The following is a 72,089-nucleotide window of genomic DNA, read 5'->3' as shown; positions in this document are numbered from 1 at the left end:
CACAGAAAGCTCCATACCCTTGTGTTAGCTATCTCATCTGTAGCATATAGCAGGTTTTTCCATATTTTTCATCTTCCTCATGTCAGAGGAGCGGTTCCTGAACTGCAGCCCACCAAAGCAACTGATCCCCAGGAAAAGGCACGCAGGGGTTTGCATTGCCTTTGTAATGCTCAATAAAGTTTGATGAGGAGGACACTCATTCCTCCATTGGCCACCCCTTGCAACTTCATAGTTGCCTGTGCTGGAAAGGCAGAAAAGCTTGGGAGTCGCTTTCTGTTCCAAAGAATAATGGCTTTAAAATTAGATTTTCCAATGACAAAATTCATCTGATCATATAACCAATTAGGGTAACTAAGAAATTCACAAAAGTATGTCTCTGCAGCAAAAGACAAAGATTCCAGAATTTTGCAAATCCCAGACACCAACTGGCTTGATCTTCTAATTTACACTGACACCACACAACAATGACCTGCCCACATCTGACATTAAGCATAATTTAATGCTTGTTAATCAACAATGAGGGGAAACGTAAGCCCTGTGTTCCTTGTCTAATGCTTTCCCTTTCCTCTGCTGAGAGAGTTAGAGGATTTGCCTTGTTCTGTCTATCATCTTCCTTGGTAAATACCAATCACTGCAGTAAATCTGGTAAGCAGGCTGACTTCTGACCTCTTTGTTCATATTTGTGCCATATATAAATATGTTGCTGGCAATATTTTCTGGTGGTTTTTTAACACATTAAACAGAAATGCATTATAGACTAGAACAGAAGGGAATTTCAAAGTATTATAAATATAGGATTAGGAAACTTGCCAGCAATATCTATTGCTGACAGCTGACTTTATTAAAGTTCATCAGCATTAATTGCCTCATTGTTGAATGACTTTTGCATGTAATTATCACCAGTCTAAACACAGACTGCCTCAGGTACAGTATCTAATGTGATCGTGCATTCTGAATCCTATTAAAATAGCCAAGATGTAGCAAAAATTATCCTCTCCCTACTAGTAAGGGGAAGTGAAAGAAACAACAGAAACAGGGGGAATTTATTTCTCTGTCTCATTCCAATATTCCAGCAATACTTTGGTGCCATGGATGCTGAAGCAAGACTTAAGAGATGCCAATTCTACACCAGTGTCATTTATCTCAAGGACAAGTGAAAATTCCTGTGCCCCACTAGAAAGACAATGCCTGAGGCATGATTGCTAAAATGGGCTTTAAACGTCATGCTATATTTTAATAGACAGAAGGATGGATACATCAATGTCTAAAATAATAATTCTTAGATTATATTTATCAGAACAAGGCAAGGCTTGAATTGTAATTTGAAGAAGTTTAAGTTCCAGTACTGTGAGCTAATACCAGGGAGAGAGGACACATAGCTCCTTCTTTGAACTTCTATGCTGTTTTAAGATGTTTTCAAGATCTAAAGGCTCAGCATCAAAGACAAAATTTCATACTTTTTTTACACCTCCTTAAAATCTTCACACCATATTACTATCCCATTCCCAAACCCTACTTTCTCAATAAAAAATAAATAAATTCAATTACTATTCCCTTTTCTCAATATGCCAGCTCTTTTGAGACTGAACAGAATATACTCTACTCTTTGGAATCATTACATGCAATAGACACATGAAGGATTTTTTTTAAAAATGAAATGGAATAAAATTTTGCAATTTAGCTTGCAGATTTATTTAAAGTCTTCAAAAGGAGAGTCTTAAAAGCTTCAATATAATCTTAGAAATGAGTTGCTTATCATAGCAAATTCTTTCAATGTCAAATACCCACCATTCTCATGCATATGCCTCCTTATATGCACATCTACCTATTACCAGCCAGGCTTCTGGAGTGACTTTTCAGAAAAATTCATATTCAAGATTGTGTTTCAGCCAAGGATTTAACAGCAATGGGTTTCAAAACTATTACACAGTATTTAGAAAAACAGCATGAAAACCTATGTTGAATATGGACTTTCAGCACGGAAAAAAAGATTTTACTATGGGACACAAACAGCTCCAGAAAGTCTACAGTCTTTTCAAATGCTACTAAGCTGTTCTCCATTTGATGTTGTCTGTTGTCAAGGCTTTTGCAGTCCTCTTTAAGAAAAGTAGCTGCAGAAATAAATGCTTGAATAAAGACAAAACTTGCCACATACTACCTTCCCTTACCCCTCCTCGCATTGCTTTCTCTCTCAAGTTTATTAACATTAATAACTGGAAGCACTGATGTAGCCTTTTAGGGTATTAGACCAAACCTGTAAATTAATGCATTGGTTCATCACAATTCATTAATCAAGCCTGTGCTGGATTTAACAGACAGCAGATTATTAAAGACACCAAATTACACAGACGAAAAAGCCCAGTTCCCAGAGGGTCAGCTGTAATGTGAATGGTTTTGCATAAAACCATAAACCTGCTATTAAATTAAAAACAGGCAAAAATTATGTCCACTGCTTATCTAAAGTAATTTTTTTTTAAAGGGATGCTACGCTAATTTACTTCTTAACTGGTCCTGGTTACACAGCAAAGGACTAAAGGTTAACAGCAATGGCTCCTCTGATGCTTGGTTAAGCAACTTACACCAACATATCCTGACTGAGGTGAAGAAATTAATGAAATTACTACTGTAATTCATTACTAATGGAAAATTGTCAATGCTTTCAGCCAGCAGTTCACACAAATTTTCTTCAGGCATGAAGACCTAGCACAGTGACTCATGCTCTTAGACTTGCTACTCTTATTTCAAGTCCTGGCACCATTCATCACGGCTGAACTTTATGCCATGCTATCCAGCAAAGTTGAGCAACCTTTGATCTCAATAGCTGAGGTCTTTCTACTTCTGTGACACAGCTTTATGAAGGAGGAAAAAATAACATGTAATTTTCAGCATCAATCTAGGGAATGCTAAAATAGAGGAGAGAGGCAGAATCACTGCAACCAGAATCCAAAGGATAAAAAAATAGAAAACTAACTAATGATGCCAAAAACAAACAGTGTAAATTAGTGTAAAGTTTATATATCAATTACCAGTTTAAAGGACAATATCTGTAACAAATAGTGAGCATTAGCAGTTAGTGAAGAACCTAAACAAGTTTGTCCTGTTGTACTAAGTAGTCTTGGCTTCTCTTTATATTACTCACTAAGCCACAAAACAGAACATCAGATCAAGGACAGCAGAATTGTCCATCCCAAAAGAGATAGATATTCATTGATGACAACTACTCTAGTAGTTGTCATCTACAGAGAGCAAGAATATGTAATATTCCTTGACTTTGACATAAATAAATTATTTAATATTATGCGACTGCATATAACAGGAAACTCCTAACAGGAATATTTTTTTACATTGATTTGTAGAACAATGTTAATTTATAGAACATTGTTTTATGGTTGTGGAGTTATGCAGGCAGGAAGCTAATAAAGATAATCTTTATGATCTTCCCATTGATTTGCTTTTCATTTGTGAGCAAGAGAAATACCGTTTCTGATAGCCATAAATGCCCAAGAGATGAGAATTGTGCAGCATGCTTCCCAAAGGAGCAGCAGGGTTACATTTATGCAAACAAAAATTAAAGTTTGAATATCAGTATGGTTTTCTCCCATGAGGAAGAGCAGAATTAAAAGAGTAAGGAAATCCCTACCCCTAGAGGAACTTGACAAAACACATTCAAAACTGCTTTGACTCTTCTGTGCATCCCATGTGAAATGGAAAGGCCTGGCACAATGGTAGTAATGTCAGCATTAAGGAGGTTTTAATGGAAGATGGCAGATTTGCTGTCACATTCTTCCCTTCATTTGGGGAGTGGGGCTCTGTGGGTAACATGGCCAGAAAGTCACTGTACATGGCCTATTTTAAGTGATAGACGTCTCCTCAGGAGAGGCCGCTGCAAGTAAAAAGACCAAACAAGGTGGACCAGGGAGAAGCCTTTCTGCAGACACTGCCCATACTGATCCTTGTTCCACAAGCATCCCATCAAGCTGCCTACAGGGAGCAAGTGCTGAGACAGACAGGACCTCAGTACACTCCAACCAGCATTTCCCAGGCTAAGCTGAGTTCAACAATTAGCATTTCTCCTAACTCAGAGCATGGTGTTACAAAAGCTCTTACTCCAACTCCAGCTGACCCTGGCATGGCAGTGCCCGCCGAGAGCAAAGCGCTGTGCGGGGAAGTGTCTGCCCGCCTGGCTTGGAGCTGTTACTGCTGCGGGTGGATACAGAGCACGGGTCAGAAATGCAACCTAGAAACCATAGGAACAGTCATCTCTTCATGGAAAAAAGATGCTCAGAATATATGCAGTGTAAAAGCCTCCAGTTACGTTATTTAATACATTAAAAATTGCCTAGACTGCTAAGCTAATTCTCACTGAAATCAGACAAGTATTGCCTTTGCATACACACCTATACTGGGAGAATACAATGTGCTGCATCAAGTACAGTCCTTTTGCCAGTACCACAGGCCAAATCTTCAAACACTGCAACTTACAGTGCAAATCAGTAACCCTTCTGTCAATTTTTTAAAGCATTTTAAAGCATTCTTTTATTTTTATTTTTATTTTAACGCATTATTTTGCAAACCCCACTCTAGCATTCAGTGGGATAGTACATGTAGTCCCATCCTTTATGCCAAGTGTCCCAAATACCTGGGGGATTAGGGAGACATTTTGCACATATATATAACGCTGCTGCAACAGCTGGACTTCTCTATATTACAAACAGGTGAAAAACAACAAAGCACACCTTTTTAGCACTATAGAAATTACAAAGCGTTAGTGAATGTGTTGAATGCATTCCTTAATTATATAAAACTCTGAAAATAATAACATGATTTAAATGTATTATTCAAAAGCTTTTAATTTATAACAGATTGCTACTTCAAATACAAGTATTAAATCTCTATTAGATTCATTGAGGTAATGCACTAATATGCATAACTGAGATCTTAAATTCCTAAGCAGCAATAGTGTTGGCTAGATGCAATAAGGATTACCTTAATTAAAACACTATCCTCAGCATCTCAGAAGATTTAATCCAAATCTTTATATAGGGCACATTCATTATCTATCTCCAGTTAATAAAAATATGACCTACTTTGGTTACATTTTAGAATTTAATCTTGATTACCATTTTGTTAATAGAAATAAGATACTAAAGACTTTAAAGACAAGCCAAAAGCAATTTTGCCAGCCTAATTAAAATACTATTTAATGGCCTCAGAAGGAGCTTTATATTTATTCATTACTGTGGATGTGGACTTTTTAGAAATGTTTTTAAAATATCAAATTAGACAACAGACTCCTCAAAATGTACCTTAGACTAACAAGTGAGATTTATAAGCAACGAGCTTAAAGCAGAGCCTGAAGAGATTCAGAGAAGAACTCCTAAAGCCCACAGGGACGCTTTGGAACACGCGAGCTGTTCTGATAAGCTCAACAAGACTCTGCACTTCTGTAGGAGGAGGCCCATACCATGTGTCTTTGCAGAAGCAAGGCTTAAATTAATCATAACACTCCAAATGTAGCGTCAAGTTACTGCTAAGTAGTAGTTTCCAAGGAGACATGATGCTTATCAAAATACTCTGATGCACTGCAGGCTGCCAGATCTAAGACAGCATCTGAATGGTTTAGTGAACTTCTTAGCAAAATGCAGCTTATTCTGCTTTAAACCACAGACACAGCAGGCTCAGCAAGAAGGCAGAGTTTTGTGAGAGCAGGGGGAGCACACTTCCACACCATAAACCTTTTCCTGTACACACTACTGACATATTAAACAGGATAAAATGAGCAAAGAGAGATCACAGCCAGCCAAAGCATGTGGTCAGAGCCCCCACGGGGCCACCACTTCCCCAGAGCCACCCATTCACCTCCTGGGATTTCTCAAGCTGAAATTGTCCTTCCACAGTGTTGCTCAGCAAAATGTGGCCTCCCTGTACATATTGTCTTTTCCCTACAGAAAGGTTGGACAAAAACATGCATCCTACAGAGAGAGAATATCCTTCAAATGCCCACAAAGGTGTCACCTACAATAGCCTAAAACAAAATATTACTTTTGAAGGTACAAATGTCAAGTGATGGCTGAATTCAAAGCTTTGTCCATCCATCACCCAACAAAAAATTCTAGCATACAGAGTTCTGCTTGAGAAAATTAATTCAGATTGGATAGCTCTAGCTATTACTGGGTTTCATTTGTTGAAAGGGCTTGGGAGATGAAAGAATCTTGTTGCTTTCAAGAGACACAAAGCTTATGGCTTTCTACTGAAAGTGATTATCAATTCATACATTGAAAATGAGAAAGCATTCTGGGTGAACAATGCCACAAACCTCTCACCAGGGTTCTCACCACAAGAGGCAATTCCCAGTTTAATTAAAGTCAGTGCACACAGTTTTCTCTTGATCTCCATCATGTAGAAGCCACCTGCTCCAACAAGGGAACCAAGCAGTCAGTGCCTACACTTGGGGTTTACAGAGGTTGGGAGACGAAGTGACAGGAGTGACACTGCTCACAGGAGGCTGCAGGGAGACACACAGAAGCCTTGCTGCAGCCTGTGGTCTCCACACACACTTTCTGCTCTGACTGTGCTCTGTCTGGCACTCTCTGCTCCCTTCCCTCACGCTGGTTTTGGCATCAGTTTCTAGTCCAATATCTTTTTCCTCCTCCTTCATTTAGTATAGACTCTATTTCTTCCCTATTTTGTAATTCTTTGCAGGGCCCTTATCAATAAAAAGTGTCTTCCCAACTCCCAGATACATTTTCAGGGAAAAACAGGGATAATTATGCATTTTCATAGAACAATAGTATATCCTGAGTTGGAAGGGACCCACATGATCGAGTCCAACTCCTGTCCCTGCACAGCACCATCCTCACAAGTTCCACCATGTGCCTGAGAGTGTTGTCCAAACACTTCTTGAATTCTCCCAGGCTGGTGCTGTGACCATTTCCCTGAGGAGCCTGTTCCAGTGTCTGACTATCCTCTGGGTGAAGAACCTTTTCCTGATATCCAACCTAAATCTTCCCTGACACAGCTTGGGGTCCTGTCACTGTCCCCATGGGAAAGAGATCGGTGTCTGTCCCTTGTCTTCCCCTCTGGGGAAGTTGTAGCTGCAGTAAGGTCTCACCTCGGTCTCCTCCAGGCTGAACATCAATTTTGCCACACTCAGGCCAACAGCAGCAGCAGTTGCCCAGAACCATTTTGACTGCCACGTGCCCATGGCCAGCAGCACCCTGTCCTGTGTCTCTGAGTGTCCCCAGCCCCCCTGCCACACACAGCCCTGGGGCTGTTCTCCACACCTCCCAAAGGCTGATGGCCGAACACCAGGAGTTAATTTTATGAGAGACCATTTTGTAAGCCTAAAAAAACTGATGACATTAGAAAGCTCATTGTAAATTTTACATAAAGAGGTCTTGTCTCTTTATCACGTACATAAATGTCACCCACTGGAAGACTGTTGTCACAAATGTCTCCCATGAGTGCCAGATCTGTCTGTACATGGCATATAAGATGCTTGTTCTTCTAGTATCTGCACTTTTCAGCAATTATTAATTCCTTAAACATTTAAAGCAGACCTTTTCAATTGTGCTTTCACCTCTTGAGGTCAATGCAGCAATCTCAGCTTGTGTGGCTCATAGTCCCCCTTTTAACATTCATTTTCAAAGACATATAAAACACCCAGACAAACCAAGAGTCAAAAGCAGACTCCTGAGGCTAAGATCTGTTTTTCCCCAAAAACTCTTCCATATGTTAATATGGAACTCTTTTACCAGTCTTCATGCATGAGACAAGGGATTCTAAAATATTTCTTATCTCAGGGAAAGCACAATAGCCAGGATTTTTCCCCTTTCAACTCTCAGCTATTCCTCTCCATGAGACCATAGGCTGCAAAGATGATAAGGAGAATATTCTAGCAGATCTATCCCTCTCTCTTCCTCTATTATTAAGAAAGTGAAAAAATAAAAAACCCATTACCTCCAAAATGGAGGCAGGCATTTTGTGAGATAAGCCACTCCTCCACATCACGTATTCCACCAAAGGGATTCATACTGGGCTCAGTATCTTCTAATGGTTTCATCAGTTAACATTAAATTGGTTTCAGATAGGAAAAAGGAATTTTCTTTGCATTGCACTAAATAATATGCCTTTATAGAGACTGCATAAACTACATTTCTGAAGAGGAACAACAATTATTGTTCCATTTCTATAAGTGACAGATTGACAGTTACATCCCATGCTGTCAGTATTTTGCTGTCGAGTTGACTTTCACCATTTGGTTATTTTCTTACTGCATACAAATGGAAAGACATTTCATGGTAAAAAGATAAAAGGATGGTGTTTTGTATCACAAAGCTCTGGAATTAAGGTCTTCCCATCCTCACGACAGCAAGACAGTCCCTTGTGTCAGGGCTAGAAATGTCCATATACACAAAACCACCCCGGTAACTTGGACAGTTGATGGGACAATGTGGCACATAATGCACGTGGGGGGACAGTCAGGTGTCCCCACAGGCACTGTCAATACCAGTGTTCATGCAGCCTAAACCAGCTCTGATACCCACCTGACCCTTGTGCTGTCACAAGGTGGCCAGGAACAACCACTGCTGGGAACAGCCTCTGCTCCCTTTGCCTGGACAGAACGGACAGGGGTTTCCCATTCCTTCCAGCCCCAGCTGCCAGAGCCCCTTCCTCACTTCTGGGGCCAGCAGAGTGCAATCTTGCCCACCTGATGCCCCTTCAGCCAGCAGCTGCACCAACACAAACTGCAGGAGAAAGCCCGGGAGAGCACTGCTCACAGCATGTGCCTGCTCCTGGAACGAGCAAACCTCTGCCCTCTTCTCTGGGTCATCATTGGCAAATGGAGACACTGAAGTGACACCCAGCCTGTCCTGACCACAAGCACCCTCCATGGGAAGCAGTGGCTTACCATGCCAGCTATAGCTTTCCAGGGAAATGACACTTCAGCACTAAAAACCTTAGGATGCTGACATCATAAGCCAATCACTACACCTTTATTTACAATTAAAAATGAAATTATAATTAATAATCACCAGCCCTTTAATTACCATTCTGTCTGCATTCGCCACGCCAGGGGGTGTGAAACCAAATGGACCAAAGAGCAACGTTAAGCACTGTGCATTTCTGATTTTTTACCATATTGTGTAATGATCCTCCAGAACTGCCAAAGCTTCCTGTCCTAGAAATTTCTAGAAAAAAATCCAACATAAGCAAGAATCAGGTGAGGTTTTCCCTTTTTCACAGCTATTGCTAAGAACCATGTAAAAAAAAAAATCCCACAGATTAGCTTTTCATTGTCCCACTGCTGAAAACTATCCAGCTTTCCAAAACCAGTGTTCTCCAGTACTGAACAGCTTCAGCCCCTACAATCACCACCTCTCTTTGGGAATGATTACACAATTTCAATTTATTACCTTTTCTAATAGAGTTGATCTGTTAAATAAGAGCCAGTAGCAGAGCTCCTGCGGATATTACTGACAGGGTTGCACAGCGAGTAGCCCAGCTTTCAGGACTGTTCAAAAACAGAGACCCTAAAAATTGTCAGCATGCTGCCTGTGCTTCCAAGCTTTTCCTTTAGCTGTCCCCAGTCTTCCAGCACAAAAAGCTCTTTAGTGCCAGCATCAGGCACTACTGAGTAGAAATACCTGTTCTCCTCTGCTGAGCACTAACATCAGCTTCAGCCAGAGCTCGGAGAGATGGCAACTCTGGACCAGTGAGGGGACATCCTTATTCCCGCTCTGCTATATGACTCTTCTGCTTGTCACGCATCTTTTTTTTCACAGCTCCAATATGTAAATTAACAGCTTCTCCTGATATTTTATCTCTGTTCCTTTACTTGTTTCAATAAGCATTCTCCTGCTCCTTCAAAATTAATCTGAATGAAACCTGTAGCATCTTTCAGTATCATAAGAACTGAATTCATAGCAAGCTCCTTTCAAATAAATCAAAAACTTAAAGGGGTGGGAAAAAAAAGAAATCTGTTGCAATGCTGGCAGAGAAGACACAAATACTGTGCCAAGCACTGTACAGCCCAGAAATTCTGATTGACACTCTCACATCCAGATGAGCATTTGGCTCCTCGTCAATGCAAGGGTAACCCTGAAGTTTTCCTTTGCCACACCAGTACCTCAGAAACATGACTTCCTGGATTTCTTGTAGCTATTCCAGTGGAATGTTTTCTTCCCCTCCTGTTTTTGCTGTTATTAGATGTGCCTTGTCTAATTAATACTTAAAAGTTGTTTCTTAATTCCAGAGCAAATCCTTGATCCAGAAAAGGTTTGCAGTACTTAAATCTTTTCATGCCACTGACCACCAATATCTCCCAAAAATCTTCTTAATTGACATGGAACTAAAATACATCAGGTTCCAAGACATTAGACACTATTTGAGCAAGGACCATCTAAAATCTCCATACCACACACATATAGTATCAATGCAGAAAAAGTCCTGAAAAATTAAACACTTACCTGTATTCTCTGATTCCACAAGTAAGCAGAATCTTTTTTCCCCAAAAGTCATTTGTCAACCCCCTGAGCCCTTGCTTTCCAGAATGCCCAAATTTTGTAGAAAATCTGCTCCTGGGAGCTGCTGGGCACCTCTTCCATCAATCCTCCCAACCGCTCAGAGACACAACAGCCTGGTTTTCAAACCATGAGACTTTTGGAGTCTGTTATCTCTACAAATTCTCTGTCATTTCTCAGTCATTTGAGGACAATTTCTAAGAACTGCACTAATTCCTACACGGACAGCTCTTGAGTGAGGTTTGTCATTTCCATACTTGTGAAAACTTCCACTACTTGTTCTCAGTTCTACACAGTTCTGCTAAAAAGAGAAAATGACAATGAAGCTGCATATTTATTTCAGACATTTCTACTTGAAGCTTGGATACAGTAGCACCTTCTTTGCTCATACTCCAGAACTTCTTTCCAGAGAGAAATCAATGCAAAAACCCCTTCCTTTTGGCTTCTCTGAGAGCCACATCACCAGTGTTTTTATTGCCGTCTGTTCTTTCTAACACCTCCGCTTCCACCAAATAAAAATCAGCCTCTGGCACAGCTTAATTCATACAGCCCAGCTTCTGTTCAGCATCTCACGTGGACAGTGTTCTCACACGCAATTCAGTTATTTTACTTCAAAAAAGAACTGCTTTTATTGCATCGTGGCTGAAAGTTAGTCATAGCACCATCTCCCATAAAAATGCACCCTGTCTCTGTGTACCACTACAGATGAGTGACTGATCAGAGACCAACAAAATCCTTTTTCATTGGTCTTTTTTCTAAGTACAACTAAAAAATGGTCAAAGTACATTGAGTTTACCACCTTCAATCTTAAAATCGTGGCACTGATTTTGCTGTGCAGTGTTCCCTGGGATTAGCACATGTGCAAACTTAGCTTATTACCCTCTGTGACACTAACATAAAAGGAGTATCACAGAGCTTTCCTGATGTAAAGCTCAGATCAAGCAGCAGCCAACCACTCACCTTCTGCATTGGTGGAATTCACTCCATCGATTCCCTACACAAAGTTCAAGAAATATACAGCTAATCCCTCCAGTGGCAGTTAGATGTTATCAAACATGGTCCCACAAGGGCCTGGAGAGCAGCCTGCCTCCACCCAGCTGGCACTGAGATCTAGTGTAACACACTGGGTTAGCCTGTTAAGCTCAGCTCCAGAAAACTTTGATCCTTGGACAGCCTCCCATAGCTGCAGGAATGTAAAAGTTGACAATAGGAAAAGCAGCACAAAGTAGAGTTATTGTTCTCATGCAGAGCTCTTTTGTAACGAGTCTCATCCTAAAACAATGCTTTGCATTCAAGTTATAGTGGACAATAATGTACACATATAAAGAATCACAGATATTTACAATGGGAAATACTAATAAAATATTGACCCAAATTCCATGATCAGCTATGTTGCAACACAGGATACAAACTGATTACTGGTATCACATTAAGAAACACAAAGAAAATTCAAAAGTGCAGCAGTTGCTACCTTATTAGCATAAAATTAAAGCACCTGAGTGCATAATTAACTCAAAACATTAAGGGATTCATCTTTAGAGTCCAAAGAATTCCATAAGTTAATGTCTTTTAGGCAAATTTTTCTGTCACCCTAAAGAGTTCTCTTCACTGCAGGTTAATACTTTAAAGTTAGACAGCAGAAACTAATATAAAAGCCAATACATGAACACAGCAGAGAAAAATAGCTACAAAATGCTATCAGCATATTTATATTCCAAGTTCCATTTATGTCTATAATTAAGAATATAAACAATCATAACTCTTGCATAAGATAACAAAAAATTAAGTATACACACAAAATATAACACCATAGCAGAGTACTGCCAGTGTTGCATGTGTTATATACAAAAAGACAGGAAGATAATGCTTAGTACTACTATAAGATATATTAAAGTTGATTCCAGCAGTTGCACTATTTCATAATATAAGCAATTTCAGTCTCAAACTCTGGCAGAAATATAGTGAGTGCAACATTTCATCATCTTATTTCAAATGTACTATAGCGTGGTTATGTTTGTATTTTCACAGATAAAGCTGAACAAATCAAGGGACACTAGGCTTTAAATCATCCATATGTAGGGTTTATTAATCTATTTTTAAAAGAAACAACATAAACAAAATATTTTTTCCACTATGAAGTTTCTTAAGGCTCATTACAGTTTCTCTGCATACAATTTATACTCATCTCAGTGGGTTTTGTGGGTCATTCACACCAGAAGTAAGAGACAAATGCTCTTATTATAGGAAAATAAAATGTAACTACAAAACCACAAAAATCAGCCTTATTCACAAAACAATGAAATCTACTTTCATTTATTTTTAATTGATTGTGTCAAGGATTTTCATGTATGAGTTCTTACAGTGTCCTGTCCTCTCTGCAACATTAAATAACAAATTCAGGGGTGGTGGGGGAAAGAATTACTGAGACTACGTATGAAAACCAGGTGAATTCCCAGTACTGATTACGTCCTCCATTTATTTCCCTCCTCTGGATCATTCTTGTTTCCTCAACCTATATTTTGTTTTCTTCATACATAATAAGCCAAGGTATTCATAAAGACCAAGTTTTTTAGGACAAAACTGAGGTTTTATTGATTCTTCAAGCTGTCATTCCTACTGCAACATCTTTCATTTTAGCCTGATTTTTAAAGGAAGCTATGATTATACATCTGTATTGTCCATACAGAAGCAAGCATATTCATACTACAAAGTTTTCCTAGAACTTTTGAATTTAAGTAATTTCAATTAAAATGAGATGTTAACAACCTGAAAGAAACCAAGTACCTACAGCTTTGATGAAGAAGGTAAGAGGAGAAAAAATGCTATTCATACTTTATTTATGCAAGAAATAATCAATTTATGTACAATCAAATACCAAGCACAGGGGAACCCACCTGGAGAACACCATCAGGAATGTATCTTCTGCAGGGAAGGCTTCATGTGTGCTATAGCTTAGAAACTAGCAAGGCCACAGGAAACAAGGCTTTACTGACCATGCTGTTTGAAGAACTGGTTATAACACCACACCCACAAGAAAGTTAGCCTCTAATTTGTAAAATCACCTTGAATTTGTGGATTTCTTCTTCCTTGCAACTGAATTGTTAGATTCCAAGAGTTACATTCATTTCACTAACTTTTTACACAGTGATGCATTTTTTCCTTGCTTCTTGTTCTTCTGTATCCATGCATTTTGCTCTTCTGTGTCTGCCTCAGCTCCCTTGGAAGGCAGAACATGCACCACAAGACCCATTCTGATGACTTTTGTGCCCCAGAGGCTCACAGGCTTGCTCATCTCTTTTTACAATGAATGCAAACACACCATCAGTTAACAGACAGCTGCAACATCCTTCCAGAAGAACAGCCTTTAAAAATATTGCTTACTTGTCTGAACAGAAGATATCCTCCTACCCTTCAAAATAAGTGACTGATTGATAGGTAGGCAAAAGCATTTGCTTTAACAGAACCAGACTGACATCAGTTCTCATGTTCTCTGCTGTCTGAACTGTATCAAGCTGATCAGATTTGTAATTTTCCTGAAGCACATCAAACCAAGCTAGAAACTGTAGTTCTTTCCTACAGCAAACTTGTGGATTTGTCCAGTGTGAGCTAGTGAATAACAAATTCAACTATGGTAAAAATCCATTGTAAAAAGTGCATTTTCCATCTCCTGAAACACAGAAATCATCCAGCTTCTTACAACTTCATTTGGCAGGAAGATGAGCACACATCAGGAGAGAGCTGCAACTTACCCAATTGTAACTTTTTCTTTTTAATTGGCTGTTGCAGAATGCCAGCTCTGGCCAAACAGCTGACCAAGAAAGCATCAGGCAGTAAAACTCAAAAAAATACATGGGTTTATATTCAAGTGCTACTGGCAGCCACTGACACCACAAATGGCTTTTCTAGTAGAGAGGAAAACTTTAAATCTGCATCTAATCTTGAAAGAAAGATGATCACAACAACTTATGGCTCAAATATTTTTGAAGTCACATACATTTTGAGATCACATGACTAGGTAATGCCATTCAACCTGATTCCTAAAATCAGAGATTTACAATGCATCTGGCAAAATCTTAACATTTAGTTTTGCAGAGAGATACTGATTATGTTTTCTTATGCTGTACATGCATAGGCCTTTTCTTGAGCTTGATATTTGTCAGATCTGTCACACAGTATAAGGAGAGACCCTCTGCAGCTTTTCAAACTTTATACTGCACTAACACACAATTTTTCAACACCTGAGAATAGCTCGATTCTGGAAACTGTCATTTAAAATACATGTTATTTTAATATTTTAAGGATACTTCTGTTTTATTCTTCTTTGTAAAAGTAAGGATTCATCTTCACATGCCCTTAAAATGATAGAAAATTAGATTTGCTGTCCCTCAGGAAGCAATTTCAAAATATAGAACAGATTTGTAAAACCTGTTCAACCCAGTCTCTTTTCTACTGAGCCTGAAGTACTGTATGTAATAAACATGAAATACTCACTAAGAACTTTGCTACTATCTCAGTAAATTCGCATCAGTCCATAAAATGGCATGCAACAAATATACCTGAGACACTCCATATTAGGAAAATCACCAAACTCCTGAAAAACTTCAGAGACTTTCAAACAATATAGAACCCTTTATGCATCTGATATCTCAAAGAGTAAAATATAAAAATCTTCTTAGTCTGCTTTAGTTGCTTTTCTAGAATATATAAAGGAAGAGGTATGATCTCATGGTCTGAGCATGAAACACGAAATCAGATCTTGCATAATGATTTGCCAAACCCCACTTTCAGAACAAAACAACTAGTATGGGTCTTCCCCCTAACAATGGAAATAAATTAGTTTATACTGAATTGATCAAATCTTTTTAATTACAGAATACATGAGACATTTGGCTTCTGAGACAATTTTAGAGAGCAGTAAAGCACATGTTTAGCTACATGCTAAAGCCAATTGAAATGGCAAATGGCAGTGCTTACTACTAAGAAAATCATGACTGCAAAATTTTTATTACTGGATAATTCATCTAGTCTTGTTAGAGAACGGTTTCAGGTAAAATAGAAACAAAAGGACACACATTAATAATTGTAATAAATAAGTATCCAATCCTCCCTAGGTAAACAGAACTTGCACAATTCATGAAACTGTGCATATAATTTGTAACATCATACAGATGTAAAACACAAACTACTGATAAAAAAAAATTTACAGGTTGGCCAAGGCCAGTGACCAATCCAAAAAATCTCAAATAAACAAACAAAAACAACTTGGCAGAAGCCTTGAAAGACGGAAGACTGAAGTCTGTATATATACTGCTTTAATTGAATCAAGATATCTGAAGCTGCACAGACAGTGAAAACAGATAAAGTACAGGGAGACATCTGTAAACTATCAAAGAAAATATTACAATTGGCTCAACCTCAGCTTTTTATTCAATTTAAATCCTCCAAATGGGTGTGTTTATAAATTTTAGAATAAAAACAAATATTCAAAAAGACATTTCTAAGTTTTTTTCAGCCCGCAAGTGACATGAGCTTTTTCTTCAAATCAACCATCTAGTATTTGTAGTCAATTAAAGGGAGAATGAAAAACTAGCATATGAACTCCTAAGGGACATTAAGTATATGCTGTCCTCACATATTTAAATGGGTGTTTGCTAAGTTTTTTATGGAAATACCTTCATCCAGTCTTCCAAAGCAAAATTAGTCATGTGTTCTAACAGGCCATTATTGACAAATTCTACCACGAGGGAGAAGAATTGAAAAGCAGGGACTATAAAACAGAGTCTGACTAGAAGACTATTTTTTAAACATTATTTCTTCCCAGTCTCTCACGCTTGCCATGCAATTATAACAATCAACATCACATTGTTTTTTGACATAAATGTCAAAAAATTATCAGTTCTTAATGTATTAATTGCCTTCTTGAAAAAGGATGACTACTACTGGTATTTTTTGCAGAAAAGCTTCAAGATTGTTTTGCCACATTAGTCCTTTTATCTTCCATCAGCATCTGCAGTCAACTACTGCTTTGGTCAGAGGTCCAGTGGATTCTTTCAATTTTATTTTAAGAGAGGAGGAACAAACTCAGAGAAAAGAGCTTTAAGTCCTGCAGTCTCAAATTCCTTTTGTAGCTCCTCCGGTGCTGAATATTCTTTAACTTCAAACATCTGAAATCTACATTGTAAAAGGAAAACTCATGAATATGCCTGGATTTGTCAGAATGTAATTATCAATTCTGTTACTTTTCTATCCACAACAGGACTAAATTATACCTTTTATGCTGGGACTGTAGTTCTGTCTCACAGAGTATTCTCATCATTTTCTCTTTGCATTTCTTTCCACTTGAGTCCACATCTACCTTAGAAGTTTTCAGAAGAATCAAGTACTCCTAAATGACAAAAAAAATCCCAAAACACTACATGTCAACTAGTATTTCCAAAGTTTAGTAAAATGCAAAGTGTAGGGGTTTCTTTAAAACACAGCAATCAAACTTTGAAAGTGCCCATGCCAAAAAGTGCACGACTGCCTCTATTCATCAGTTTTGAGTTAAGCAGGCCTAACTGATTAAGAGAACATGAGTTAGAAAAGCCACAACATTCTCCAACATCACCACAAAAACCCACCTAAGGCAGTGGGAGCTTGTACGTTCAGACAAGAATTTCAAAGCCTGGGCATGCACTAGGAGCACCATGTGGTATTAAGTCAAGGAAAGAGACAGTTAATGAGCCAGAAATATGTCTGTTATTAATTCCTCACCAAAAACTTTTCCACTTTCTGGGGCATTTGGGAAATATGGGAAACTGAATCTAGGCATATTAAGGTCAGGAAACAAAGGGATATGGGGGTGTAGTTCTAATGGGAAGCAAAGCAATACAGGCACAGGTCTACAGGTATCACTGTAGACAGAAGAGAAGAGAACACCTTTTTCTTAAATAGAGAATAACGTTGCTGCGTCTTCCTACTCTCATAATGATCAATTTGCTTCCAAAATTGTTAATCTTAGAAAAACACACACAAAATATTCAGACACAGAGGTTTCAGTGGTAAATCGATAGAACTAGTCAGCATTCATTGTTCCTGCACCTTAATGCTGCTCCTGTCACCCTGAAGAAGAATCAATATTATCTTGCCCATGAACATCAGTCTTCCAGTCAGCCTTAGATTTGAAGCCCATTTTTCCACAGTTTTCACATATTTTGCCTTTGCTCTCATGTGATCTAAATGCAAAAGGAGCATCCAGATCCCATCTTCTGTTCCTTTTGACAAAGTAGTTTTTTCCTTGCAAACTGCTGCTGATTGTTTAACGACATCTTTAAGATGCTGCTGTACCCAAAGAATCAGATCATGTGCCATGGGCTCAGAAAGATGCTTCTTTGCTTGTTCAAGTAATTTCTCTCTCACATCCATACACTGGGCCCTTGTAAGCTGGTCTGAGTTAACAGAGATATCCGGTAGAGTTGATGGGTAATTGACTGGTAAATGAAATAACAGCTTTAAAAGTACATCTGTATCCAGCACTTCTTTCACACTGATTTGAATTCTAAATGAGATTCCATGAGTCTCTGGAAAATAGAAAAAAAATCCCAACATTAATAGTTTGAAGTTGAAATACACATATATCATTAAGTCATGTTATTTTCTTTAAGAATTCAACTCAAATAATTGACATTTCCTATAAAATAAGAGGGGGTGATTTTTTTTTTCCCTGCAGGGTGGGGGCTTGCTACCAATGGCTCAAGCTATACCTGCAGGGAATCCTGAAATGAAACACTTCTATAACATAGTAGAAGAAAAGTTATTAACACATTCTAAAAAGCATTCACACCTTTTGGCTCTTTCAAAGTCTAGACAAGCCAGTAATAAAGAATTGTCTCTCTCAAATACATAACTCAGCTTCCACAGCTCAAGAGCAAAAGCAAGGAAAAGCAAGGACAACTGAAAATAGAGACTTTTCTGGATGGACTCAGCACTGCCCTAAGTTTACTCCTAAAGAAATCTGTAAGACTTCTAACATCAATCCTAATGCAAGGCAAACAGGCTTGCACCAGGTATTTTTTAAGGCAATCATTCAAAAGCAGTTCCACACTAAGCACAGACTTGGAAAGAAAGAAGTAAGATTCTTTGTCCACTACGACTTGCAGAGAAAATAGACTTAAATATTTTCTGCCAACTCCTCTACAACAGTTGGACTGACATAAGGAAACCATCTCTGTTGGACACCTGACCTTAGATACTACATATATAAATATGCATGTACTCATATTAATGTATGTTTATATATCTTCATAGCTGCTCAGAATCTGTTGTAGGTTTACTTAACAATAGAATTATTTTCAGAGTGGAAAGGATAAACTCAGTATGCAGCAGGGAAGGCTGAAGATCACATCATCCTGATAAATCATATAATCAAAAATGCTTAATATGAAAGTTATGTACAGTATTTCATTTCATGAAATAAAATTTTCTTAACTAGAAGTTTCACAGAAAAACAATCCAAAACCTGACAAAGTAAAAAGCACGGACAAAGACCTTTCTTCCGCTCCTCTGCCGTGAAGTAAGAGGGTATCAATCAGACAAAAGATGATCTTCTTCAGATGTTCTCTGCTTCACCCCTTTGATGCATCCTAAACACTTCACTCCTTTTCTTTCAAAAATTGCTAAAATGTCAGGTTGATTCACTCTATGAGGGCAGGAGAAGCCAGATTTGAAAGGCAGATTAGAGGAGAGCTGAGTTTCAGAGCAGGTCTTTTGAAGTGACTTGCACTCTTCCCCCTCTACCTTACCTTGCCTTCCTTTACATGACAGTCAGATGAATTATGTTTGATTAGTATTACTGATGCCACTAACCAAGCTCTCACATAAAATGTATGATTTTATATTTGAAATCTACTGAAACAAGTGAAAGAACCTAAAAGTGACTTGGACAGGCAGAAGTACTTTAGAGAGCTTATCCAAGGGCTTGTTTTCAAACCTACTTCCTAGGTCATACAAAGAACTCTCAAGGTTAGAGAAGTCACAAAATAAAACCAGCAAACCCTCCAAACCAAATAACCAAATTCTAGCAGCACTATGAAGTCTCCAAGTCAAATCCAGTGGTGAAAGCAGTAGATGCAATTCCAGTGAATTCAATGAAATCACACCAAACCACGCCCATATTTACAGGGGCCACATATCAAAAGAGTCATTACCTGCCAACAGGAGTCTTCTATCCTCCAAGTCCCTACCAAAGGTTCCAGACTACTTTTAAGACAGATGTATTCCTCAGAAAAACACCAGCCTTGGAAGAAGACCCTTGGACATGGTCAGTAGTTACCGAGGAGGACCTCAGCCTTCCCACTCCCTTCTGTTTTCTGCTGCCTTGACAAATGTTTCTTCCTGGCACCTGCAGCAGTAGCTCCTTTGCCGGGCTCAGCGCACACAATCTCAGACACGGGCAGCAAACCTGCCCTGTGTGTCCTGGGGCCTCCAGAACCCTCCTGGCCCCCCAGAGCTGTCTGCACACACAGCCATTGCACCAGACAGTGCTGCTGCCCCAGGTCCCTCAGCTGCCCCACTCAGGGCAGCCCCACCTGGCACAGCCAGCTGGCATCTGCCCGAATGGGGCGAGCACTATTGAAATCCTGCCTGAGAACCACTTTGTTTTAAACCATGTTGCCACGAGATTTTAAAATGAACAGCCTATATAAGTTGAGAAATACTACTCTATCACCAGCTTGATTACAGTGACAGAAAAACACGTCACCTTTCTGATAATCCTTCTAGGATTTTTCCACTAGCTTGTCACAACAGAACTCACCAACTCAGAAGCAACAGAGGGACAGACAGGCCAACCCTGCCCCTCTGACAAGGGCCTCCTGCTGCAGCGATCTTATTCTTAAGCCTGCAAAAATCTCACACCTTTCCTTGTGATGAACTAATCTGAAGGAGGCAGAACAGCCTCCCATCCCAATGTGTATCACCCTGAGCCATCAGGAAAAGCCCAGCTGAGCTCATTTACATCTGCCTCAGACTTACTTTTTTAAAAAGAAGAATCAATTCAAAACCTTTGCAGGGCTACAGCATCTAAGTTTATTTAAACCTTGCAGCATCCATTTTCTGCACCAGCGCTGCAGACACTGGCAGAACAAAGAGCAAACCACGGGCGCCCTGCACAACCTGGCTCCAAAGAAATATTTCCTTTGTTTGCACATGCTACAAGGGCCGAGTTGTCTTCACAGCCACACGATGATTATTTCTGAAATAAAAGGTTGGGTATGACTGTTCTGCTGGCATTTAATGTGCTAATCAGACTAAACTCAATACATTTTAACTCATTCCCCCCCCCCCCCCCCCATAGCTGCATGCTTATCAGTATATTTAGCTCTAGCATACTTCAGATTTTTTCTTATGTTCCATGTCAACCAGACAGATATCCCCCTCCTCTCCTGCCCAAAGGCATTTTATGCAACACATGCAGTCTATTTTTAAATTCAAAAAATGGCACCTACTAACGTACAAGCTTAGAATATCTAAATATATTTTTATAGCAAGCTTGGTGAACAGACCAAAAGAGAACAGATTAACAATTAAATTATGGATTTCTATCTGTAACACTAATCTTTGCAAATAGATATGTAAAGTAAAAAAGATACACTGTAATTAGTTTATTTAAATTCATACACACATTGTGTTTTTATCAAAACCATTTTACATTCTGAATACTTCACTGTTAAATTCCAAGAAGCCAAAGTTTTTACCATACCAAGAGACCTGTAAAAGCATTCTCTTACATTCCTCAAAACCACGAATCCCCAATGGCCTCCTTTTTGATCCCATGGATCTACACACAAATTACTCTTAATGTCTTAGAGACTGCATAACATAACAGTCTTCCTGGAAGTTATGTCTGTGCACCCTTTGTCAATGACAATTTACATAGTTTGAAGAGCTAGCAAACATAATCTAATGACTGGAGCACAAGTTAATTGTATGCTGACTAGAGATTCTGCAGCTCCAACAAGTAAATTCCAAGAGTAAGAAAAATACCAGTAATCATTATTGTAAAATAATATTATCAATTTCAGCAGAAAACTATGGAAACCAATCAAATATATCTGATCCGACCATATCATGAACAAAGGCCCTCCAAGATCACATAACGATTTAAATAAAATAGCCTACTCCCATTGGGCACTTGTGGTGCCTTACTTTAGGTTCAGGAAGGGTTTTAAACCTTTTAGATTCTAGTAACTTATAAACACAAAATCATTTTTCCATATATGAAGCACAGAGAAGAATGTGCCTATATTCTTCAACAGATTTGGAGGAAAACGTGTAGATGCAATGTTCAGATATGCTCACATTTTTTAAAATTAACATCTGATAAGCCTTGATACTGCTTTTTCAAACTATGCCCAAAATAACATTCTTGGAATTTTTCACTTTAAAATAAAGCTCAGTTGAAACATTTCATCAATTATATCTTAAAAATACAAGACTAACCACCAATTTTAAAAAGTTAAATGGCAGAATTACACGCCTGCACTGGAGCAGGAGGTGTGTGGTGTATTTAGATAGAAAACTGGTGGGTTTAGATTACTGTAGTTAATTGTGTTCCCTGCAGACACTAATGCCTTCATCCAACCTCTCCTCTCAAGCACAGTCACCTACAACAGGACAGGACAACATCCAGATATTCAGAATATCTCCAAACTCTCCTGGCAGCCTCCAGCACTCAGGCACCCTCACAGTAAAAAAAAAGTCTCCTTATCAATGCCAGTTCTTTAGGGCTGAATACATACATGTGCAGACAAAATCTGACCACTACATCCATCTTTAGCAGCATTCCCCAGGACTTCACTGCAAGAAGCTGCTCCCTGTCTATAACAGGGCTGGGGAGCGGGGCAGAGCTCTGTAAGAGCTCCCGACACCGCGGACCTGTGGTACACAATACAGGCATACTGTGTGCATATATGTGCACGTGTATCTCTCTCCAATACATATCTAAGAGTTGTCACATCTGTGGGAGGCACCAAGCAAAAATTACTAATGGCCTGGATCTAGACACCAACACTTGCATATCCTGCCTGACAATTATGCCTGACAGAGCTGCTGTTGTATGCTGGAACTACTGAGATTTATTCTCCCTTGCTGAAGGGGCATCTTCACAGCACCATACAGCACAAACTGAAAAAAGCCATCTCTTAATACTATGTTCTGATCAGTGGCCACCATGGCTGGTGCAGAAACCACAAAGGCATCTACTGCACTCCTTGTCTACAGCATCCAGCAGCTAATGGGAGCAAGTACGACAAACTCTATCATTCCACCCACAGCAGACATGACACATCAGCCTCAGTACCCTGTCAAACCTACAGCCGTACACATCTTGCTGAAGCAGCAGTAACATCTGGCACATCACGGTGCCCAGGTACTCAGCTTACTCCAGAAAAACACAGAGATAACCCAATGCTTCTCACGCAGGCCTACAGCTGCGCCCTACTCAGTATTACCAGACAAATAACCGGTCTTGTTAACGTATACAAGATTCGCCTGCTTGTTTGCCTAGAGAGCAGCCAGCCCGTTCCCGGCGCTGCCCCTCGCGGCCCGCAGGGCACGGAGCAGGTCCCTGACTGTACCCGAGCAGGGCCCGCTGGGCTCCGCGCCCCAGGGGAGCCCGCCAGCACTGACACGCGGCGCGGCAGGGACACGCGACTGCGCCCGTGCTGCCCCGCGGCTGAGCCCCGCCGTGAGCGGCCCCGGGGGCCGGTCGGGCCGGGAGAGCCCGGGCTGGCGGCAGAGAGCGCGGCCGCATCACCTGAGGCCGCCAGCACCTCGCAGGCGCCCGGCTCGCAGTAGATGGCGGCGAGCGCCGACAGCTCCTCCTGCGCCAGCTCCGACATGGCCGCCGGCGCGCGCCGCCGCGCCCCCTGCCGGCCGCGCGGTCTGCACCATGGCCGCCAGGGGGCGCCGCCGGCCCGGACCGCGCCGCAGGGAGGCGAACAAAATGGCCGCACTCTGCGGCCCGCGCCGTGTCCCTCTGTCCGGCCCTGTCCCGAGGAGCCCGCGCCGTGTCCCTCTGTCCGGCCCTGTCCCCCGGCCCGGAGCACTGTGCGACGATCTGACCCACATGAGGAAGAGCCGGCTCGGCCTCTGCACGGACCGCAGCCGCACACAGCCCTGCGCAAACAGTTACTAGAATATAAAATATTTCTTATAGTCAACTACTGTGGCTTCACAACCCGTTAGCAGCCCTCCCACCGGGGCTGTGCATTGCCAACAGTAGCATTACGATGCCCGAAAGACGGGCTGGAAATAAATCCCCGGAGAGCAGTGTCCATTACAGAGCAGGTGTTTGCTTATCGCAGCGCGGGCGGTGAGGGGACAGCCCCACCGAGCTCACCCGCGCTCGTCCGTGCTGTGGTGTATTTATACAGCACTGCTCGGTATCACTGTGCCACTGCAAACCCTCACCTAGGCGCCAGAACTAACCTACACCGTGTGATCTGGTGGCGATTAAACCGGTCCCTTGCACTGCGCTTGTGCCTCCCCAATTCATCGGGCGTCTTTGATGAAGGCTCCAAGCTCTTCTTCACATCTCAACTTTTCAACTCTGTGTTTGGACCACACGCAGTTACAGTGTTCCTTGGTCTGTCTGGCCCAAATTCTTTGTTTTGTTGCTAATTGACTTTGCACTTCCCATTTTCTCATTAGTACTATACTTACCTATCTCTAAAGCTATCCACCTGGCGATTTTTTTCTTCTTTTTTGTCTATTCAGCATTAAGCAACTAGTTAACCATATACTAGCCATTACAATATATAAAAAGTTATTTCTATCAGGCTATATAGGTATGAAAGTTATGATTCAGTTATAGAGGTATAAAAAAACTGATTCAAGTTATCTAGATATCAGGTTATATAAATGTATAAAAAGTGATGATTTAGGTTATATTGATATCAGGTTATATAGATACATCCGGTTATACTGATATCTTATAACTCAAGCTATATAAGCACCTTGTAACTTTGATCTAAATTATATCGCCATCAATTAACTCCCAGGCAAAATCATCCAGTATCTCCTATTATTACAAAATCACTTCTAAAAGCAAGGGCTGGGGGGGGTTACGTTTCAGGATTCCTAACCCCCTAATTTGTGTTGAAATGACAAGAACTATGAGGTGGCTGAGCAGAGGAGGAGGAAGATGCTGGGAGGAAGCAGCACCGCCAGGCTGCTGTCAGAAAGAAGGCTGTGGTGGAAATTAGCCTTAGAAGTGCCTCCATTCTATTATTAAGAACTTCCTTGCCCCGGTCTTTCCCCCTTCTCCTCTGCCACTTTGCATATTCCATTTTACATGTTTAAATAAAAAAGTCAATGTAAATGTCTTTTGAATTGACACTATCACAAGACATGGAGGTCCCTATGAATAAGTTACTGCACTCTGACATTTGGAAGTCATCAAATGAGACAGTATAATGTCAGCTTGATATTTTTCACTCTATGAAAATATCAGCTTCATGTCAAAGATCTAAATTCCATCTTAATGTAATAAATTTTCGTGTATTCACAGACAACTGAAAATGCTAAATATTTAAATTTGAAATGAACATCTACAGTTACAATCTGGCCTTCATATTGCATTATTACGAAATTGAAAGTCAAGTTCTTATTTCCTCTCTTTATTTCTTCTAGCATTGAAGTGTTTGATAGAATTTTAGCCACATTCTCTAAATGGATACTTCCCCATCAACACGTGGCAAATAAAGTTAAAAAAGAAAAGTATTGCTCCTCAGTCAGCCTATATTAAACCAGCTCCAACATCCTGTCACAAAACAATTGTGCCACCAGTATCTTCCACTTTTCCTGACAAGGCAAACAGAATGCAACCTTTCCTACGTAGGTTAGACTAATCTTCCAGGGTTATTTGCAAAACCAGTATCCTTTGCCTTCCACTCACTATAATTACAGCCTCAACTGGGTGTTGTTTCAACAACCACTAGTAAATATGTATAAAATGGTGCATTTGGACCAGCTTTTCCCTAACCTGAGTGGCAAACCAGAGGAGGAGTATGTTGTTATCACATTGTAAAACTTTCCTACCTTCTTTACGATATCGCACAGGCAGCTCCTTGCAGCCAGCCAACTCCCACGTGGACAGCACAGCCAGCCAACTCCAACCCTCCCTCTTAATTAGCCAGCCCACCCTTTTATACTGCTCAGCCTCATTGCATACACCTGTGGCCTATTAAGGGCAGGCCTGCTCTTAAGCCCTGGTAATTAGCACAGCTGCAGCTCCTCAGGGGTGAGATTGCCTTTAGCACGATCTCCTACTCTTCTACAATCCATCCTCCCACAGGAGTAGACAGACTTTTGTTAACAAAGTAAATTTGGAACATGCATCTGTATCTCTCTACCATCAGTTCCATGCCAGCCCCTTTGCCACGTCGTGGACCGTAACTGCAGGCAGGGCCACAAGCCCGTGCTCCAGAAGGCATTCAAGGACACTGGGAGTCTAGAGGCCACTGCAGTGACCATTAGGGGTTCACAAGACCAACACCAAAGAGGAACCCATCACCTCAGCGAAGGTGACAGCTGACCAGGGCAACACCTCTGCCTTTTGGCACTGCTGCAGTGCCCATGTTCTCTGATACAACAGTGCTGCCAGCTCTAATGCAGCCAGAATGGCATAGCCAGAGCTGTCCTTACCTGAGTGAAATAGCACCGCTTTTTCTGGGCTCTCTTTTTTTGAGACCTGAGAAAGAAGCTACAATTTCTCTAATAACAACTCTAAGTGTTATTGCAGTGGAAGAAGTCTTATCCAAAGTGGCTTGTACAAAAATGGCAGAGAGAAACCAACAGGAAACCTGTAAAGATCTCACCAAATAAACTAAGGCAAAAGCTTTAAGAAAACAGAGAAGCAATGCCAGTAATTGTGAAAATATATGATAAAACACGGAAGTATTTTCCTGCTAATATTCTTAAGTACAGCCAGTGGGAAATTTTCTTTTTTTCACCCTGTTTTTTTTACAGTTGAAATGAACCCATTTAACAGAAAATTTACATTGCAAATTAAAGCTGCCAAAAATTGCATGGTTTGCTGTAAGGTTAAATTCAGTATTTTCACGAGGTTTTCCTTTTCAGTTCTTGGAAACAAAGCAACAAATTCTCATTGATATATAAAAAAATAATTTGAGGGAAAAACAAAGCAGTGGAAAAACCTTTGCTATTACTTTTCCTTGTAAGTATTTTAGAAGCAAGTTTTTCAAGGATTTGTGATCTAGCAGTGCTTTTTAAAGGCACTTGCATTTATCCTCCATGCATCAAACTGCTCTCAGTCAATTCCCTGAGACACTTAATCTTTTGGCAGATGGAAACTCATTTTGAAAGTGTACTAATGATCAATTAAAGCATTAGCTATCTCTGCAGACAGGAGGTTTATGGGGTCATAGTCTTCAGAAGCTGGAGGCAAGAACAGCAGCATGTTAGCAAAATAGCTAAAAGTTTCTGTAGTTACCACAAAATTGGCATAACATTGGAAAACAAAAAATGTGACAGTCTTTTTTTTTTTTCCCCATAATATGTAGAAAACAAATGTGATGGTTTCTATTTTATGAGAGAGGCCATGGTCCCAACTGAATGTCAGCAAAAGAAATAATCAAATCTTTTAAATTTTCTTAATGAAGCCTCATAACTATCCCAATACTTCCAATAAATTTACATAATCCTTTGAAAATTGGATTCGTTCTGACTCCAGTCAAAAGTATGTACCCACACTGCAGATAGACAGACCCATATTGGGGAGCTGCCATCAGAATCCGTGGCTCCCAGGTAATAACGTGTCATTTCACACGTGGCCAAGGCCCCATTGTAGGGTCTGGAGTCCAGAACTCTGCCCAGAAGTTTCTATGCAATGTGATATACAAGTAACAAGACCAAATAGATGTAACTGTCACATTCATAGAAGAATATAAGATTCTTCCTTAAGGAGTTTGACAAGCCATTTTTTCTTGAGGGAGAAGCACATAAAAGTGATTAGCCATCTAATGCAAACTAAAATGGTTGCTTTTTATCGCCTGACATGTCTAATATGACCACAGATTCTATTGATGAGAGAATCAATACTTACTTGATTCACTGCATAAAGATCTTTGCATGCAATTTACCTTGTACAGAGGTAGAATGATAAACAGAATACATTTTCTTTCAGTGAGATTAAAAATGCATGAAGTTGCCTACTAAAAATGTATATAAAGCTATCAATCCTGTGCATTTTTTAAAATAACATACGTAAAAGATGCTTGTGGGTAAGAAAGGGTATGATAGTGAAGAGAGAAGCACATCTATCCTTACAACATTCAGCTGCCACATCAAGTACATTGGCTTGTGGAACCTTACTACATGAATTCTCCTTCAGGTGTAAGCAAAGGAGACAGAGAATTAGCATGCCCTATCATTTAATAAGTGCTGGGACCAGATGTCTTTAAAAAGTGATGTCTCTGAAAGAGACATTTCTACCCTCTATAAAAAACAAACGTCAGTAGAAGTCCAAATATTAGGAAGTGCTTCTTAGTCTGGCAGTTCATTTTTAGCTGCTGAGCTACAGCAATGTACCTGCCTTCATCTCTTGTAATTTGGCACATTAGCTCCTCTTCCCCACACTTGGATACAAGAGTGGAACAAACACAATGGAAGTGCATAAGATGACAGACTATTTATGACCATTTTCAGAGCACTGAGAGGTCCTTTGTCACTCTCACACCTTTTGAAAGCAGAACAGTATTCATCAGAACATTTGAGACTTCAAATTTACAGAGCACATGAAAGTCCTGATGGTAAATAAATTATGTAAACACTAGACAAAATTTCACACTAAACTAGCATGCCTCTTTCACCTCATAATTCGAAAGTGGTAATCCAAAACACTTAGCTTTGGCAGGAGAAAGTAGCAATAATCAAGAATGGACGCCACTATCTTACAGCAACACAGTCTCTTTCTTTTACATCAAGGCAGGGCAGAAATGTTCAGGCTTAGCTGAAAAATTCTTAGAGGGATTGCAGCTAGGACTATGAGCATAGTATGAAAGGAAGGAGCAAAGGTGTTTCTAGGGGACAGGGGAAAAAAAAATAAATGAGATCCAGAAGAGCTACAGCTCCCCCTTCCAAACTGCCTCCAAGAGCAAAACTCCAGGCATGCCAGAAAGATCAGCCTCTGAATTACTCCCCAGTTACAGAGCACTCATGTTGGCCAGATACTAACAGGACAAACTGCAGAAGAGCAGAGAGCTGGTCCCTGTGACTGAGCCAGAGGGTGTTGGAGGCAGAGCAGGCAGTCTGGTGCCCCTGTAGAGTGGCAGCAGTGCCAGGCAGCCCAGTGCAGCCTGAAGTGACACAACCACAAGCAGCCAAAACCCATACCTGAATGCAGAATGGCTCCTGCTCCAGGAACCACTCCTGACTGCATGTGATTACAGCTGGGAATGTTATGCTGGAGTCCCACCAGTCCCAGCGAGCGCAGTTTCTGGGCACTGTGACATTCTTAAGCATACATCTCCAGGGCAGGCCAGGAGGGCACCCCTAACTTGTTTCATCTGCAAGAGTCAAACATAATAGGTCAAGCAGGGCTTTGATACAGTAAAGCAGAACACAGGTGAACTTCAGATACCTAAATACAGATCTAATTATAGAAGCAGCTTTTCTTTAGTGAGTGTCTGCATTTTCCCTTTGGAATGTGTAAAAGCTTAACCTTAATTTTGAAATGGGTTTCAAAATTCTGTTTCAGCCTGACCATGACTGGGAACCTGATGTCATTGCAGAATTCCCTGAAAGGACTTGATCAGGATACTTCTTCACTTTCTGGGGCTCCAAGAACTCTCCATACCTTCCTATACTTACAAAGAAAGCATATCAATGTATTTATTTATGCATATACACACATTTCTTTTAATATAGCCTGAACAATAGTTCTTTTAGTTAAAACATCCTTCCCAAGGATTAAAAAAAGCCCAATTTAAATCACCATTTTCCAAATTTACATTGGAATTATAATTTTAATTCTAATATCTATGCATCATGCATCAAGAAATCAAGCCTAAAGAAGAAAACTCCATTTACCTTCTTAAGTCTTACTGCTTGTAGAAATTAATTATTTTCATTCAGCCTTCTAGGATTTTTTTTGTGACAATAGTTAAGTTGTAGTAACATACAATAATATGCAGTAACAATATCAAATATATACTCTATAGCAAGATTTTAGTTCTAACAGACTAGAATCTCATATGACACATATAAAAGCTCATTTTAATAATTCCTACAGCTAAAAGCATGACCACCAAACACCAAAGTTAAGAAAAGTATGTTTATTTGATTCTCCTTTTAATTTGATGACAAAGTAGTACATTTCATTAACAGTAGCACAGAAAAGCACAATTTTGAATCTGTGGTAGACGGAACGTAACAGGAGACAGTAAACACATGAAGTGGCTTGTGACAGTTTCCCCAGATTTAGCAGCGATTACAATTTCCACACTCTCAATATCACACTGCCAAAATCAACAAAGCAAACTCGAGCTTTTGAAGCTTCTGAAGTACTCCCTACAGTGGTTTAGCCTTTCCATATTTAGTTATGTGAAATACAGAATCCTCAGTGTAGCAAGTTGCCAAATACATAAACCAACAGCTACCAAAGTAATCCCATAGGAAAACAACCCACCACCCCAGAAAGAGTACTCCTCAATCTTTACTGTTAGAACAGAGCAGTTCCTTCATGAGTCAGTTCCTTCATTTGCTTCATAGAAACTCTCTTTTCCTTTATCTCATCCCTATATTGCCTATTTAGATGGAATTTTTATCTTCCCTGTTTATCATATATATATATATATATATATATATATATATATATATATATATATCTGTATCACTGAAAAGGTGAAAAAGGAATGAGCAAAGTGCATATGGGTAAGAGCATGGTTTTCCTCTTAGAATTCTGGATAATATTTATTCCTACCATGCACAACAGTTGTCTCTGAAGTGGGAAATATTCGTGGTCATTAGCATTCTTAATTAGGAAAGCTTCCCTGACTAATTTTTCCCTACATGGGAAATGACTTTCCTGAAACATTAAAAGGGGCTTCCTATCAAAAGAAAAAAGGAAGGGAAAGGGAAAGGGAAAGGGAAAGGGAAAGGGAAAGGGAAAGGGAAAGGGAAAGGGAAAGGGAAAGGGAAAGGGAAAGGGAAAGGGAAAGGGAAAGGGAAAGTTCTGATGTCAGTTAAACACAGGCCACTTTCAGAAAACGAAATGTACAGCTACCCTCCTGTTAAGGTTGGGGACTTTCAAGAAGGCAGCTTCTCCCATTTGAGAAGCTACAATGTGCTATTCTCTTACTCCTTTCCATTCCCAAATGTTTTGCACAGCACCTGAAACTTACTGGGTCGTGCAAACTTAAAGCTCTTACAGTGGAAGACTTTAAAAAGCTAGTTTCCCTTACTAAGCACAGACAATAGTCAAATCTTTACGCCATGCATCGCCCTTAGAAAACACTCCAATCAACCTCCTCCCCTGGCACTTCTGACACCCTTTTAGCCCAGTTATGTACACACCTGTAATACACCTCACTATACTCACGTGTGTGGCTGTGTAGTCACACCCCCCTGTGCAATTCCTTATTCTATAAAAAACCATGCTGTCATTAATGCAGCCAGGATGCCAAATGCAGATGCACTGCAGGAGGTTCTTTAAATAAGGCTTAGCTCTGTCCTGAATTCATTACATGACACACATTAAGGACATGAAAATACTGTAATAATGTATATTCTTACATCACAAAATCACCTTTTAAATATTCAAATAAATAGCCTTTAAATATCAATTTTGTCCTTTTAGAAATGCAGTTTTAAAAGTGATACTCATTTCCTGCTTCTAACGGTGTTCTTCAGTTCAAAGAATTGCAGATTAAGGCATGAGTATATTCTCCTTTTCTATGTAACATACCTTTAAAATACTCATACCACACTACACCTCCTGATTAACTGAAGTTTTCTGAGGAAGTGTGTATTTGAATAGGTAAAATGTCTGTGTGAAAACAAATACATGGTTTTATTATGTAAATAAAACATGTAATTTGAAACAGTCCAGATCTTTTACGCTTTATTCATCATGGAAGTATGCAAATTCTTTAAATATGTGAAATAATTCATGAAATTTCCAGTTTTCAATAATCAAGTAATACTCAAAACTCCAGTCAAAATCAGAATTGCAATGTATTTGGAGCACCACTGAAGTCATTAAATGAAAAGAAGGCGAGCTTATGCAGAATCTGAAACAAAGTAAGAAAGGCTTCCCAGTTCTTAAGAAAACTAAAGATGCGTGTTTTTGCCACTGTAACTTTATTATTCCATTTGAAACACCACAAAGCATTGGTGTACTTAAGGAGAGATTTCCCTGTCCTCCCTTCCCACCCCCAAAGAAGAGTGGTGATGATGAAAGCAATGACAGCTGCAGTGAACTTCTATCTCAAGTCCTGATATTGCCACGTCCATTGCCTAGGAGGAAAGTGGTTATTGTCGAGTACACACCGCAGGGGCAGTTAGGAAGTCCAGCGCCACCAGGCCACCTTCACTCTGTCCCAGACGGCCGAGAGCGAGTCCAGCGCGGGGCGCACGTCCAGGATGGTGAACTGGTAGTTCTTGTCCACCGCTCCGCCGTCGTAGTAATCGATCACGTAGCGCACCTCCTTCCCACAGCGGTCAACGATCCAGTCATGCCGGTCAAAGGGCAGCTCGTACCTGCAGAGGACAGACAGGGAACAGCCCACCGAGGAATTTTAATGCATATTGTGGACCTGGGAGAGGCAGTCCCATTCAAGGTTTATTTGTCCATTAAGATCCCACTAGTACTTCTATCTTCTGGCAATTCTAACTTGCAATACCAGTTCTGAAACATTTTCGATTAATTCCACACCATGTTTTCAGACACATTTCTCCAGCCTCCCTTTTTGACCAACAAGTGCTAAGAGCTGGCTATGCAGTAACCACTGTAACAGTAGGTAAAAACCCCACAAGACTATTTCAATGTTCATCCCACCACGTGGACTCTAAAGAGACTGTCAAGCGCAAAAAGCAGCTGGGGAGCCGAGAAACATTCAAAAAAAGTAAAAAATAGTCAAAAAAAGACTATGGGAGGCTGGAAACCTTTTTTCTGAAAAGACCTTTTTCCCTGCCCACGTACCCCATCCATGAACGTATTCTGGCTCTTGGCGAGTACTCCTTTGCTTTGCCTCCAAACCGCATCAGTGATGGCCCACATGGACATTCCCTGTGCACACAATTCAAAAGGAAAACAGTTTTCACCTGTTAACACAGTCTTATTTTCAGTGATTAAACCACTACGGTAATTTGTTTTAGCAACAGCAAAACTGAGTAGAAGAAAGCAACAGTAAAAAATTAATTACAAGTGATATAACCCAACTATTTTTCCTTTTTTTAAAACTTTGAAAAGTCACCCAGTTTCTGTCAGCACTTACTGCTGGTGTGATAAAGTATTCCTGATATGCACCACACCATTGTTCTAATTTGTCAACAAAGCAGTTCTCTACAAACCTAATCCACAGATTTAATAGATTAAAGAACAAGAAAACCATAATCCAAACTACTGTGTAAAAACAATCATGGAATTTCAGACAAAAATTTATGATACCAAATGCTTAACTAGTCTGTGTCTTGTAGGAACAGGGACTATGCTGATCTAAAAAGTGACAGTCTGCTTTACACCAGTCATGCTAATCTAAGTTTACAACTCATACCTTTGTCATAACAAATATTCCATATGTCACATTTCACAGGTACGTACATAGCATGTAGAGCTTCCCACTTCAAAATCTCCTTCCAAGCTTGCTCATTATTTTGATTATGAATCTTAATAATGTTGGTCATGTCTTCACTTGTTATGTCATCATCTTTCCACCTCCACCTAAAAAATAAGAACTTGAAAACAGTTTATAAACATTACAGCATAACTACCTTCCTAGTTTTATCTGATCAACTTTTGAATCAAGATTTAAGGCTGGATGCAAGACACAAGACAAGTATGCAAACCTCTGGCTCATCTGCTTAAGCAGATCTTGAGAACCACTTCATTTTCTGTGCAGAAATGTGGTTATCTAATGTATCATCACAGAGATTCACAAATTCTACATAGTCAAATTAACAGCTTAACTGGATCAGAAAGTTATCAGAGTGTGCAAACATCACCACATCCACAGTATTCATTAAAAAATGCTTAGGAAAAATCCCACTTGCATTCCTAATGCACAGAAGTCCTGTATTCAATACATTTTGCAAACACTTAGAAATACTTTCCATCTCTCCTGACACTACATTTTGACTGCATGTGTGCTTCCTTTTCAACTGGCATAACATTAACACATTTCAGTATTTACAGGAGCCAAACTTGTATGTTCCATACAGACTGCTTATGTCATATTGTGTTATGAACCATACTGACATGTAGAAAAAAGAATTACTACTGCTCCAACAGTAAACTGCCTGTAAAGTTCACCTGTTAGAGAATGACAAACAAATCATCACAAAAGAACAAGGAAACATCATCACAGGAGGATTTTTAGTCTTGCCTATACTAAATTTTTGTAAATACCAAAAACATCTACTTGCAAATTTCCCCAGTTTTAGCAATTCTGCAAAGTTAGATGTTTTCACATAGAACTTCTGCTGTCATTTCACGGCATTAGCAAGAAATCAACAGGCAATCATGCAGTTGGCATGACTGCAGTCATGCAAACTCTACAGCTGTGCATGGACTTTTAAGAAAATCTTCTGAGCCAGTAGCAGTTGCTTGACATTTTTTACCATCCTCCTGATCACTAGAAGACACATGGCTTTTGAGACCAACTCACCCTTTAAAATATAAAGATGTTATAAGAATAGTACTTTTTTTAAAGAGTTACTTTATTTACTGGTTAAAATCCACAAACTCCCAAAAAAAACCCCAAAAACCAAACAATAACTAATGATACTAGTTCATGAATTCCAGGCCCACAGACACATCTGACAGTTCACAGTGTATTTACCCTTTTCTTAGCATAGCATTCCAGAACATCTGCTCTGAAGGATAGACCCATTTCTTGTCAGAATGTGCTCTAGGAATGGAAGATTCTTCTCTAACAGTTGACAATGGAAATGGTTGACCTGGAGATGGCTGCTGATTGGGAGGAGGCATCTAGAGAACAAGGAGAACCAACAACAAACTAGAGTATTAGCATTTTGGTAAGTTACAGTGTTTGAGAAAAATCAAAACATGATCAATCAACTCCTGCAAAGATCAGCCTTTACTTAATTCTATCAAAATTATCATTTTTGCAGCAGAACTCTTTGCAGAAGTTGGCTATCAGAAGACTACAGAAAAACCTTCTGCCTAAACTTCAATTTTCAAAAGAGCAAAGCTTTTCTGTAAATCAGAGGAAATCTTGGAGATGCTAATTTGAACTCAACCATACTGCTATTACATAGAAACTAAAATCACACAATGTATCATAAAAAATATTGATGTAACTAGTAATTAGAGAGCAGAAGATATTTAAAAACAGGAAAACCACCGGAGATGTAAATTTTAATACAAGGTTAAATAAGATGCGACTTGTTTTTAAATAAAAAATTGCACAAAAAGGAGAATAAGCAGTCTTAAAAATAAAACAAATAATGTTGTTTCCTAGTTTCCAGCTTACATAGTGACATTATTTACATTTTTGGGTATAATACTTCAGAAGAAAGAAGACTAAAGAAAACATGTGAAGTAGGCAAAAGTTACCATATTGCTGGGATCTATGTCATCTGTCATTTGAGCTGCACCAGACTTCACAGGACATGCTACAAACTCATAAGCTCTTTCTTGATGTGCAGGAACATCATCTGTGTTCTCAGTTCTGTGGTCAGCAGTCTTCATGTGCATTGGACAACCTTAAACACAACAGCAGTATACATTTTGCTACAAGATGAAAACTCGAATACATGCAATGGAAAAGTTCATTGAAGGCTCATGTAAATGCAAATGGGTATTTCCCGATTTCTTCTGAGCTTTTCAAGAGTTTTGACTGCTCTTTCCTGCATTTCAGGACCCAAAATCATTATAAGATCTGAGTTTCCTGTGTAGTCTCTGAATGCTCATTTCCTAGCCCCATCCTGGTCCCAATACTAAACTGGTTGTACTTAAGACTTCCTTAGGGACGCTGACCCAGTGCACTGAATGAGTCAAGAGAAGAAGTGATGTCCTTCTCCAGGCATTCATCTCATTCCACAGCCCTTTTCCACATTCATGGTTTTTAGTGACAACCAGTCAACCCATCACCATCTCTGCAGGGCTCCCCAACTCTATGGCTATACCACACCATGGAACAGATTTGTAGGGTCCCTAGGAAACAGGACAACTGGAAGTGACCCAGTGGTTCCACAGTAAGCACCTGTGTTCTGGTGAACAAGTGACTCCTCCTAAGGAAAATTTACTTGAGAATGACTTGTTGAACAAAAACCTCAAGTTTATTTGAAGAATTTCTCCCTCCCCCCGCCAAGATTTTTCAGTCTTGTTTCAATGTAGAGTTTAGCTCATTTAGGTTTGAAGAATGATTACCGCTCATTTTTTCTTGATGCATGGGACATTCGGAAGGTGGAGAGGCCGCCTGGTATTGCCGGGATGCATTTGGTGGCTGCTCTGTGGCAGCCGGGGAGGACGCGGACAAACCCATGGCCTCTGCACACCGGGCCTTTTAAGGTCAAATTTCTAAAGAAAAAGAAAGCAAACATTGGTAACACAAAACTACCCTGGCTATTTATTAAGGTGAACGCCAAGTGCAGGTGCAGTGCTGCACCACAAAGTTAAAAAAATAACTGAAAAATCGAGTTAAGTAACAAGCTTCCAGCCCAAACAAAAACCCAAGCCCCTACCAGGGCTGCCCCGAGCTGCTGCCCAGGCTCTCCTCACGGTCCCCCTCGGGGCTGTGCCCGCACGCCGCGAAGGACAGCGGCTCCCGCCGGCCGCCCCGACCCGGCCCGGCCCCCGCCGTGACCGACCCGCAAGGTCAGGGCAGGCCCGCCCCTCTGCGCGGCCCGGCCGCCCCAGCGCCCGCCTCCCAGCGCCGCGGAGCCCGGAGCTGCCGCTGCCCCGCCGCTGCCCCACCGCACCCCGCACGTCCTCCGCACCCTCCTCCTCATCCTCCTCTCCTCTCCTCACCTCGCCCGGCCCGGCCCAGCCCGCGCCTCCGCGGCGGCCCCGAGCGCCTCGCGAGAACGCGGCTCCGCTGCACGCCTGCGCCCGCCGGCGAGGGGCGGGCACGGGGCCGACTCCCGCCCGCCGCCGGGGCTCCGGGAGCGGGGGCGGGCACGGAGCGGCTCCCCTCCTGCCGCCGGGGCTCCGGGAGCGGGGGCGGGCACGGAGCGGCTCCCCTCCTGCCGCCGGGGCTCCGGGAGCGGGGGCGGGCACGGAGCGGGTCCCCTCCTGCCGCCGGGGCTCCGGGAGCTGGAGCGGGCACGGAGCGGTCCCCTCCTGCCGCCGGAGCTCCGGGAGCGGGGGCGGGCACGGAGCGGTCCCCTCCTGCCGCCGGGGCTCCGGGAGCGGGGGCGGGCACGGAGCGGTCCCCTCCTGCCGCCGGGGCTCCGGGAGCTGGAGCGGGCACGGAGCGGTCCCCTCCTGCCGCCGGGGCTCCGGGAGCGGGGGCGGGCACGGAGCGGTCCCCTCCTGCCGCCGGCGCTCCTGGAGTTGGGGCGGGCACGGAGCGGCTCCCCTCCTGCCGCCGGGCACAGGGCTGGGTCCTCACCGGCCCCGGGGCTGCGCCCTCGGCCAGCGCACGGCTGCCCAGGCCTGGCGGCCCGCGGGAGGCGCAGGGCAGGGACGAGAGCTGGGTGTAAACTTGCCAGGGACAGCGAACTGTGCCAACCGAGGCTGGCGGGGAGCCCCGGGCAGCTGCGCTAGCGAGCTCCGTGTGCTCGTACCTCGTGGGCTTGTTTGTGAAATCATTACCCCTTACAACCGCAAATAATTGCTTAAGTATAGAAGGAATCCGCAACGTACTAGCAGCACCGATACCGTAAAGGTGTATCATGTTAGTGTTAAACTTGGGGAGATAGTAAAGTTACTTAAGTATGTTTTTAAACATCAGCTAGCCAAGGAAAGTATCACAGCTCTTTTAAGATCTCCTAATCATACTGTCTTATTCCCAAGCCAGAAGATGCATTTTATCTGTATGTGTGAAGTACCGTGCATAACACACAGAAGATGGAGCTCACTGTGCATCACAGCACGGAGTTCTGCCTTCATCGCATCCCCTTTTGACCAACAAGTGCTAAGACGTGGCTGTAACAGTAGGCACGAACCCCACAGGACTATTCAATGTTCATCCCACTGCGTGGGCTGTAAAGAGGCTGTCAAGTGCAAAAGGCAGGTGGAGAGGCGAGACACATTCATTATAAATATATAACAATTAGAAGTGATTTTAAAAATAGCCATAGTTTTTCCCCAAATATTCTATTTCATTGTAACAAAAATAGAACTAAAGGAGAAAGGAATTTAATCTTCAAATGACATAGTTATTACAGTAGCTTAGGATGAAGAAAATCCAAATTCATATGTGGAAGAAGGGTGTACGTACATACAGAAATTACTGTCTCCTATTTCTTTCAAAAAAGACAAATTCTAAACCACACTGAAATCGTTCTAAGCAGCAGTATTTCAGAATATATAACTACCTGAATTTAAAAAGCTTTTATATATTCCTCTCAGGAGTGCTTTTAAGATAACTTTTACATGCCATCTATCAAAGTAGGATCTTTCTTATTAACAAGAACACTGCCATTCAGTGTGAACATTAAATAAAAATACAACTATAAAGCAATACCAAATATTCATCCTTTCAGTCATTTTTGCCCTTTTATCGTCTTGATTACTTAAGAGGAAATTATTTTCTACCCCTTCTGCATGCAGGAATTATTAGCCCAGCATACTGAGAACCTTAAGATAGAAATTTAGCATTATGCCAGTAACTGAATCTCTACTATATGCCCTAGAAAACATTCTGATTGCCTCCATCATTTCCCAGTTTAGGCATCTTTGGCTTTACTGCAGTATCCAAGACTACACTCACAGTCACAGCTGTGTAAGCAGCACTGAACAATCATTTTAAGTGTTCACTTGCTACACATACAGAACCACAGAACAGTTTGGGTTAGAAGGGACCTGAAAGATCTCTCATTCCAACCCCTGTGCCATAGGCAGGGACACTCTCCCCATGAAAGGAATGAGAAGGAGGTGTCTCTACAAACAAACTGTGGGCCTGATGGTAGATATGGCCAGATACAGAGAGGTGAAAAAAGCAGCAGAGGGAACCACAAATTCCATAGGAATTCCACTAATTGACACAGCCTGCTACTCACTCAAAACTGTGCTAAATCTCTGGATTTAGAGAAAAAGAACGGAGACACAAGGAAAAAGAAAAACAGGGTAGGGGGTATTAGGTGTTTCAGGGAGTCAGTACCTCTGAAGTACCTCAGCCAATGGGGAAAGACAGAAGGAAAATGCAGCTGGGACATAAGGATAAAAAGGAGGCTGTGTCCCCTAAAAATTTTAAGAGACCCTACAGGAATGCCCCATGGCCTCTCCTTTTATTGGAATAAAGTTGCAGGACTCCTCTGTCTCCTTTTTGGGCATAAACCACAAACTCTGGTGTTTGTGGATTAATTTTCCTGACACCTACACCAGGTAGCTCAAAGCCTCATCCAACCTGGCCTGGAACAGGGGCATCCACACCTTCACTGGGAACCTGTTCAGTGTCTCACCACTCTCACAGGGAAGAATTTCATCCTAACATCCAATCTAAACCTGCCCTCTTTCAGTTAAAAGCCATTCCCCCTTGTCCTATCACTACATGCCTCTGTAAAAGGTCCCTCTCCAGCATTCTTGTAGCCCCTGGAAAGGGCTCTGGAGTGTCCACAGAGCCTTCTCTTCTCCAGGCTGAACAACCACAAGTCACCCATTCTGTCACTGTCTTCACTTAACAACACTGTTTAATAAGATCCTCCCACAGAGCAACTGAAATCTCTGCTTCTAAATATTTCAAGTCAGTGGCAGAAGGACTCTACGATAAAACAGATTTTCTCTCTCTGATGTTCTCAAATGGAAAATTGCTTCTACTCCTTCCTCTCCAAGTACATAATGCTGTAGATGACAATATACCATTCCCCTGCTTCCACCATCACTCTCCAGCAGGAGCAACAACTGCACTATTAGTCATTGTATAGATAATAGTTTTCACCCTCTGTAAGATGAGCCAATAGCAAAAATTTTTTTACTCAATGTAAAGGCTTCTTTACAAAGAACACCAAGGTCCCAATCTCAATGAAGCAGAGTCTACCCATAGGTATATTGCACTGTGAACTCCAGAAAAGCAGAGCAAAAGACACCACAGTATACCCCACCTTCTAAAATATGACAGATATCCGTTACAAAGATTGATTTTTTTTTTTAATCTTAGTGCAAAATTATCACACCAATATGAGGAGAGAAACCAAAGTTTTCAGCAAGAATACAAAGAGTAATAAAAAAAATTGGGGAGAAAATGAAAAGCACCTGTGCATTCGAATATGACAAAGAAGCAGATATAAAAAAATACTTCCTATATCCTACATCTTAGGGAGAGATAATGTTTCTCACACTTTAAGCAAGATTTGTTGAATACATCAGTTTAAGAATGGCTCACTGAAAGGCACCCCTTGTTCCCAGCCGTGCTCAGTCCTTCCTTCTCACTATTCAGTGTTAAAAGCTGCCTAGTGCCAATACAAAAGCCTCCTACCAAGCCCCATTTTCCTTCCTCAAGCATTTGGAAATCTGACCTATATAGCATCTGACCCCAAAGAACATCTGTTCCCAGAAACTCCCACTCACTTTCTATCAGACCCATTAGTTAATGAGTAGTTTACTACACTAGCAGTGTAAAGTTAGTACCTTAAGTATATAATTTACAAATGCAACTAAATAACCTTCAAAAACTGAAAGGAAAAAAGTAAAAAAACTGGACTGCTTTGTGATTTCATCTAGCAATTTAACCAGTGCATAACACAAGAAAACCCAAAGAAACCTATGCTTGGAAGCCAGTGGTTAAGATATAAAACAGCAGCACTCTCTAGGGATGCTCAAAGAAACCTGTAGGCTTTACCACACAATTCATGCTTCCATGCACATATAGAACCTAGGAATTGCCATACTTAGGAACTTAATTGCCATTTTGGTATTCAGTAAGGGACTGTGTAGTGCATCTTATTTATAATATGCTGTCAATAGCAGCTCTTTATCCCCAGAGCCTTCAGAAAACTGTCCAGTCTATGCCCTGACACGTGGTATTGCAAGACAATGCAATAGAATTATACTATCCAATCCAAAAGTTCTTCCCCAATACACAAATTTACATTATATGCAATTCCCCAATACACAAATTTATAGTTTAAGTTACATTACTGGCCCCAGTGATATCCTACATAGAATTTCAGCATTCAAAATTCCAGCCACCTGAGCAACAGTGGGGCTCAGACCTCATAAATCCATCTTCACCTTCTTTAAAATAAGATACAGCATGAAATCTCAAGATACCATAAAAGCCAGTTGTTTCAGAATTGAACCCCCCCCAAACTGTTCTTTCATGAGTACATAAACTCTTACCATATTAAGAAAGAAAAATTCACAAAATAAGAAGCTGTGTTCCTTTTCTTTATTATGATGTACCAATACTTTGCATACAACATGCAATTTATTGCTTATTGACATTATTGCATATATCAAAGGGGAAAAAAAAATCAGCCAATATAATTTTATGCAAGCTCCTAAACTGTTCAAACAAAATACAGAAATGCTTTACAATATCACTGAAATGCTAACAAAATAATTTAGATTCTTTCTTGTAATAGAAAGTAAATTTAAACCCATAATACTTAATAATTCACTTTGCTATGATGGATTACTTTTATCACCAATCTTCAGAATTGTTATATTGCATGTTTAAGTTCTTGTGCCATGATAAGGATTGCTACTCCGATCAGGTCACATTACTAGTTGAATTTAATAATGTGATCCTGACATTTTGTGACATTATTAGAATTTACTGCAAAACAGATTGTCAAAATTTACCAGAAATCAGTCTAGCAGAATCTACAGTTTTCATCCTTGCTCTGCACATAACTTAGATAAACTCAGCAAGTTTCTTCTTAGATAGATTATATAAACATTTTTGAATTACAGGCTCCATTTTTTATGCCTAACTTGTAACTCATTTGTTCCAAACAGGTTTTGTAATTTGATTTTATAACAGGTTAGCTGTGCTTATTCTGCATAAATAGGTATCTGTCAATACTGAAGAAAACACTGTTTGGTAAATGCATGCTAGAAACAAATCCAGGACATTTGGATGTGTGCATACTAAGTGTGCAAATTATATAGCCGAGCTCATGATTAGCCCTTTTCCTCCCTTCCCCCCATGATTTGATGTTTCTTGTGAAACTGGAATAGGATTACTATAAACAAAACCACATTGCATTCAAAATTTTGTATTCGGTATTACAGCTTAGTATTCATATTTAAATGTCGCTTTCAAACCTAGCAAATTTTTCAAAATACCAAAATTTAAAAACTTAGAAGACGATTTACATGCAACATGTTCCATTTGGGTGCAGATTCTCATATACTTAAATATTTATAGGCTCATAAAAGCATGTCCTGTCCACAAGACAAGTACAATGTTTGACATCCCACACATAGATTAAAAACAAAGATACAATACAGAATATTTTATTTGCTTTTATATTTTCAATTTCAGTAAGTAGGAAGTTATAAATAGCACACTGAATCATTATGTGGTTGATACCAAGCCATGCTGATCTCTTCGTACTTCACTCTCTTACAGACACTTCTTTTACCCACAACTAGTTAAAAATGTATATACTTTGTATTAAACAGATGCCCTCTCAGTGCAGGACACCACACAATGAAACTGTTCCCAGAAGAAATTTTGCCAAAATATTTCTTATACCAAACAATATGATTTAGTCTTCATAGCTACCTTCCATTCTTTACTGAGCTATAAAGTGCTTGGTTATTATAAATAGAACAAGACTTTGAAAGGAGGTAGCTAGTAGGAATTTTAAATGGATAAGAAACTTTACCAAGTGTTACCATCTAAAAGTATGACTTGATGCTTTATCCCAGATCTCTAAACAACCCAGGCAGCACGTATTTCATCTTCTCTGCCATAAAAACAACTTTCAAGTTGCTTTCAGAAAATCCTAAGAACTTCACCTAACACAGATTTTATCCAGGTTTGGATGAAGGTTAAAAGTTCACAAATAATATCACTATTTCCATCTGGCTGCCATCAATCAGGGTATCAGCAATGAAGTACCATTCTTTTTCTGCCTGTATTCCATAGACAGAGAAATCTGACCAGGAACAAACTTTCCCTCGTGGAGTTCCTTGTAGCCAGATAATGCTGTTGTACAGAAGGGTATTAAAATATGAAAGGGGCTTGCAATAGTTTTCAAAGTCTTCTATAGTTGCACTTTTTCATCTGAAAATTCTAGTCCCTTTCTATTTGCTTCATTGATGGCTTTCAGCAGCAGCCAACAGCACACCAGACCCTAAGCTGGAGTAGTTGTCAAGCAGCCCTTTATTTTCCTGACTGGCTCAGCAGAAGCATCACAAAACAATTTTTCAGACTTCTCTATTAAATGGTCTTTTACATAAAGCTTGTTCATACATATGCTTAAACACACACAAGGTCATGGAAAAAAGTCCTCTTCATACAATAATCAACAACTGGTATTCCATTTTATACAGCCTGAAAATTCTAAAGAATAAAATTTCATTTTCCATCGCGAACAGAGACACAAACACCTAAACCTTTCTGCTATGTATCTGTCTGCTGTTGTCCCAACCACAGCAGTAGGAAGACATGTGGATCTCTAGGTGTGCACTCAAAGTCTCCTCCTCCTCTCCTCTGTCTGAATGCATTTGCTCACTTATGTAGGCTTTTACCCTTAGGTTGTTAGTTTTGCAATACGAGTAATCTTCTCCCACAATATTTGAAGCAAAGATGGAAGTCATTCTCTTCCAAACACTGTAACTAATTTAACTTTTAATAAATTTTAGTATATAATTTGGAATTGTTAAGAATTTATATATGAAGCCAGCTCCCCTCATTTTCCTGTGCATATATTTCATTATGCAATGGATTATATTTTTAAGCAATTAAGTTATTAAATTATGGAGCTCACTCAAGACAGCATGAATTTATAGAGGTAGAGTAGGCTTCAGAGATGTAATTCTTACCACTGAAGAATTCACACAGATAACCCATACAGCATCCACTGAAATCCACTGAAACACTCTGAGAAAATGAGCATTTGAAGTATACTTCCTCTCTGCAAGTACTGATTCCACAAATCAGTTACAGAACACCTAACCTACCATTCTCCTGTAGAATTCTGAAAGTGGTATTTACTCATCTTTTGATGAAAAATTAAAGCCATAAAAAGGGAAACTTGCATTTCTACATACAGCCTAACTGGTACCAACAGTCTGTCCCATGATCAGCAAGTTATTGTCACCTGGTATTGAAGAATGGAACAGAAAAGAAAACCAAACTATTTTTTACAAGAGTCTCTCCTTCCATTTGATATGCCCACAGAAAAGACACCTGGTGACATGCCAAGAGTCTGCTTTTACAATGCATCTGTTAAAAATAGAAGTTTTAAGCCACTAATAAGATTTTACATTCAAAAGCATTTGTTACGATGCTAATTACCATGCATTTACCTTTTTACATAAAAAAGCAAAGACACAAGCTTACAACATTAAATTTTATCAATATTTCACCACATTTTTAAAATTAATAAAGTGCAATTAAAAAATGGGTGCCACAGCTATCTAATTTGCTGTATTATAAGCTCTTAATGGCAGGTAAAAAGTGCCCTATATACTGCTGTATTCAGTACATCACAACTTTGCTGCCTGTTTACTAAAGTCTTTGCTGAAACCACAGCTGTTAATAGGTTTTTTTAATAAGAAAATTTTCTTCTGATGCATCGGGACATAACTGTAATAACTTAAAAAAAAAATTTAACATTTAGAGCTAATGCATTGCAAAATAGATTTTTAATTACACTAATTTTGTGCAGCAATCCAAAATACTAGCTGTTCTAAAAGGATTATCCCACTGCCCTTCAATCCTGGACTGTTGGCTAAAGTATAGTATGCAGAGTTTTGGATTGTTTTTTGTTTCTAAATCTATTTTAACATCAATTTTGTTATAGCTTGACTTACTTTTTTTTCCTCCCTATCAAATACAAGTCTATCTAGAAGTGGAAGAAGTAGGCCATTTTAATGAATGGCCTCTACTGACAACAAAATATTTAAAATAGTGAAATATTAAAATCAATCTAAGAAATTATAAATTCCAGAAACTTTTCATGAATTATCACCCTACGAGTTTCTCCAAATCATCTTATCAATTTTTCATCCTACTTCCCTAAAAAGAAAGCAGATTTTTGTTTTCAAGCATACTTCTCCAAAACATTTGAATTTACTCAATTTTAGAAAGGAACAAGCTTTTACAAAACTATTAATCACAGGGATCTAGTGATGTTAAAAGTGAAGAAAAGAGTATTTTGCATCAGGTATACTGAAATCACATTTAAAAAGATACCAGGTTCTGCAAATAAGCATAAAAGAGAGTCTATTGCTTTGAGCTCTGTGGATTTAGTGGTGCCCAAATGAGGCACTGCACTCACTCAGATCACACAGCCCAAGAGATGAATTGTTAACTCTCCCAAGGCATAAACAGATCTTTTGTCCTTAGGCTGTGAAGTGTCAATAACCACGGGATCCAAACCCACAAGTACTGACAATCCTTGCTATCTCCCTCAACAAGGCAGGATTGGGAAAATTTTAGAAAAAAGCCTGCCAAGCTGAGCAATGGAACTAGGCTTTCAAAAGTGCATTTTACACAGGTCCAAACAATCCTCCCTGACAGCATTTCAACTGGGGAACTAAACCAAGGCAGCTGCCTTGGCTGGGAGGCATTTCAGCCTAGGCAGTTCTCCTGGGTCTTACATGCAATTTCTGGATGAGGGGAGTACCTGGTCCCTCCCCAGGGAGGGCTGCACGGGGCACTCACCTCTGACTGCGGAGGGGAGAGCTCACGTCACCCAGCTTTGTCAGAGGGAACAGGACTCATCACCCCACAGGGTAAATATGCTACTTTTCTGTTTACAAATAAATTGCTTTAACAGATTGCTACAATAATCACAATTCTGGATAAAAGAAGTAAAACAAAACAAATTTACACAAATATAGCTCTCAAAATAATTTTAAATAAAACATAACTCAGAATCTCCTCAAATTGTATTACAAATGAGATTTAGGACTATTCCTAGATGGTAAGATTCCTCTCTGATGACCTCCAAGCCTTCAAGTTCACAGACAGAGTAACTGAGTATCTATTGACAAATATGTGGTTTAAAACAAAAAAATAAAATTGCGTCTGCAGAGGTCAACTGTTCCTTCTACAGAATTACCATACAGTTTTAGGCGAGTTTGGCACAGTTAATTCAAGAGTGTTCTTAGTCACACCTTGGATTTCTGACTTCATTAACATGGAAAATGTGACAAAACCCCTCAACAATTCATATCAAACAGGTCATTTTTGTGATAAAAGAAATAAGTATTACTTAAGGTTACACATCACATATACAGAAGATTTTTACATCTTTGCAATTAAACATTGAATCCAAATAGCCAATGGTTAAAAATACTCTGAGAAGAATTGCAGCACTTCTCAAAGGCAGTAGCAGCAAAGGAAAGAGCACTTCAGTAAGAACTATGCCATTTCCACACATCATCTACCATATTAACTTACAAAAAATGTTCCATGGGGAATTTAGAAGATGTACTATTGCATGTAACCTAGGACAGCACATGGGAATCCTTCCCATCAATGGGAGAATTTTAACAGCTCTTAAGATATCATGTGGTCTTATAATACAGCATTTTAGATAAAATTATTTCAAAATTTCCCAAAATGGTTTGCATTCATATAAGGCAGAACAAAAAGCAGTAAAAGACTTCATAGAATCAAAGCCAAATTTTTAGCTTTTCTTGCAAAAATTAAAAAGTTGTCAAGAATGAAATCTTGATTGTTATTCCTAGAAGAAAACATAGAAACGTGCCTGGAAAATTGCACCATATCAGGAGTTTGGGGAATTTTTCATTTTCTAAAAAAACAGATATGTCAGTATTCACTGGATTTATAAAACATTTTAATCAGAGAAACCTGAGAGAAACACTTTGAACACACTGGTGGACAATAAGCAGTAACCAGTCTGCTCCTTTCTAATTTCTGATGCTTGCAACTGCTTACAACAGCCATGTGGAGCTCATCTGTGTGAGCTTTTGCTTTTATTCCTCACTGGACAGGATCCGCAAAGCGTGGCCCTGGGCGTGCAGGCAGTGTGGCTAGGGAAAGAGTAAGGTCAGTACAGAGGTAATACCTTGTTTCCATAGTAGGAGCATTCCATGGCAGAAATGTGCACTGTTTCAGTGAACCCAAATTATTTTCATAGCAGAAATTTCATTTATGTATGATTTCTAGGTAGATTTTCCATTTTTATGAGTTTTCGCTTCCTCCTGTCCAATAAGACAAATGACCTTGTAGCATCCTTTTGCAATTTTAACCATCCACATCACATTCATAATATCCAAGACAACACTTGAGATCATCCAGGCGCTCTGGGCTGCAAATCCTAATCTCTGGAAGCCTTCTGTTCCAAATGAAGAAATGACGTGGCTGTAATACACAGGCATGACGGCAATCCTCACCACGAAGAACACAACTGTCATCAGCACACCATTGAGGATGTTGGCCTTTGAAGATTTGGGATATCCCAGTACTTCAAAAAACCACCTGCAAAAGAAGTGTTCACAAATACCAGGCAGATTTGAAGCCATCTCATTAAAAACTACTTTACTTCAAGTTTATTTTTAATTCATCATGTATTAATTGCTTCTACCTTTATAATTTCTAAATTATTGCACTTTGTCTTGGCTTAGTTACAAATCCTTCTGCTTGGCTGCACTTTTTCCCACCACTTAAGCAAGGTATGAGATCCAGTATACTGCAGAATAACCCACAGAAAATCCTGATATGAATTGTGAACCAGCTGACAACCCATACACATTTCAGTGACTACTGTGTAATATACAATAAAACTGTATTTTAAAATCATAAAGACATATTTATTATTTGCTGTTATAGTTTATACCAACAGCAGCTAAAATTCTCTGTCTCACTGAAAGCAACTGTAAAATTGCATTTGGATTTGGTAATGCAAACAGAGCTCTAATTTCTCGTACCTGGGATTTTGTGACTGCCCAAAAGCAGAAAGAACATTTTCAGAACCAGACATTGTGAACTCTTGATCGTGTCACAACTTGGAACCTTACCCAATGAAAAAAGATAAATCTAGAAACTGCCTCTCCATCTACTGCTGGGTTACAAATAGTCTTTAAAAAAGAATTCTTTCATATTGATTCCTAGATATAGTAGACAGGCATAACTTATCTATTGCCTAGCACACAGAACCTGAGGGTTGAAAAAGGAACAACAAACTTGTCTAATCCTTTGTGATTCACACTTAAACCAGAATAAACAAGTAAAATTTGTGCAGCAATGGCAGGTGGGACCAGAGCAAAATAACTTAAATCACTGTATTCATAATGGGGGATGGGGAAGAAAATGAAATAATCAGTTTTTCTCCAATAAGATACAAGGCTAAAATAATTTAACAAAAAACCATTTCTAAACCTGGTTTTAAAAGTATTTTTTAATTGAATTACCTACAGATTACAACCTAGGTAATTATAAATACACTAAAAAGATTTTCCAGACATCCAGCTCTAAGAGAAATATTCTAGAAATTCATTAAGCATGCAACTAGGACAATTAAAATCCAGGCACTCGAGGTGGCAGTCCAGCCCGGAAGCAAGATGCCTCACCATAGAAACACTTACTGACATGAAGAGAAAGACCTGACATGTTTGGTCAGATTAACAATCAAAGCTCTTACTTGCAATGATATACACAATGCAGAATCAAAAATTAATGCAAAAAATGGTTTTCAAACATACTGCAACATGCCAGTATAGGTAATTGGTATCTGTTTAGCAACTTCCCTTTCCAGCAAATTTAAAAAAAAAAAAATCTGTAAATAACAGTTACCATTACAATTTTACCCACCACAGTTCAGAATTAATTACATAAATGCTGATACTAACATTAAAAGATCTAAATGCCTGGCATGGAGACAACCTCCAATTAGAGATCCCTAACAACACAGACAGGAAATACACAGACAGTTCTAAGATTAGCGTATCTTTTTATATTTTAATAAGAGCTCTTTTGGTAGACTAAGAATGCAAACAAGAAACATAATGTAAGTCATTATCATTATCCCCTACTTACTGTCTTAAGGGTCTGATTCACTTCAAATTTAATGGAAAAAAATCATGCACTAATGAGATGACATCTCTTAGTGCAATGGACTTTATTATCTCCTGCAGCAATTTCTGCTTTTCTGAGAGAGTGCTAAATGTCAGTATTCAAAGACCCATAATCTCACCATGGGCATTTTAAAAGTATAAAATTACTTTTAAAAGTATAAATTACTTTTAATGGCCAAATGGACCACAATTCTTTCTAACACCACAGTCTGAAAGGTAAGCATCAGTGTAGGAACCCACTTGAACCCAAACTGACATCCTGTCTTGTTAGAAGCTGGGACAACAGTCATTCACTAGGACATGAATATCAATATAAACCCTTTTTTCATTAAGTTTAAAGAAGTGTTTACTTAGTCTGTAGTTTTTCTGTGCACAACAGACTGATATCTCCCACTCAACTGCACTGGGGCAGAGGAGAGCAGCCTCTGGAGAGCTCCATTATCCCACCCTGTCCTCCTGTGAGTTTCAGTTTACCAAACTGATGCTCAAAAGGGACCACAGCACAATCTTTTTTATCTGTAAGAGCTCTGAGGAATGCTACAGTGTCATAAAACACTTCAGACATTACAGTCACAATGCAGTAATGGGCAATAGCCTGTCTGCAGGAGGAATACAGGTTCTATTTGCCTTATCCTTTCTTTATCAGACATCTGGAAAAGCAAACAGATGCCACACTTATAGAAGCAGTAAAGCAGAAATACACCCCAAAAACCATGGTTAAGAAAAAAGCATCTGATACACTGAAAATCCTTATCCTACCTTGCAAAAAATTGGAGGAAGATAAGACTGCAGCCTTGCTCTGTACCAAAGCCCCTCACCTGAGGTGAAGTTCTTGTGGGGCAAATCCTACCCCCAGCTGTGGCCTGAAGGCTACAGAGTAAGGGGAGAAGCCACCCTCCCCACAGCACCATGAAACTCCAATAACAGCTTTCCCCTTGCAGCAGTACGTGCATTATCAGCCTCCTTTTCTGATACAGCAGCACATCAGGGAAAAACACTTGAACCAGCAGCCAGGGCAGGCTCTGAGCTCTGCAGGAGAAGCTTCAGCCCCTCTCTTCTCTAATCACAGGTGTGAAGATTAACCATTTCAGATATAGTTAAGTGCTCAAAATAACTTGCAGAACTATTTTTGAAGGCAAATAAAGCATATACATGTATATTATTCTAGATATGAATATTGATCTACGTGTGTGGAATATTGGAAAATAAACTTCAAATTATACAGACCAAAGCAATTCCATTCTAGGATTCTGATGACAATATTATCTTGCTTCTTTTCCTCGTCCATGATACAAAGAAAAAACATCCATATTCAAGATGGCTTTATTATAAAAAATAAATGAATATACAAAAGTTAAAAAAGAATATTTTATTAGTGAATTTTTTGTCTGGTATTTTCATAAAAAGCTGGCATTTCATACAAAGCCTGGTATAATCCAGAAAGGAACTGGGAGATTAATACATTACTGTTGCAGCTATAGCAGCAAAACATTTTCATAGCAAAAAAGACTTTCATATAGTAATCCTTAGTTCAACAGATATAAATTCCCTGCCAGCAGACATTCGACAACTATAAAAAGACTTCCTAAGTGACAGAAATAGTAATGCAGATTCAGTTCTAAAAGACCTCTGGAAAACCTCCCTCACCACTTACCGCTGATTGACAAAAGGAGTGGAGAACTCTGCAAGGAGACGGAAGTTCCCAAAATAAGCCAGCAGACCTTTGCTCTGGTTAGCAAAACAAAACAGGCATACAAAAATCAACAATGTAGATGTGAAATTGTCATTTGAGTCTTTAAGTATACACAGAATGACACATCCTCTCAACTTCTTTATTCAAACTGAGTTGCCAGCTGTGGCCACCTTTCCTGCACTTTCAAAGCAAGTTTTTTTCACAAAAGCTGCAATTTTCCTTCAGGACATCTCCAATCAGCAGCTTCTTACTTCAAATAAACCTTTATAAGACCTGCAGTTAAATGGCCACGAAAAAATAACTAGAGAAGACTTGCACAAGTAGTCATAGATTACTAATTACCATGATAGCATTACTGCCTGAAAGAATTATAAACATTTCTGATTTTTCAACGTTTAAACAAGCCCAAACAGAAACACTTTATGCTGAAGAAGTCTCCCTGCATTGCTGTAGGAACATATTTTGCCAGCTCCAATCTGAGAGCAGGGAAGGGCACAGGGAGCCCTTTCCTCCCTCCTGCAGAGGGCAGGGGCAGCCCTTGCCAGCAGCTCTGCCAGGTCCCTGCCGTGCCGTGGGTCAGAACAGCTCCTCCATGGGGCACATCCACTCCACACCCGCTCCAGCTGAGCTCTTTCCTCCAGGTGACACACACTATCCCTATACACAATTGCTGAGTAAGCAGCAGTTTGCAGATGTAGAGATAAAAAAAATGGGGGTTTTTAATTTCCTTAGGTTCCCTGAACAACCTATGGAGTGTGTGTCATGATTCCTCTTTCCCCACCAAGCAAGCAAATACCTACTATTTCATGCTTTTCATGTCAGTTTGCACTACACCAAAGAGAAAATCTGTGTGTTTAACCAAATTCTTTTTACCCCCAAAAAGGCAATTTGGAAATAAGATATTTAGGGGGTGAATTTCTGTGAAGACAACAGACTGAGAGCAACACACTGGCATCCACAGGCAGAGCTATATCCACATAGAAATAAATGTTTTTAAAGAAGCTCACACTAATATTATGTTTTCTGTTTCCTCCAGAAACAGCTAATGAATTTTCTACACAGAGGATTAGCTTTGGTAGTGGTATTTTAATGTATTTAATATTCAGCTCTAATTCACTTTCATCCATGATAATAATAGTAAATTTAATTATCTTCAACCAGAAACAGGGTATTTACTTGACAGCTTACTTCAGCCCCTTTAAACCCTTACATGGGAAATCCGACAGTAATCTGGCATCTCAGCACTTGCAGTATTATAAGCCTAGGAGTCACACAGTAGGCAGGGAAGACATCATTAAGGTTGGAAAAGACCTCCAAGATCGAGTCCAACCATTAGCTGTGCTCTGTGTGCTCCCCACTAAAGCATATCCCCAAGTGCCACATCCACACCTTTCAAACTTCCAGGGATGGTGGTTCCACCACTTCCCTGGACACCTGCCTGACCACCCATTCAGTGCAGAAGTTCTTCCTACTATCCAAACTAAACCTCCCCTGGCACGACTTGTGGCCATGTCCCCTCATCCTGTCACTTGTTACCTGGGAGACAGAAGCAGAACATAACTCCTTGAAACCATTTCCTTCTAACTTTCCAACTAAATATCCAAGCTTGTGGTTTTATTTAAAACCCTGTTCTACAATCAAATGAAAAGCCATTCTGTCAAAGTCTCTTTACAGCAAAAATTGAGAAAAGTTTATAATTTCAACAAAGTTACACAATTTTGTTGGAGTGTAACATTGAAAAGTCATGCATTTACCATAAATAACTGATAAAAACATTTAGAATAATGATTCAAAGTGTAAGTATGCCTTTCATTAACCAGTGAAATTTTTTTTAACATTAAGCGAGGTCTACAAAAGCCGTTTTTTTAATCTCATCTGCTTATGTTACAAGAAAATACAGCACTTACCAGTACAAAATAGTAAGCATACAGAGCTGCCAAGTGATGTATTACAAAAAATTTGTCACCAATTGCCTTCCAGTAGTAAATAATAAGCAACAGATCTACAAGAGAACAGAAATAACTATAAAGAACTATTTATTATACAATCACTGACCTCAGAATAGCTTCTCTACATTTTAGAGATATACCAAGATAGGGCATCAGTAGAAACCCTCTGAATTCATGATGTCTGAAGAGAACATCTTCATCCTAAAGACTTTACTTCAGTCAAAGCATTAGGCAACAGCATTCTCCCAACAATTTCCATAAATGATTACCTTCCACATCAATGGAAATACAGATGCAGTAACTTTAGCCAAAATATTTTGGAAGGAAAAGGTGGAACCTGAATCTCATAGTGATCTCACACTTGTAACCCCAAAAATCTGGAACATATGACATTAATAAAAAAGGCAGGTCTGCAGGGGGCATAGCAAATATACAAATAAATGCAACAAATGCAGGGATCTATTATGGAGAACCTCTGAATCAAAAAGTAAAATATGTTAGTAAATTTGGAACCATTTACCAAAACTATTTTGCAAGAGGCATTTGTAATAAGAAGCATACTTGCTTTATTAAATCCCAATTTTCTAATTACTGCAAAAGTGACATAGCAAGCTAGTGTTAAAAAGAAAGTTTTAACATAAAATAAACCAAAAAAAAACCCAACTAAAAAAATCTTTCTTTTCTCAGGATGGTCTGAGAATTCAGAAGATCTTGTTCTCTGTACTGGAACAAGCAATTTCTGTCCCTACTTTCTGCAAATGAGTACTTTGGACTGGAATATTATTGACCAAGGTTTCAAATCAAAGACTTTACCCCTGTGCCTTTCTAAAGTCCAGAGTGTGCCTTGATCTCTTTTATATTAGCTATCCTCAGGCAGGGCTCTACATCATCTGACATAGCTGCTCACTTCCTATTAATAATTAAACATCAACTATATAGGGAAGTAAGAGAGAATGAGTGGTCAGGTTGAGATGCCTGTTCAAAGACATTCATTAATTCATAATGAAAGTTTAATGTATAATTATTCAAAAATAGATACTAATTAATTTAAACATGGTAGCTGAAGCTATGAAAAACCCCAGACACTTAAAGTAATGCACAGTTTAACTGAATATGCTGATCACCAGATTATCACTTCCACTGGGTTGAGAAATCCAGTATGAGATAACCAAGTCTGTGGCCCAGTCTCTGATCAGAGACTTCACCCTATCATGAGAAGTTTTCACTACAAGTAGTCCAAGTCATAAGTTTTTTGCTTTGATAAGCCAGTATTATCCCCACACAACATAAAAGAAAGTTCCAAAGCATTTTGTAGCAAAATTCCCATGCCAATTTTAGTTGACAGAAAAATTAAGAAAATAAAACATATGTAGAAATAAATAACATACAAAATAAATAATTGACATGTTTTATACATGACTGAATTTTGGCTTAAAAGAGACTAAAAGATGGGCAGGCAGGATCCATTTGCCTCAGCTTGTATTGAGGGTTACTAAAATTCTTCTGCCAGCATTCTGAGGTCACAGGAAGAAACACAGGATAGAAGAGATAGGAGCTGTAGGCAGTGAGAGGAGAGTGAAGGGCACTGCTCCAACACCTTCTCAACTGGCCAAAGGACAAAACTGAGCTGGAGCTGGTGGTTGCACATCAACCCATCCCAAAGCCACACAGTGGTATTTCCTCAGTGCTTGGGGAGATGTTCCATCTTTCACATCTGCTAGCAAGATGCTGTGATTTCACCACAAGCCACAAATCCATTAGCAATTTTAAAAGCCACAGTAGAAACTGTATTGTACACTCATACCACATCTTCACCACAGGGGCTCAGGATAAACATATAGGTATAGTGACTCAATCTAAATAAACAGGTCATGCATGCTGTATACATGTTGCATAATTACCAGAAATGAGGTAGCCTGTGGTAATAGCAATATTCAGCTTCACAATTGACGGGTCACCCCTGTAAACACACCAAAAATACACAGTTACAGCCTAATTTGCAAAGGACATACACATCTCAAACAGAATGCCCATCGGGGCACATTAGTCTTGGCTCATCAGAAAGAGATTATGCAATCTAGTTAAGAAGGGTTCTAATCACAAGTGAATTCCTTTTCCACCCAAACACAAGACACCTACTAACTACCCTAATCAGGATCAACCTCTGCCTGGGCACAGAAACTGCCCCAAGAGCCTTGCTAGAGATCTGAACTGAAACCCAGCAAGTACTCTGAGCTGGCTTCTCAGGAAACCGAGGATAAAAGAGAACAACCGAGTCTCTGTCTCTTAGCCCCTTAACTGACACTGTGTCTCCATTTTTGTTTTCTGCCAAGGCTAAAAGTTTGGTAAGGGTGACAAAAATATCTTGCTCAGCTGGTGCTTTTCATATTCATAATCAGATGGATGTTTATAGGGATAAACAGAGTAGAAGGACACAGGAAAGGAATTATTTGCCAGTTCTCTGAAGCCAAAGAACCTTTGAGCAGAAATGCTTTTCAGAGTAGTTTCCACACCTTCTATCCCTTCCCTTGTGGTGCCAAACATTCAGCAGGCAAAGCTCTTAGTAGCACACACAGAGCTTCTGTTCCTCTAGAATATTCAACAAACCCAACCTTGTGAATACAGCTCCAGAAAGGGAAGCATCCATGTTACAGCAAGCAATGTTTGTTCTTCTCTCCACTGTCATCTGTGCATTCCTACTTTGAGGAGTTTGGTAAGCAAGTCTTTTTTCCTTGGCATAAGGATTGTAACTTAATTTTTAAATTAAATTGTGCAACTAATCTAGCTATGTTTTGTGTAAATATGAATTGAGCTTCAAGTGACAGGTCAACAGATCCATACAATGTAGACTGCTCAAGACAAGCTGTGAAAGCAATCCTTGTTGTAAACCTTTCCAGAAAAAAGGAACCTAGCTGTGCCAACTCCAACACAAAGTCTGCCTCAGCCAGAACACAGTAAAATGCTATTACTTAACTATTTTTTCTTAATCCTATTGGAATGGAGCAGGGGAAGAGATTTCCTGTATTATTACAATCTGATCACTAAATTGTAAAGCTTTCTTAGTGTCTAAAACTAACTGTTCCCCTCACTGAGAGGGTAGTTTACAGGAAAATAAGACTCATAAAACCAGAATTCTGCTGTTAGGTGAAGCAAAATCATTACTAGGAGAGTCTGGAATTCACTCCATCTGTTAAGATTGGCCATAGACATTCTTTTAAATACAGCTTGAAATGGGAACATTTTTCCATGGCTTCAAAACTTGATTTCATGAGCTACATATGTGGTGGGCTGAGTGCTTCTTTAGGTTTAGACAAAGAGTATAGACAGATATGTTCTCCTAACTTTAGCAGGAACTTTTTACATAGAGGCTTCATGTTAGAGCTCAAAGCTGCAGCAGCAGCAGCATCATAGCTAAACTTCTCGGGTGTCCCAACACACTTCACATCACCACCAAGACTAAGCCTGCGCTCAAGAGCCTTCAAACCTCCTCTAGGCTTTCTAAACCAACACTTCAACAACATCTATGGCTGCACTGTCCACCTGTCACATCCCTTCAAGAAGGGTCTACGTCAGAATCCCAAATTATTCTCAATAAATGGAGAACTTGGAATTTAGTCTAAAATCTTCCAGACTTCCTGACCTATCTCCTTGAGTGGAAGGAGCAATGGAATTAATGAGCCCTGATGTCTGCAGGCCAGTTTTGATGCAAGCAAGAGCCCAGAGTAACAAACAGGGAGTGACTTGAATAAGCAAATGGGAAGAACTATCTCTTTGGTGATTGCTAAGAAGGTATGTGGGGCAAATAAATTGCACATAAAGATGCACAGGCAGATAGAACAAACCAAAGTCCATACGACTAACTTTCTTCAAATTTCTTTGCAGATATAGAGTCATATAAAATGCTAATCAAACATCAAACTTGAAAAACTGTAATGACTATGAAGTGAACAGTCACAGGAAGGAGCCTGTTCTCCTGTGAAGCTACAACTAAATCCACTTATTTACATCTTCTCCCTCTCCTTATCTGATCTCTACCACCTCCACATTTTCTACCATGTGATTCTCACCACCAGAAAAACAATTTCTACATCATCTATGTTAGTCTCTAGTACATACAGAAAAAAGGGAAAAGTTTTATGAGAAGTGCTAGACCATCAAAAAATGTCACACACGATGCTGATGTTTCCCTGGAGCTTACCAATGCTCCAGTCTCTGTTATGATCTACTGTATCTATTTTCAGGCATTACCTGACAGTAATACCACATTCTCTCTCCATTGAATCCAAACCCTTTGCAGGGTTCAATGGAGAACTTTCACACAGATATACACTATCCAGATCTACTACAGGTTTTCAATTCCACTTTAAAATTATTACTGTAAATAGCAGAGTTTAAGTCATAATGACTTACAGTTTATTCTTTTATAATTTGCTATTTCAAATCAACTGCTTGTTTTTTATCTATTCCAGAGATGTGCACAGAGACACATTGAACTAAGACACTTACACAATAGTTATCAAATTTTCAAATAGTACAGACAAAAATGAACTCATCACAACTGCATATTTTAATGGAAAATGAAACAATCATTCAGTAGTTAATACACTGCAGGATTCTTTTTTTTTTTTCTTCTCAGTTATGTTCTTTTACTATGTAACCACAACACGTATGTAACACGCCTTACCAGAGAGGGTCAGCATTAACAGCATCATCATACAATAAAATGTAAAGGCAAAATCCTCCAACCACCAAGGCATGGAATGTGGACACTGTCCTGAAAAAGAGATCACAGTCACAAGGAGGTACTGCCATTCACAACTTCCCATGCTGTGCTTAAGGTAGGATGTATCCAAAGGCATTCTCAACTGCCTGCAGATACTTCTGTGGGAGACAATCATCTGTTCCCTATGCTACATCCAACCCCCTACACAATGACAGGTGGGGAAAAACAGTCAGAAGAAGGAATCTATTAGATTGGAATGGGATTGACAATATTAGATACAAAGTGAGTCTTAAAAGTAAGGGAGATCTAAGTTTTCTTCAAATGATCCCATATATTAATGAATCCTTAAGACAGCATGACATCTAGTTTTCTAACAAGTGTTTCCTGTATTGTCCCATTTGCTCCAAAATGCATATGGAATTTCACACTCGGATTAGTCCAGGAGTCCTGCAGCAGCCGGTTTCTCCTTTCAGGCACCAAATAAAAGACCCATAATAAGTCTAGTTTGGATTTGGAAAGTGGCATTAAATGAAAAATCCTAAGCTTCAGATAGAATTTCTAGTGCGTTTGAAGTAGATTCAAAGAGAAAACTTGTACAACTTGGTTGCAGCTGAGTACCCAAGGTATAACAGCTACAGGTTTATATCAATTAGCAGCTTTGTATTGGACAAGGGAAATACAAAATAAACGTCACAGTAATCAAAGCTGCCTTGACCCTACCTGGGTACTAGACACATTTTTCCCCCAAAGACAATAGTCTCCAGTTTACAGGCTGCATGCACAGTGTAGATAAACTCTGCATGCTAACAAGCATGCACTTTTAGAGAAATATCTATTTACAGAAGCCCCAGCAGGGTTTCTGCCAGCACACAGGCCAGGGCCCCTCCTGCCCTTTCAGTCCACACGTATTCTTGGAAGGTAGAACAATGCAATGGGCATGGGTCCAAAATGTGTAACCTTCCTGCCCTAGCCATGGGTTTAACACAACTATAAGCTGCACCTAATACTGGGGTGGCTACTGTCAGATTTCCCACTTTGCAAATGTAATTAGAAAGAAAAAAAAAATGATGTGAAAAAATATCCATAGGGAATCACAGATACTGTTTGAAAGATGAGAGAGCTAAGTTCAGTGCTGTGTGATTGGAAACACTTCACACCATATTCACAGCACCAACAATATACACACAAATGCACAGATGCTGTTAGTTATTATTCTTGTCTTTGTACATATTGAATACATGTATTTGGAAGTCATTAATATTTTAGATGTCCTTAAGGCACTCTCAGGAATCTAAGCTCTACCATGCAAGATTTGAAGAAAACATCTTACTTCCTGCAGAAGACTTTGCAAAGAAAGAGGTTACAATCCCTACTCCGCTTCCAGAAGTGGTATTATTATCTACTGGCAATAGAATTCCGTAACTATTCATAAAAGAGACTGTATTTACAATTTGTTTCAAGAGTGTCACTGTGCTATTTTCAGCAGCTTTTTCAATAGTGTGCCAGAAAATGAATGGAGATTAGTATAATATGAGTAGTCAAAAAATGGATGAGAACGATTAATAATCATTACAGCACAGGCTGCACTTCTGCCCTTTCTTCTATGAACAAAGAAAGAAAATTTAATTATCAGAATTTTAATGATAATTAATAGTTTAATTAAAAGGTCTACTCTTGTAACACAGGATTAAAAAAGATAGGAACTTTTCTTCTTTTTAAAAACAAAGTAGAACATGCAATATTACTGTCTGAAAAATACCTGGAATTTTTGAACTTGAGGTGAGGATAATGCTACAAGAAGGAAAATTTGTCCTAAAATATAGCTCATTAGTTTACAATTGTAATTTGTCTTTGAAGAGGCCATTTACCTGAACCTTTCTGTTTAGAATACAAGTTATACACAAGTAGAACACTTGGTGGGAGTGAAATAAAAGAAAAAAAAAAGAAAGATAAGAAGAGGCAACAGATTTCCTCCTTAAATCTGGACTTTGAAGCTTTTTCATAGACAGGGCAGAAAAAGGGAAATAGTACAACAGTCCATTTTAATAAGGAATCTAGGTCAAGCTATCAAGCTCTCTACATTTCCTTGAAATTTTTTTCAAAGCTTGCATCCTTTAACTCCTCATTAAGCTGCAAACAAAAAAAAAAAAAAGCTGCAATGCTAGGTTGCAGACTTGCTTTTTTATTATTGAATATATTTTTTTCTCAACTATTTAATAGCAGTAGAAGCATGTATTACAGGAGAGGCGACAGGAATATATGCACAACTTGAAGAGTTATACTACATCCATGAGCAAATACAGTTTTTAACTCAATTTGAGTATCCATGTACTTCAGATGCCAGAAGCAATTACTTTATCAGTTCATAATTCTTGGAAGGTCAGAATGAACAAACTGACAGCATGGAAAACAGAGTCAAGAGCTGCAGCTCAAATACTTCATTATGAAGCCCTCCAAATTGCAACAATATATTTTCAATGCTACAGCTCATTTCAGGCAGATGCCCTCTTCCAGACCCAGCTGAGCTGATAAAAATGCATAACCATCCTCTGTGCCAGTTTCCTTAGCACTGCCAACAGAATCATTTGTGTGTGCACTCCCTACACCAGTTCAATATAGGACAAAATAAGAACCATCTACTTTTAAATAATTTAAATGAAACCAACAGATTTTACTGGGACATAGTAACTGTCTCTACCTGCAGAGCTGTCAGCAGAACAAATACATACTCCTCTGCATTCTCTGAGCTTGCAAGATACTCCTTGAGGCCTCTGGTCATCTCAGTGTTTCCAGTGAAGCACTGGAGTGACAGGGCAGTTTGACAAACACTGTGTTTGGTTAGCAGAGCTGAAGTAACACAGGCACAGCCAGCCTTTCTTTCCCTCCATGCCCTCCTCAGTTATAGCATCCACAAGATGCTGATGAACCATGCTTTGTGTTTCATGCCTTCTGACTCCTGAGCTGGATGAAGCCTGGGACCACAACTCACTCGCATGTGTGCTAACATCTACATCCTGCTATCAACCCCAAGGAAAAAAAATGTGCAAAGAGGTAAAAAAGGACATGGTCTGGGGTACTGTATCAATTGAGCAGTTAAACATCTTATTACAAAGTAGCTCAGAGATTTGGAGCAGCTTATTTCCAGCACACTTGTGAGGTGTAAAACAATTCATGTTATTATGCAAAGCACTACACCAGCATAGCACTACCAGGCATGGGGCAAGTTCTCATAAAGCCTATTATGCAATTCAAAGGCCATTTGATGTGGCTTATAGACAATAGTTCAGCTTCACATGGGAACAGTTTAGTTTACTTTCCCTGTCTGCCTCTTATTGTTAATTGGAACAGAGAGGTAAACCTCAGCTGCACTGATACTGTGAACTGGCATCCTACACAGTTGTTCTGGCAGACAGGTCATTATTCAAAGATGGAACTGAAATCAAGATGGTGCCTTTAAGAACACTGCAAGTGGACATTTGCCAAATGGAAGGGCAAGGCTATTTGAGTTGCTAATGCTGCCTTGAACAATGGAAACAACTTTAAAAGTTCTGTATCCGCCTGATACTAAACAGCCCTGAGGAGGAACACAACTGCAACTAATGCATTTTGAGTACAGGGACAACCATACAGTACACATTTTTGAGCTTTAAACTTGGGAAACATCTGAAAAAATATTTCAAAGTTGCAATAGGCTACTCGAAGGTATATTGTACCTATTCATTTCAACTGGAGAACCTTGTGCAACATATATACTCTTTCAGAGCAGTATGTTGCAAATAAAAGCTCATTGATCACCCCATTTTCAATTACTATCTTATACTTCCCTTATGGCTTAAAAGACTCACTGGTCAAACAAGTTTCTAGAAGTCCTGTATCTGAGAGGACAAATGAAATGCAGGGGGATCCATCCCACTGATGGAAATCAAAAGCATTCCTCACTCTATCTGTGTTTCTGGGACTGAGTTTCCAGAACTCCTTCCTGCATGTGTACACTACGTCTGCTATAGCTTCCCCTCCTCCTCCTGCAGTCTCCTTTCCCTACAACACACATGAACCTGACTCTTCTCAATACTACACCAAAGTGTCATTAAATTCCTTGGAAAACCTTAACCTATATAAAACAGTTTGCAGTGTAGTAGCCCCAGGTGAACAAACTGCTTTGGTCCCAGAGATTCACTGGGATTTCAAAGAAATTGCAATAGTTTTGATTTACATAGATGTTTGGAAAGGAATTTTTTATCTCTTCTCTTTACTGGAAGCATCACAGAGCATCCCTTCAGTTCATTACCTCTCACCAGTCACTGTTTTATCTTTGTACTGACCTTCACTTGGGCATCACTGTCTAACAAAGCATTTAATGTAAGTGTTAGTAACACTATGTTTCCACGAAGGGGCCTCAGCATTTCGCATGCATTATTTGTCCAGTGTCTAGAGCCAGCCCTCTGATCTTCACCTTTAACTAACAGGGTTTTCTTCAGTTTTACACATACACACACAGGTGGTTCAGGTGTCCATGATTTCAGGTAAGTCTTTAACTGCTGTTGTTTTGAACACTTTACCTTGAATTCCATTCGATCTTCCTTTTTTCGCTGAGATTGTTAAAACCAGGTGTTATTCGTGTTGACACCCAAGAACTTACAACGTGGAACAGGAGCTGAAATACAGTAAAACTGGCAAGAGCAATGCCAACAGTCAGGTTGCTGAAGGAGGCCATTGTTCTTCAACCTGTGAAGAGAAGCAGAAGGTAATTTCACTCTATTCTTCATTTAACTATTTTAAGCAAACAAAGAAAGTGTTTGTGACAGCAAACTTATCAATTGAAATGTTATTCACTAAAAGTTTCAACCCGTTCAATGTCTCTACTTAAGCATTAACAGTAACTTTTAGATACATAAGTTGCATTTTGGTTTTGGTTTTTTTTTTTTTTTAACATTTGAATATTATACATTTTTGTGGCCTAAAATTGCATGTATTTTTTCTACACAGAAAGGGCAGTGATGACCAGGCCAGTTGCCAGCTCTGCAGCCTCCACTCCCATCCCAAGAACCTCCAAAGTTAAAACTTGTTTCATTATTGCCAGATTGATTGCTGCCAACAGGAGTTCAAAACGCAACAATGCAATCAGATAAGCACAGAAGAGAGGTTTTTGGGTCAGCCCAGAGAAGCAGTAGCCTTGCTGCAGCTCTGTTTGCGCACTTTGCAGAGACAGCAGCTCCCAATCCACGCTGGGCTCGTCGAGAGCTCGTCCTTGGGACGGGCTGTGGGCAATTACACTGGAGCTTTCTTCCTCCACAGAACTCAGACCTCCACATCTTCACACTCAGTGGAAAGCCTCTATCATCAGAGCTGACTGGCTTTGCAGATGCTGGATGTTCAGCTATTTCATGAGGTCTAAACACCAAAACAACTCCAAACAGAACTGTCAGTCTCTAAATGCTTCAGTCGTTTTTCCTGAGTCAACAGTATTTGCAACACAGAATGATATTTTCCCAGAAGCCACAAACTTCTGACATGCATCCCAATTTGACAGTGGTTTACACTCCAAGACTGGCAAAAGTTACAAACTCAAAAAATGTCAATTTATATTAAGTTGAACTGGAAAGGGAAAAAAAAGTCAAATGGCTTCATTTCAAATACTTAAATAATTATTTTAACACCTATGAAAAAACCTGCTGTTACTTATTTTGGTTTTACTTAAGAAAATATCTAAAAACAAATGAAGACTTAGGACAGCATAATCTGATGGTACCACAGCAACCTAATGGTCAGCAAAAGCGATACAATGACACAATACATTTATGTCCACCTTTATTTCACATGCATTACAGAATGAGTGAACATGCCTTAGATTTTTGAAATTGTATCTGCATTGCAGATGGTAAGAAACTTGAACTTCAGGAGGAAAAAAATAGAGGAAAAAGTCCACCATAATAACAAAATAATAACTTTTTTTTTTTAATTAAGTACAATATTCTCACTTTGGGGTGTAAATGGTGAGTATATTGAAACATATAGATCAGAAAAAACATACTTTCATCTTCAAAGACTTAGAAGCAGAAGGTTCAATGGTCTCAAACTTTTTCCCCTCTACCTCTTCCTTTTCTATTTATTCTCCCAGAACTGAAGGCAATAAAACTTCCTCTGACTAGTACCCACAGAATGAAGGACAAGTAAGAGCAGATTTGCTGAGTGAAACCTGCCTCTATCATGTAGATTTCAAGTGCTTACTTCAGACCCGCTTTAGTCCTGTCCTAGGGACTCCACAACTCTTGGAACATATTTGATGTGTTCCTAGGGCCTATCTTCCTGCTCAGTTGAACCCAAAAGGAATCCAGCTTGCAAGCTCTGGGACAGCTATGCAACACAAATCACAGGGGATGATTCAGTTCATAAATGCATTTTTAATCCAAACTAAAATTTTTATATACACACACTGCAGTGCATTTCATCAAACTAATTGATTCCAGTTGTTTTCTGATGACCTGTTCTAGGGCAGCACCATGTAAGTCCTGCATACTTTTTAACATTATCAAAACTTCCAATTTCATTTTCAATCCTGAATATTCAGTATTCTCGATCCTCCACATACTTCTCCATTTCCCTCCACTGATCAAGAAGACACAAAACACAAACCAAACTTTCAGTCCTTTTCACATAGTGTAAAGTACCAGAGACAATGGGTGTTAAGCTCAATTTTCTAAAAAGTTACCATTTGAAGGAATAAAACAATTTAGTATCTACCAGTTTAAACCCACTGAGAAGCACTGTATGGTGTCCAGTTCCAGATTCTAACCCCAAGGACAAACCTTTATTACATTATCTCATTTGTAGCAACCAAGTCTTCTCTTGGACAACATAAGGAAAAAGAAATTATCAGTTGGTTTAATAAAGGAAGCCAAAATCCAGGTTAAATACAAATCTCTTCAGAAAAATAGCAAAACCACTGAGCAGTAACCACACTTACTTCATCCTTTTGACTAAAATACAGCAATTCTCATGATGCTACATTTTATTCATCTGCAGTGACTACACTAGTATCTCTGAGTTGCAAAGACACTGACATAATCTCTTGGACAAGAGAAAACCATGTGTTGCTTTGTTTCCTCAGTACCAGAGGATTATATTAGGTAAGTAATGTTTCAGCTTTTGATAGGTGTTCATTTTATACAGATTATGGAATTAAACAAACCTTGCAAACATGCCTTGAAAGAAATGCATTAGAAGACTAACATTTCACCTAAGGAGCCTGTGGAGGGAACTCATTTTTAAAAAAGATACTTGCATGCAAAGTGCATGACTTGACTTTCAGCAAGTGCAGAACCATGATGCCCATGAAGGAGAATGGTACAATGGTTTCAGAGGAGAGGCAGACAAAAAATTAATCACTAAGCCTCCCTGGCTGGTCTCAGAGATGCTCAAGTTTTGCAAGCCTGATTTCAAATATGCTTATCAAGATGCTGTTTAAGTATAGTAACTACCAAGTCCAGAATAATTTTATGCTTTACTTCAGCAATTAATAGTGTCATATTTTAATTCATTTCAAGAACCTGGTGTAAATACAGCATTTCACATGTTTTCAACTATAAATATTGTCCCATATCTATAGGTTGTTATTTTCTCATATGCCTAGGCTGTTTTCAACTGTATCCTGTTAAACATGAAAATTTACTGGTTTTTACCAAATTTTCTTTTCATTTACAAGAAAAATTATTCATGTTGCTGGACCTAAACAGTTTGTTGCATTGTGCTTGTTGACTTAAAACAAGCACAATTAGCTTCTGATTACAATTTTCCTTGACAAAGTCCAAAGTTAGTAAGCCAGGCAGCTTCAACTACACTGTGGGGTTTTTTTTCCAGGTATCTTCTTGTAGCTGTACAGCAAAGCCTGATCAAGATACACAACTTTGTGGATTATGTATGTGCAGACACTCTATCACCCAAACTGCATAGTCATTGATTACTGTTCTGTCAGCTGATACAGGGTTTGAGCTAAGGGGAGGCTGGCTGGGGAGGAGGTTTAGTGTAACTACTTTGTATGCAGGAAAAACAGTAAAATATACAGGTTGGTTCTCCACCATTAGCATTTGCCTCACTTACCCAAAATTACTGTCTTAAAACATTTGGTTAGACAGCAACTACATGAGAACAGAACTTTACGCTTGTAGCTTTTCAATGGAGTCTTTAGGTAAATAAATATTACCAAACACTTGAAACTAACATTTTTTCAGCAAGGTATTGCTTACATGGCTAGAGTGATTTCAAATTACTCCACTGACCCAATAACTTTGAAAAGGTTAATAACACAGGTTTTTTTAATCATACTCCATAAGAGCCAAGAATATGTTGGATTTCATTTGCTATTAACATGCAGTGGTTTTCCTGCAATTCTGTTTCTACTTGAAGAAAAAGCAATATCCATTCACCCCCAATATGATAACACTATGAACTCCTCATAGAAACAGTTGGCACTTAACAAAAGAGGATAAAGGAGCAGGAAAGTTATCTAGTGTTGTACCATCAAAAGCATGGTACAACATGCTTTTACATTCTCCTCCCTACTGTTTCCACATCATAAAAATAAGAAATGCAACAGTATAACAAGACATGGTAAGAAGGTGCAGTGGAAGGTTTAAGGTCCACAGCCCTTACTTTCTTCGAGGCTGGATTTCCAGATGAGTGGGATCAATTTCCAAACAAGATTACACCGTAAAGCTGCTATTGATACCAGGACATCGCATGAAATACCGTGCTCTCCTGATCCGCTTAAAACTAAAAGCCAAATCCAATAGCTGTAAAACTTGTCAGACCAATCTGCAGAGAGCAGCACTGGACTACTGACTGTTTCCACATTTTATAATAAGCCCAGTAACAAAAGCAGTGCTGGGGCTTTGCTGTGCTCTTGGTTCTGAATGGTAGATCCTATTCGTTTGGTATCTTATTTAGCTCAGTAAGCAGCGTTAAGGAGAAACACAACAAAATTCAAGCTACTCACACTTAAGCCGGTCCCTTTTCTATTTAAGGCTATTCACACCCTAAACTCCACTCCACTAAGAGCTTTCTGCTCTTAGAACATCAAAGCAACCGGCAGAAAAAGCATTCTTATAAAGGCAGGGCACTCAGGAAGAGGTGGCCGCTGCGATACCATTTACCGAATTTCCTCAAGCCCCGCAAGCAGTCTAGAGTCGCAAAGCCCCCAGGAGGGAACCCGCCCAGCCTCGGTGGGCACGGAGAGCCCCCGCGCTGCCCCCGAGCCGGGCATTACCTCGCCGTCCCGGTCACCCGCCGTTCGCACCGGCCCCGAGCGGCCGCCGGGCGGGCAGGCAGCGGGCAGGAGCAGGCAGGAGAGCCCAGCAGCGGGCAGGCAGCGGGCAGGCAGCGGGCACCCTCCGCGCTCGCTCCGGCCGCGGGAGGAGGCGGCCCCGCGCAGCCCTGCGCTGTCAGCGCGCCCCGCGCCGCCGCTTGCGGCCCTCGGCCCCCGGGGCCGCCCCGCGCCGAGGGAGGGAAGGGGCCGCTCCGCGCAGCCCCGCGGGGCGGGGGAAAGGGGCCGCACCGCCCCCGCCCCGCCAGCCGCGGCCTCTCAGCGCCCTACCGCCTTCCCTCCCCGCACGCCGCACCTGGGACCGGGGTTACGGGGGCTGCGGCGCCGCCTCCTCCTCCTCCATGCCTTCCCCGCGTCGGGGACGGGACAGCCCTTCCCGGGCGCAGGATGCTCCGGCGGGGATCGGGTTACGGCGGCCGTAGCCTTAAAGGGGCCGAGCTGCCGCCGCCACCTGCCGCCGGGCTCCGCTCGCCGCCTCCGAGGGGCCGCGGCTGCCCGGACCCTCCCCCCGCCCGCCCCGCCCGCGCTGGCGGCCGCCGCCGCCCCCTCTCCGCAGCCGGCCCCGCGGAGAGCCGCGCAGAGCGGGGCTCGGCAGCCCGCGACAATGGCCCGGCGGCGTCCAGCAGCTCTTCAGCGCGGCCCGAGCGCAGCCGCGGTGACAGCGGCGCCCCTGCCAGCTGCCACCATGGGCGCAGGGGCCCTGAACGCCGCTGAATGTTCACGGTGTTTGTGCTGGGGCGGGATAAAGGCCAGTCAGACATAGCACCTCACTTACCAACATTTTAGTCACTGTGTCTTTCACTTACACAGCTCGGTTGTCTGAAATGTGTCATGAGAAAAATGCTGACATGACCGTTCGTGCCCTGGGAATCCATTTGTGCACTCTTTGGGAGCACTGTACAGCACAGAGCCATGGGAAACACGCCCATCGTAGAGAGAACAGGTAGTGCCGATACTTGCCATTTGCTAAGTTCAGTGCTGTGATTTATGTCAAATTATTTATTTTACATTTTTGAGCTGTCGTGTTAAAAAACAGAAGCAAACTTACGCTGACAAAATTAAATATGATAAATAGATGTAGTCTTTCACCGACTAGAAAATGTAATGGTCATGACTGTTCCTCTTGACATTCTTCTGCTATCATCCACATCCTAAACCACCTCAACTTTACATTTCCATTAATGATTTCTTAATAAATTAAAAATTCTCCTCTAACAAAATAATGATGAAGGTACTAATATACGTCTCACTCTATAGTTTAAGCTGCATCTACCCCACTGTGTACACTGATCTCTCTTGCAAGACGTCTCCCACAGCAGGAATGCTCTGGCTTAAGCCTGAATAGAAACTGATGTTGGCTTGCCTTAATGCGCCAATCTGCAAAATGCAGAAACGCAGGTGCTGATTAATGAGGCATTGAGCCATTCCTGCTGCAGAAGTGGGAACCTGTGGGAGGTGGGCAGGGCACACTGCCAGCATCTCTAACTGTTTGCAGCCAGCTTGGTGCAATCCATTGCTGGGCATGAACCAACGACCAGGTGTTTGTGTAAACATCGGAACTACTGAAGTTTGCTCTCCTGTGGACTTGTGTCTTATGATTGACCAGTTTTTGAATTGATTTTTGTTACCAAAATTTTATGAGATGTCCTCAGACAAATGAAGAAGGGGATCCCATTCCTGCTTCCAATCTCCTTCCATTTCAAAAACAGATGGACAAATAAAGACAGCAGTACTATATGAACACAACATCAACAAAATCATCTAACTTCTTAGTGAAATTAAGATTAAAACTTCATGTTTTACTTTGATGTCATATCATTCTTGATATAAATGAATATTTCAACCTATTTTCTACCACATCTGCAATTTTTAGTGAATCAGAATAGCCACTAAGTCCTAAGAACTCCATGGTAGGATCATAAACTACTTTTAAGATCACATAAACCATAAAAATTCCAAGAGAATTTTTTCTTCATTAATTCACCTTCCAAAGAACATCCCTCACTTTTTGCTTAATACAGTATCAGTGACTTTGAAGTTTCTTTACGTATACCCTTTTCTCTTTTAAGTTGTAACAGCTGTGACACCAGTACTCCATTTGGACATGCAGTGGACTTCTGGGGTGACAGAGGACCTGCAGTGGCAGTAAAGGCATGAATGGTTGTCCTCAGGCCTGCAGCCACTGGCAAGGACTCTTTCCTCTCATGGTTAAGAAGCAAAGGCCAAACGCTCTGAATAACAACTCTGGCAGATTTAGCTGCTGTGTTTTAAAATGTGATTTTTCTCAACTGCCTGAGGTCATGATCATTCTAGGAGAGCACAACAATGAATGTAGGTATTCTTCTAACATGCTGGCCTGTGACCTGGAGTCTCCACTGTAAGAGTGTAGTAATACCTAACAGCAGAGTAAAATAGACACTTGAGAGTGGTAATGTCTTAAACTGAATGGGTAACTCTGCCAAGGACCACTTATCAGAGCTCTAAGCCTCAAAACCACCTAATCGCCATTATGCACTTACAGGTTAGGAAGCATGTAGAAGACAAACCAGACTCTTCCCAAGCCTCTGTATCTGGCCTGTGTAGCATACAGCCTACCAAAGAATTCCTCTGGCCCAGCGTGCTGCGTGGGTGAAAAAAAACTAGTTTGTCTTGCCTCGCTGCTGTCTTCTTGGCCTGAGATCAGCACGTTGTTGAGCACGCAACAGATCGTGACCAGAGGCAACGGCCTCTTTCAACAGTCCCGTAACACAGGCTGGGTTGAGAGCTGCTGACTGTAAAGGTGAGAATGGTGATGCACTGAGGATTCCTGACTGGCAACTGCTCTCCACATGAGCATACAGCAGGGTACCTCTCACGCTTTTGACAAAGGAAATTTGCAAAGAACTAGCTATGGGGAAGCATGAAGGCGTTGCAGTAGAAGGGAGACCTGGAGACACAGTTAGATATGGCTACCATATCCTAGTTGTCTTAGATTGGTTGTCTGTCCTCTTTTCCAACCAGAATTGTTTTCCAGGGAGATTCTGAGAACTGTGTATGTTTAGGATTCTTGGTATCTAATAATCTCATCATGTTATTGCATACACGCAATAACAGTCCCAACCTTGGATGTCCCATGTCCAGCAATCCCAGAGACCTCAGAGCAAACACCATAGGCCCATATTCTATAGGCAGTGTAATGCCAACAAAACTAAGGGAGTGCTCTACCACTCCTACAGTGCACTGCATGAACAGACCACACAATTACTTTGAGCATTTCCACACAAAGACTTTGAGCAAGTCTTAAAAGTATAAGGCTTACTGTACTTGCATGATGCAACTGGAGCACCTTTTTCTGCATCAGAGTAGCCAAAGGGTGGGATAAAGAGTCACCAGAGCAGTATCACAGCCAACTGGCTGCTGTACAGTGGCCACAATCTGGCTTTCACAATGAATACATCTCTTCATCCCTCCCTTGTGATGTGCAGCCATCATCTTCCAGCTGCTGCAAACCAAAGTTGCCCCTGCTAAACAGCAACTGCCTAGAGCTTTCCTTGGAAACAGCTGCAGCTTCTGAAGTGAAGCTTCAGAACAGAAGGGAAGTACTGGCAATGGGCCTGCTAAGGTGAGCTGCACAACAGAGATTTAGCAATACAAGGCAAAAAATAACGTGTATTTCATATCAACACATATGCATAGCAAAGGTAGGTTTCACAGTACCATTTGATGGGGAGGTTTCACAGTAGCATTTGCAGGCAGCAGCATAATTCGGTTGGCTTCTGCTGAATCAACTTATTGGTACTGTGTAAGAGAAAAATAGGACTGTGCTTTTTATCTATGCTTTAATTACAATAAAGCTTCTGATTATATTGATGATTTTCAACTTCATGCCAATTAGACCTATGAATTCCATAAATGAAGAGCAAATTTGGATCAAATGGATGGGATTTGTTACAACAGGGCAGTAATTGGAAGGCAGCCCAAGATAAGTAGTCAAAGTCTGCAGTAATCTATCCTCAGCTGAGTTGTACACCTGTTCCGTACCCTTCTCCTTCTGGAATTACTTTCAGAGTGGCACTTCAAGTATGGTAAAAATTTGTTGTCAGATGACTGCTCCCACTAAAATCTGCAAGAGGGATGTGACCATAAAAGAAAAATACACAGTAACCTTTCCAAAGTATGCCTGTAATTTCAGAATCGTGCTTTCCCAGAGCTGAGCCTTCTTCTGCCAAGAATAAAGCCTTTATCATGGTTGCTGTACTGAAAAGTGAGACATAGCTGAGAAAGAAAAATACTTTTAGAGCATTTGAAGATTATTTCAGTTGTGATTTTAAATTTACACAGGATGTAACTAACCTTTACCCACTGGAGTAAGAATAGATCTTAATGAAGGTTTAAAGCCTGAGCAGTTTATGAAAGAAATTATATAACAGGGTGTTGTGGAAGAAGTGGATTGAATTCAGTGACCTAAAAAATGCTTACATTTATTTCTGTCTTAGGAAGTTCCTAGGTCTCCCTGTCAGCAGCAGGATATATTCCCAGAAAATCAATTATACATGTAAACAAAAATATCATGGAGATTAAAGAACATATGAAAGAGCAAGCACAACTCTTCTTTCACAACACTGTGAATCAAGAGTAACTTCACTGAAGGCAATGAGTTACAGTGGTGTGAGTGAGAAAAGAACCAGCTCCATTGTCTGAAAATTACTTTGGCCACCCATGGAGTCCAATCACAGGAACTGCGGGCAGCTAATATTGCAGCATTTAATTCAGAAAGCCCAAGCCTGAAAAGAGGAGACTGAAAAGAAAGGATCTGAATTTGGTTTCAGTAAAAAAAACCCTGAAAAAATAGCAGGGAAATGGTGAATAGAAATGAAAAAAAAAATACTCCATTTCTAAAAAATCCTCCCTCTCCAAAAAAAATCTGCATAGACCAAAGAACAAATCTGTATGCTTTGGGCTTTTTTTAACACCCTGCAGGTACCCAGTTAACAGTGGCTGAGCTGTATGCTTCCCTGAAGGGAAAGTGTTATCTTGGCTTTCCAAACAGCAGACACATTTTATGAGTTGATGCATACTGTGCTACACCTACTCAGGTGAGTGCTGCAGAACGAGTGTCACACCTTTCCAGCACAGGTCACTGTAACATATCCTACCACATTCTTGGGGAGTAACATACCTTCACTTCCCCTGCTTCAGTTTACTCCCTCTAAACACGTGCTCCATTTTTCATCTGAGCTGAGTGAGTTTCTCCTGTCACTTCCCACTTGAGAGAGCATTTCTGCCAGTAGTACTTACTGTCCATAAGAGAACAAAGGCTTGTTTCTGGAAAGC

The 72,089-nt window shown here is 40.2% G+C and overlaps 3 protein-coding genes across 5 annotated transcripts; all 3 read right to left on the bottom strand.

Annotated features, from left to right (window-relative positions):
• Positions 1-15,173: 15,173 nt before the first annotated feature.
• Positions 15,174-23,410, bottom strand: RWDD3 (RWD domain containing 3). The gene is made up of 4 exons (XM_084211812.1): positions 23,317-23,410; positions 17,604-18,082; positions 16,793-16,908; positions 15,174-16,694 (listed from the first exon to the last, which is right to left on the bottom strand). The coding sequence occupies exons 1-4, from the start codon at positions 23,399-23,401 to the stop codon at positions 16,580-16,582; spliced, it is 795 nt and encodes a 264-aa protein (XP_084067938.1). The 5' UTR covers positions 23,402-23,410; the 3' UTR covers positions 15,174-16,579.
• Positions 23,411-29,861: 6,451 nt separating this feature from the next.
• Positions 29,862-36,949, bottom strand: HCCS (holocytochrome c synthase). 2 transcript variants are annotated; one of them, XM_084211214.1, is made up of 7 exons: positions 36,736-36,949; positions 36,136-36,285; positions 35,320-35,468; positions 34,583-34,731; positions 33,346-33,465; positions 32,725-32,811; positions 29,862-32,282 (listed from the first exon to the last, which is right to left on the bottom strand). In XM_084211214.1, the coding sequence occupies exons 2-7, from the start codon at positions 36,248-36,250 to the stop codon at positions 32,084-32,086; spliced, it is 819 nt and encodes a 272-aa protein (XP_084067340.1). In that variant the 5' UTR covers positions 36,251-36,285; positions 36,736-36,949; the 3' UTR covers positions 29,862-32,083. The 2 variants fall into 2 exon arrangements, with proteins under 2 accessions (XP_084067340.1, XP_084067341.1); XM_084211215.1 differs by having other exon boundaries at positions 36,136-36,287; positions 36,733-36,757.
• Positions 36,950-41,252: 4,303 nt separating this feature from the next.
• Positions 41,253-67,232, bottom strand: LOC311156803 (TLC domain-containing protein 4-B-like). Of its 2 annotated transcripts, none has more exons than XM_084211052.1 (7): positions 67,072-67,232; positions 62,017-62,182; positions 57,419-57,508; positions 54,636-54,694; positions 52,693-52,787; positions 50,747-50,820; positions 41,253-47,497 (listed from the first exon to the last, which is right to left on the bottom strand). In XM_084211052.1, exons 2-7 carry the CDS (start codon positions 62,169-62,171, stop codon positions 47,182-47,184), a joined length of 789 nt encoding a protein of 262 aa, XP_084067178.1. In that variant the 5' UTR covers positions 62,172-62,182; positions 67,072-67,232; the 3' UTR covers positions 41,253-47,181. The 2 variants fall into 2 exon arrangements, with proteins under 2 accessions (XP_084067178.1, XP_084067179.1); XM_084211053.1 differs by lacking the exon at positions 67,072-67,232 and adding an exon at positions 66,720-66,851.
• Between the last annotated feature and the right edge of the window lie 4,857 nt (positions 67,233-72,089).

Source organism: Fringilla coelebs (assembly GCF_963513975.1).
Source record: "Fringilla coelebs genome assembly, chromosome: 9".
NCBI classification, from domain to species: Eukaryota; Metazoa; Chordata; class Aves; order Passeriformes; family Fringillidae; genus Fringilla; species Fringilla coelebs.
This window is presented reverse-complemented; position numbering and strand designations above follow the sequence as displayed.

Excerpts from the sequence above, each read along its gene's own strand:
- RWDD3 (XM_084211812.1), bottom strand. The coding sequence starts at position 23,401 with ATGTCGGAGCTGGCGCAGGAGGAGCTGTCGGCGCTCGCCGCCATCTAC. Across the intron at positions 18,083-23,316 it reads CGAGGTGCTGGCGGCCTCAG|AGACTCATGGAATCTCATTT; the intron begins GTGATGCGGCCG and ends TCTATTTTCCAG. Across the intron at positions 16,909-17,603 it reads GTGACAGGAGCAGCATTAAG|GAGTACTTGATTCTTCTGAA; the intron begins GTGCAGGAACAA and ends TTTGTCATTTAG.
- HCCS (XM_084211214.1), bottom strand. The coding sequence starts at position 36,250 with ATGGGTTTGTCCGCGTCCTCCCCGGCTGCCACAGAGCAGCCACCAAAT. Across the intron at positions 32,812-33,345 it reads TGGGAAGCTCTACATGCTAT|GGAATGTCCATGTGGGCCAT; the intron begins GTACGTACCTGT and ends TTGTGTGCACAG. Across the intron at positions 32,283-32,724 it reads AGAATACGTTCATGGATGGG|GTACGAGCTGCCCTTTGACC; the intron begins GTACGTGGGCAG and ends TGTCCTCTGCAG.
- LOC311156803 (XM_084211052.1), bottom strand. The coding sequence starts at position 62,171 with ATGGCCTCCTTCAGCAACCTGACTGTTGGCATTGCTCTTGCCAGTTTT. Across the intron at positions 50,821-52,692 it reads ATGCTTACTATTTTGTACTG|AGCAAAGGTCTGCTGGCTTA; the intron begins GTAAGTGCTGTA and ends TTTGCTAACCAG. Across the intron at positions 47,498-50,746 it reads ACTCCTTTTGTCAATCAGCG|GTGGTTTTTTGAAGTACTGG; the intron begins GTAAGTGGTGAG and ends CTTCTTTTGCAG.